This window comes from Glycine soja, chromosome 12, assembly GCF_004193775.1.
Source record: "Glycine soja cultivar W05 chromosome 12, ASM419377v2, whole genome shotgun sequence".
Classification (NCBI taxonomy): domain Eukaryota; kingdom Viridiplantae; phylum Streptophyta; class Magnoliopsida; order Fabales; family Fabaceae; genus Glycine; species Glycine soja.
The window spans coordinates 39327352-39399204 of NC_041013.1; the positions used below are offsets into that span (position 1 = coordinate 39327352).

The 71853-nt window shown below is 33.1% G+C and overlaps 8 protein-coding genes across 12 annotated transcripts in view; 2 read left to right on the top strand and 6 right to left on the bottom strand.

Moving 5' to 3' along the window:
* Positions 1 to 2648: 2648 nt before the first annotated feature.
* LOC114380005 (receptor-like kinase TMK3) lies at positions 2649 to 6666 on the bottom strand. The gene is made up of 3 exons (XM_028338879.1): positions 6482 to 6666; positions 3906 to 6283; positions 2649 to 3526 (listed from the first exon to the last, which is right to left on the bottom strand). The coding sequence occupies exons 1-3, from the start codon at positions 6493 to 6495 to the stop codon at positions 3015 to 3017; spliced, it is 2904 nt and encodes a 967-aa protein (XP_028194680.1). The 5' UTR covers positions 6496 to 6666; the 3' UTR covers positions 2649 to 3014.
* A 5367-nt stretch (positions 6667 to 12033) lies between these two features.
* On the bottom strand, positions 12034 to 15283 carry LOC114380007 (histone deacetylase 8). Its single transcript, XM_028338884.1, has 3 exons — positions 14965 to 15283; positions 13969 to 14549; positions 12034 to 12471 (listed from the first exon to the last, which is right to left on the bottom strand). The coding sequence occupies exons 1-3, from the start codon at positions 15239 to 15241 to the stop codon at positions 12184 to 12186; spliced, it is 1146 nt and encodes a 381-aa protein (XP_028194685.1). The 5' UTR covers positions 15242 to 15283; the 3' UTR covers positions 12034 to 12183.
* A 6111-nt stretch (positions 15284 to 21394) lies between these two features.
* Positions 21395 to 22972, top strand: LOC114379016 (protein MAIN-LIKE 1-like). The gene is made up of 4 exons (XM_028337580.1): positions 21395 to 21547; positions 21661 to 22320; positions 22430 to 22710; positions 22786 to 22972. The coding sequence occupies exons 1-4, from the start codon at positions 21395 to 21397 to the stop codon at positions 22970 to 22972; spliced, it is 1281 nt and encodes a 426-aa protein (XP_028193381.1).
* Positions 22973 to 29136: 6164 nt separating this feature from the next.
* LOC114380006 (mediator of RNA polymerase II transcription subunit 8-like) lies at positions 29137 to 38500 on the top strand. 4 transcript variants are annotated; one of them, XM_028338880.1, is made up of 7 exons: positions 29137 to 29344; positions 31990 to 32510; positions 32578 to 33207; positions 33694 to 33900; positions 37281 to 37334; positions 37809 to 37869; positions 38028 to 38500. In XM_028338880.1, exons 2-7 carry the CDS (start codon positions 32103 to 32105, stop codon positions 38213 to 38215), a joined length of 1548 nt encoding a protein of 515 aa, XP_028194681.1. In that variant the 5' UTR covers positions 29137 to 29344; positions 31990 to 32102; the 3' UTR covers positions 38216 to 38500. The 4 variants fall into 4 exon arrangements, with proteins under 4 accessions (XP_028194681.1, XP_028194683.1, XP_028194682.1 ...); XM_028338882.1 differs by having other exon boundaries at positions 31997 to 32510; XM_028338881.1 differs by having other exon boundaries at positions 32061 to 32510.
* A 7584-nt stretch (positions 38501 to 46084) lies between these two features.
* Positions 46085 to 46544, bottom strand: LOC114379389 (aluminum-activated malate transporter 8-like). The gene has a single exon (XM_028338032.1). The coding sequence runs from the start codon at positions 46499 to 46501 to the stop codon at positions 46154 to 46156; it is 348 nt and encodes a 115-aa protein (XP_028193833.1). The 5' UTR covers positions 46502 to 46544; the 3' UTR covers positions 46085 to 46153.
* Positions 46545 to 47492: 948 nt separating this feature from the next.
* Positions 47493 to 49391, bottom strand: LOC114379017 (aluminum-activated malate transporter 2-like). The gene is made up of 4 exons (XM_028337581.1): positions 49217 to 49391; positions 48954 to 49094; positions 48575 to 48847; positions 47493 to 47536 (listed from the first exon to the last, which is right to left on the bottom strand). Exons 1-4 carry the CDS (start codon positions 49389 to 49391, stop codon positions 47493 to 47495), a joined length of 633 nt encoding a protein of 210 aa, XP_028193382.1.
* Positions 49392 to 59568: 10177 nt separating this feature from the next.
* Positions 59569 to 61684, bottom strand: LOC114378024 (aluminum-activated malate transporter 2-like). The gene is made up of 6 exons (XM_028336529.1): positions 61265 to 61684; positions 61003 to 61149; positions 60643 to 60915; positions 60410 to 60516; positions 60176 to 60316; positions 59569 to 60089 (listed from the first exon to the last, which is right to left on the bottom strand). Exons 1-6 carry the CDS (start codon positions 61560 to 61562, stop codon positions 59673 to 59675), a joined length of 1383 nt encoding a protein of 460 aa, XP_028192330.1. The 5' UTR covers positions 61563 to 61684; the 3' UTR covers positions 59569 to 59672.
* A 4518-nt stretch (positions 61685 to 66202) lies between these two features.
* The window catches only part of LOC114379604 (transcription factor LHW-like), a 7995-nt gene continuing 2344 nt past the window's right edge, over positions 66203 to 71853 (bottom strand). Inside the window, exons 3-11 of one of the 2 annotated variants that reach the window (XR_003659540.1) lie at positions 71815 to 71853; positions 71644 to 71685; positions 71489 to 71548; positions 69032 to 70861; positions 68824 to 68925; positions 68402 to 68542; positions 68192 to 68317; positions 66982 to 67247; positions 66203 to 66424 (exon numbers count right to left, since the gene is read on the bottom strand). The exon at positions 71815 to 71853 is cut by the window's right edge and continues 43 nt beyond it. Coding sequence is in view for 1 of the 2 variants with exons in the window: in XM_028338292.1 (XP_028194093.1) it covers positions 67077 to 67247; positions 68192 to 68317; positions 68402 to 68542; positions 68824 to 68925; positions 69032 to 70861; positions 71489 to 71548; positions 71644 to 71685; positions 71815 to 71853 (2511 nt within the window). In the remaining variant the exon portion in view is untranslated. Of the gene's footprint in view, positions 66425 to 66526; positions 67248 to 68191; positions 68318 to 68401; positions 68543 to 68823; positions 68926 to 69031; positions 70862 to 71488; positions 71549 to 71643; positions 71686 to 71814 lie in introns of those variants that run through there. The other variant, XM_028338292.1, reaches the window with a different exon arrangement.

Consider the following 71853-nt stretch of genomic DNA (forward strand, 5'->3'; position numbering starts at 1 on the left):
AATGAAGTGATAATTGATGCAAAATTACAAGCATGTTAAGTGCTCAGCCTACCAAAACTACTCTTGATGTAACGTTAATGATTTTTTCTATTCAATATTATTTCAGTTATTATTTACATCTACTTGCATACTCTAGTCATGATTCCTCATATGATAAAGCCCAACTTACCTAATTTCACTCCTAATCCCTTAAGAGATAAATCAGACAAATTGCATTATGAACAGAGATGCATAATTTAGACTAAATAACACCATTCAATCCCTAGGGATGGATTACCTAAATGTTTTTTTTCCAGTTCTTAAAAGTTAAACACTTTCTAATGCCTAAACCTTATAACACTACATGAGCATGGGCGATTAAGCCATAAACACAATAATAAGCACATAAAAGAGACAATAATATCATAATAACATTAAATAGATAGTGAGAATCATTACATCAAAAGTGTTTGGTAGCTAAGCTCCCAACAATGAGAGGTTTAGCCTTTCATTGTCATGAAAGACTTATAAATACAAAAATGGATAAAGAAAGTGGAGGAAAATGGAGGAAGATGGAGAAGAATGGAGATGAAATGCTCCAAATGAATGGTTTTCTCTCCATTGGCCGTGCCCTAGCTCCTTACAATTCAATAAAATGAATGAATGTATGTTCCCTCCTTTTTTTCTCTTAAAACACAGCACAATCATGTTTTTCAACATTGATTATGCACTAAGCAAGATGGTGTGTTGAGCGCAACACAAAAAATCCAATTGGCTTAAGCGTGCACCATGCGCTAAGCGCGTATGCACATGACAGTTGACTTCCCATGTGACTTCTGACACTAAACGAAGTTGTCACGCTGAGCAGTCCTCACACACTAAGCGAGGTTGGCGTATTGAGTGCAACTTTCCAACTTTTCAATTCTTTTCCATGTCTTTTGTTGTATCTCTACAAAAATTATCACCAAAAAACACTATAAATTTACTAGCTTTAGCATCTATGGGATAAAAACTCAGAAGATGTTAAATTCTTAATGTTTAAACACAAAAGAAGCAATAAAAGAGAAAAAATTGGATTAAGTGCCATAACTCGAAATTCTCAATTCCATTGAACTTTCCCACTTCGAAGGCCTCGGAGTTAAGTGCCATTTGATAGCAATATGAATAGGCTGGTCAGTGCTAGTCAAGACGATGAAAGCACAGGAGCATTGGCGCGAGGCTATGAGGCACCTTCAAAGAAAACCGGAGTACCACCTGGTTGATCCTCCGGGAGGCACCAACAACCTCTTAGAGAAGGCCACAACTGAATTAGTTGATTTAAGATTTCTATTCCATGTGGTGAAGCTGGTGGCCAAATAGGGCAGGTGGTCCTAACCGTCAAGGATGCTAGGGAGGTAAGATTAATTTTTTTATATACATAAATAATAGAGTTACATCCTTTTCTCATTTTATTTTTCTAGCATTAAGGTGAAAAGAACAAAATGTTATCTCACCTTCTTTACTTGAATGAAGTTAAGAGAGGTGCAAGCAAATGACTATGTATAAATAAAAAGGATTTTTTTCACTCTCCTAGTGATGTGTATTTATTATTGAGAAGTAAAAAATAGATTTTGTCAAAAAAAAAAGAAGGGAAGAAGAGATAAAAATGAACAAAGAAAATAGTCACAAATAATAATGAATAACATAAATAGAAAAATATGGGGAAAATTGTAAAGGAAATATAATCACATTTTTATGATTATTATATGAATTATTATTTATAATGATATAAAGGAAATACAATCACATTTTTAAGATTATTATATTTTTTATAGTTCATCTCAATCTCAAAGTTTTTTCTTCTTCTCCCACGTGATTAAAATGTAACTTCATTCACGTTTTTGCAATTTTTATTCAACCTTCCCCCCTCCCCCCTCTGTCTCCTTTCTTCAGTTAACTAATGCATTATAAATTGTTATAGATTGAAATACTTGCTAATTTTAAGAAAAATTATCATTAAAGGAATCCAGGTTGTAGAGTTCTAATCTTTCGATATCATTTTTTTTGTGTTCATTCTTATTGATCTTTCCATTTCTTCTCGCTTTTATGCTTTACGTTTTTGTTCCCAGCGAATTTATCTAAAAGCAAAACTACGTCTGGTTCGTCTGGATGATCGTACTAAGGAGAAGAAAATAATCACATTGTTTAGGAGTTTTAAAATAAATGAGAAGACGATAAAATTTTCTATATGCTCCTTAGAAAACATTTTTTATTTTTTAAAATTAGAGTATACTTTAAGGAAACAAAACTATAGTCGTTATTTGTTAATAATTTAATATTCAAATAAAATAATAAAGTCCTGTTTCATTGTCTTCTTTTAATACTCCAAATAAGGAGAAAGATATTTTTCTTTCATTTCTTCTTGGGCCTTTTAAGCCTATTTCCAAATTTGACATATTTATTTCTATAGTATCTGCGTACAATTCAAATTCCATGTAGATACCCACATGATCAATAATCTTAGTTCCAATCTCTTCCCGTGAAATGCCATAAAGTTTTGTTGAAGATGGGAAAGTATCGTAAAATAATGGAAGTTTGGGGTAATACAAATCAAGTAGCATGATATTCCAGTAGTTCTCGGGAAGATTCAATTAGAACAAAAAGCACTTCAGATGCTTCTAAGACTTGGGTACCAAAAAGCCAAATGTGTCACCATATTTAATTTATCCATCCAGGTAGAAAATAATAGGCAACTCTTCGGATAGATAAAAATATATTGCTAAGCATTAGCAAAATAATCAAACCTCCTATGACAACATGGATAGGATAACATAGATGAATATAACTTGTCACGCAGACTCATTACAGGGCCACATAAAGAGAAAAAGAAATTAAATTTATCTACATCTTTGTATGGTATTTTGAAGTATTTTAGTGTCCAAAATCAGTACAAAGAGCAAATACATAAAAAAATTTCCTCTTGGCTGCAGACACAGACTTAAATCCAAGTAAATTTTAAAAGGACACAGCAACATTTCACTGAAGTTACCTCTAAGTCATCTTGCATCAGCAGAGGTAAAAGAGTCTGCAAAACCAGAAGGCCTGGCTGCAATACTGCTTCTGCTGTTCTCGAGACAAGAAGCATAGCTAAACTCTCCACTTTCTGCTTCCTTCCAAATCTTCAACATTTGAGGAAGTGGTCTTGTGTAGTCAATGCCAGAGTAGCAATCTAATTCATCATCAACTGGTTTCCATTTTTCCACTAATGCTGCCAAGACATTGACTGCATGACCCATATCTGGCCTATGATGTGCTTCCCTTGCAGTACAGTGTCCAGCAAGTTCAGCTACAATGGTTATGCTCTCAAAAGTTTCTTCAGATGCTTCCAGAACTGGATCAATAGCAGCCATAAGCTTCTCCTTGCTTGATTTAATTCGCCAAAACCATTCGGCCAAGTACCGGCTTTCCTCTGGCCGACTCTCGTCAAGTGCCACAAGTCCAGTCAGAAGTTCCATCAACACCACACCGTAGCTGAACACATCAACTTTTGTGGTGATTTTCCCCATCACTGAAACACACGGAAACTTAATTAGTATGCAAAGCTAGGCGCATCAAACTGAGAATACTAAGATGATAAGACATCATATATTTCCTATGGTCTGAACTCCACTATTAGATAAGGGATACAAGGATCGTATTGCTTACAGATGTTGAAACATTTAAGACATGTAATTAGATATCATTTTCTTGTTAAAATACAAACACAGAAAGAGAAACCTTTTGCACGCTACTAAGATGTTTTCATTGTAAGAATAACATAACTAAATATAAATTAACAGAAACTACATGCATGATATATAGAGAGTATAATGATACCATTATGTAGATAATGCTCATTTTCTACAATTGCATCATGGTCAGAAGAGGTGATTTTAAGCAAGCCATACCTGCATATTCAGGGGCAAGGTATCCAAATGTCCCAGCAAGCTTGGTTGCTACAGACTTCTCACTATCTGGGGCATGCTTCACCAAACCAAAGTCTGAAATTTTAGCCCGAAAATCATCACCCAATAAGATATTAGAAGATTTAAGATCTCGATGAATAAAGGTCTGACGGGCAAGACTGTGAAGGTACTCCATCCCTCTAGCAACATCTAGTGCTATTGCAAGCCTCTGTGACCAAGACAAAGGCTCCAACTTCAAGCTTTTCCAATGAAAAAGATGCTGGCTTAGAGCTCCAAGAGACATATATTCATAAACCAAAAGTCTTTCATTGCCATCAATGGAATACCCCAACAAGGATACCAGATGCCGGTGCCGGACCTTGGAAAGAACAGCTATTTCAGCTTGAAACTCCTCCAATGCCTTACTGCTAATAACCCCATGCTCCATTCTCTTCACTGCTATTTTTGTCCCATCTTCTAGTTCTCCCTTGTAAACAGTCCCAAACCCTCCACGGCCTAGTTCATTTTCTGAAGCAAAATCATTGGTAACCTTGCGTAGTACTTGTATAGAAATGACAAGGTTTCCATCCTCAATTATGTGAGAGTTTTGAGTTTCACCACTAATGTTACTCTGAGAACTTGTCCCAGTCTTTGTTGACAAACTTCCAGTGGCGTTTGAAACCGTAATTTTAACCATGTTATCCGAATCAGATGGATCGCGTGGGTGAACCATGATGGAACTTGGAGCATCCAAGGAGGCTTTTTTGTTCTTCCTGCAACATAAGAAGGGATAAACAACCAAAAGAGCTACAACTGCAAACACAGCAACTCCAGCCACAATTCCTACTGCTTTGAATATTTTCAAGTCATTTGGTTTGGATTGATTTGATCTTGAACTCTGATCTGGAACAGGTGACTCATGAGAGGATGGAGGATGTGATGGATTCTGTGGTGAAGGTGGGTTGTTAATAGGCATAGGACTAGGACTTCCTCCAGTTTGGTTAGGAAGAAGAGGGTTACCCACAGTGACAACCTTCGGGTCATTATGAAATTTTGGTAATGGAGGCTCAAGGTTGTTATCACTTAAGTCCAACAACCTTAAAGATTTTAAGTCGGTAAAATTACCGGGAACTGAACCGGTTATATTGTTTCCTGCAAGCCTAATTTCAAGGAGTGAATCTAACTTAGCAAGTGAAGGACTTAGAGTACCATTTAGCTTGTGTCTAGGTAGATTGATAACAGATACCTCTGAGTTGGAATTGCAGCTCAATCCAAACCATGACCCTGTGCTGCGTGTGCATGGTTCATCACCAACCCAATCAGATATGAGAAATGAAGGGTAATTCAGCTTGTCCAGAAAATCCAGTAGTGCAGCAACTTGAGGGGAACATTCAAGCCCAGGCTCCGGTTGACAAAATAAGTTGTTATCATAAGAAACATTGGCAGCCTTAAATTCTGGTATTGGACCCATTAGCATGTTATTATTTAACACTAGGATCTCAAGTTCCATATGTGCTAGGGACTCTGGAATCAAGCCAACAAGTTGATTACTATTGAGATTGAGTTCCTGCAAGGAAGTAAGATTTCCAATATTCTGAGGAATTGGCCCAGTGAACTGGTTTCCATGTAGCAAAACATGTCTAAGTAAAATCATTGAAGCAATAACATCAATAGGACCACTCAACCCTCCACCTTCTTGATTATTTAACCACAAATCCTGGATTGAAGATTGAGCAAAAGTAGCAGGAATGGCACCAGTCAGTTTGTTGCCTGAAAGGCTCAGTTGTGTGAGGGATGGCAACCTGCCCAGAAAATCCGGCAACGGTCCAACCAAATTACAAAACGCCAAAGAAAGATTCGTTAATTGAACTGATTTTTCTAAATCCATGGGAAACGACCAGCCACTACTTACATTCAGTGGATTTTTTTCCAATGTCAAGACCATAAGACTGCTAAGTCCATCAAAGAAATCAGCCGGGATTGCATCAAATGCATTATAATCCAAGAAAGCATATTTCAATTTGGATAATCCACTAAAAGTAGGCAACATCCCACTAAGGTTGTTGCGTTGGAGACCCAAATTGAAGAGTTCTGAGAGTTGGTTAAAGTTGTGAGGCAATGTCCCTCTAAGACCAAGATCCTTAGCCTGAATCTGAGTTACTCTATCTCCAGAACAGTACACAAAAGGCCATAAAGGAGGACCACAGGGATCATCTCCCTCCTCTGGCCACTTCAAAAGCTCTGGATTCTCCAACCCTTTTCTGAAATCATTCAAAACTTTGACATCATTTGGGTTTGTAGCCCCATAACTCATTGTAATTATTAGACCAAAACATAACAAGAAGACTACTTTTTCTAACTGAACGCCTTCCATGGTTTGCCTGGGAAAACAAAAGACAGTATCATCAAGATAAGAACTTTCTCAGTAAACTCAGAACCCCAAATATTAATCAGACACCAAAATGAGACAGTGGCCACTAACCACAAAACTCGGAAAAATGATTAATGAGAAGCTTAGAAGTTACTACTATTAGAACATAACATGAGTATGAAAGTGAGTGCTTAGTAGTTACTCTTACCAGGAAACACGCATAAACAAAGAGCTTTTTATTGAGAAAATGTTGAATGTCTCAGACTGAGAGAGGGAAAATTAAAGTTCCCAAAATTGAGAAAAGGACAGGTAGGGGAATGTGGAGTGTGGAGTGTGGAGTTTCTTCAACTTTTTTCACATTTTACGAAGGAAGGAACGCGAAACAAAGATTCACATTTTCCTTTTTGCCTCTTACCATTGGTTGGCTGTGATTTCTATTTCTATTAAAAAAATTGGGACGCATGGTAAAAGGAAGAAACAAAGAAATAAGTTAACAATCATTTTGTCCCATTTGTTGTGATTAACAACTAGCAAGTGGATGACAGTGTTCCATGTAGGAATTATGTGGACCAAGGGGGATCTTGTTTGAGATATTTTTGTTAGAGGCATTGGCAGTTTTCTAATATAGGCACCTAAATCATAGGCACGTTAATGTAGGAGTAATTTTTTACTCAAGAGTGGGGTTGGACTCTCTCCATTTGGAAGAGAGAAAGACACTTGCAATGCATTTGGGTCCTATTAGTTATTTATGTGAGTCTCATACAATGTGCTTGTCTTTCTTTCTTTTATGGATAATTTTGATTATGGAAAAGATTCTTACTCAGAAGAGTGGGTTAAAAAAGAAATCATATTAGTTCTATGAATCCTAAAATTCAACTCGAGCTATAACTCATGAACAACATTAATGTTGTTGCAACTGTAGACTGTGGTGGCAAAGCCAAAAACAAACAGTAGGTCCCTCTGTTAAGGAAAGTTCGTTAGAATGTGTGTAGGCTTTGATGGTGGCGGGTCAATTTAGGAAGTTCTCCGCTAATGTCGGTCCGTAAATAATTGCTCAAATACCACTATTTGATTTTCTTTGCAATAATTTTTCTTTTAAGTAAAATCACTCAATTTGTTGAAGAATTTTCACTGTTTTGGAGGCTACTTGCCTTTTTTTTTTTTTATTTCTTTTGGTAGGTAGAAACTAGAAACTACTGCTTTTATTGAAGCATATCCTGGTCTCTTCCACATTTGTTTTAGAACTTCTTTAATAAAATTATATTTTTTCAGTATTCAGAAAATTTCACAATTAAATCTTTTGTATATTAAATCGAGAGAAAAGAAAAAAGAATACGGATAATGGTTTACTTTTTGTGAGATAGTGACAAGAAAAAGAGTTAAAAATGTAATACAAAATATGTGTATATATTTTAAAACATTAATTACAGTGATATGTAAAAACATCTCTCTTATATACGATGAAAATCATTTACAATCTACAGTAATTTTTCAAATTTCCTTTTAAAAATAAACAACTTTCTAAATATTTAGTTGCATTTTAAATTCTTGGTCCCTCCATATCTAAGGATGGAACACACCTCCTCTCTCATACTTAGTGCGTGTTGTTCAATGACTATAAAAAATATTTATTTATCTAAAGGGAAAAGAATCCAATTTTCTCTAAATTAAAGACTATAAAAAATATTTATTTATCTAAAAGAGAAAAGAAAATGTCATTATATTTAAAATTAAACACAACACTTAAATATTACTATGTACAAAATCAGACCTATTAAATAAAAATAACTAAAGATTAAAATATCATCTATAAATAAAAGTTAATCGGAGAAAGTTAGGGGGCACCCTATAGCATACTTCCGCCCCTGTATGCAAAGGTACTGTGAGGAATCAGCTAAAATAGCCATTCACATGGCCTTTGGGAGTAACGAGTAGATCTCAGAAGTTAATCACCATCTTAATTTTAAGATCAAGACGGATCATAAGCTACGTTGGTTTAGAATTTGCAGTCATATAAAAAATGATTTTCCAAGTAAAAAGGTTACAAACATAAATGGAACCCAAGAATTACTATTTCCTCTTGTTTAATAAAACTTCTTCATTTGTTTCTCATGTCCTTTATGTATTAGCAGTAGTTAATTATATGTATATATAAGAGACATTTCCCAATAATAGAAGGGAGTATTGTGCATTTAATTCAGAAGAAAAAAAAAGGGTGTATTGTGCTCATACAAATTTAGACTTGCTAGCACTAAAGAATGACCCACTTGCAATAAATTAATTGATGCACTGCTTAAATGTTTATGCTCCTTGGAATAAAGACCTACATATGCATATGCTAACGGAAATTAATTCTGCAAAAACATAAGGTGGAAGACGGAAGAGAATTTTGAACCATATCACATGATATTATTATTTAACTGGAGGTTGAAGTTTAGGGAGGTTTTTGCGCCCTCTAGAACAAGACATTATATTGCAATATGATTCGAGGGAGAAATTTGGGGTTACTTAATATATTTATTTATTTATTTATCTCTCTCAAAAAAAAATATTTATTTATATTTTATAATGTGGGAAAGTTTGCTTCACTAGACATATATTTGCTTAACTTTAAAATTAATATTCCTAAAGCATACTACTTAACTTTAGTTTAGCATCCGAAGTAACTTAGGTATCTTATACCAAGAAAGCATTATTGCATAGCAAATTGCCTAAAAATAACATGTGAATGGACGAACCCGCGCGTATAGTTAGTTCAATCTTACCCCTAATCATTTGAAGATTTTAATATCAAGTTGTCAACATGCTTAACACAATCCAAATTGTTTATAATTAATACTATAATTAACTTTATATTTACATTTAATTTAAAATATATTAGTTATAAAAAAGTTTAATATGTGGTCCTTCTAAATTAATAAAAATGTTTTTTTTAATTCACTTAAAGTTATCGATTTGTTTTGTTTATGATGAGAATTATTATATTAAAATATATTTAATGTTTTCGTAAATAAATTTATTAGAATGATCTGACGTATAATTTTTTACTTTTGATTATAAATAACTTTTCATAAAATTTGTCAAACTGAATCAATCCAAAAAGATTAAATATGGTATAGAGAGGTGTATTGAAAGTCTCACATAGCGGATAATCATGAGAAAAATAAAACATCTTAAAATCTCTCATCGAATAAAAATAGTATCAAGATTAACTATATAAGTCTCACATGTCGGATTTTATAGGATTAAGTTAAAGTTTAATCCCACTTTTTAACATTCAAACACGTACATATGTAAGATATATACAAGATTGAGTGAGTGGTGAAAAAAAGAAAAAAAAATTATAAGTTTGATTTTTCTGTAATAAAAATTAGGTTTGATTACTTATTTAGTCTCTATAGTTTCCAAACTTATCCATTTTAGTTCCTATAGTTAATAGGTGGTTTTTTTAGTCCATGTAATCTACCTTACCTTTTAATTTCTAATAGGTCCCTGTCGTTAAAATTGTTTAACATCGTTAAATAATGTTTGCCAGTTTGCTCTTCTCGCACCGCAACGATGACAGGTGTGTTTGCTCTTTTCGCACGCACCACACCGACAACCGACAACTGGTGTATTTTCGTTGCTCTTCTCGCACCACACCAAAAAATTCCCTATGCATTTTCAATTAGAAAATCCTGTAACAAAATTTGTGAAAAGTTTTACTTCAATCCTGTTATCAGTTTCTGTATGTTATATAATATGCTTATCATACCTCGGGCCAATGAATCCTCTTTAACAAAGAAGAAGTTGGATTTTGAGCCTAGCCCTCATTACTCCTTGCCCAATTTCCCATTCTTTTTGTTGACTCTACCTAGTAATGAGTTTGGTCAAACTTAATTTTGCCTCTGATTTTTGGGGCAGGTGTATTGTATGGTTGCACATACTTTGCAGTCACATCTGGTAGCTGTTGGAACCAACATTGATGTTATTATCTGTGAGTTTGATGCTAGATCTCTTCCTCCTGTTGCTCCTCTACCAACTCCATCAGACGGTGGAAAGCATTTTGCCATATTTGTAGTTGAAAGGGAATTGAAGCTATTAAATTTTTAGTTAAACAACTCTGCAAATTCATCTCTAGGAAATAACAGCTCTTTGTCAGAAACAGAAAGACCCAAGGGAGATTTTTTTTTAACCATTACTTGTCAAGCAGGGGAATAAGCACATTAGTACTCCTGTTCCACATGATTCGTATTCAGTCCTTTCTATTATCCCTGTTCAGGAAAGTAAGTTGTCACTGATTTTTGCTACAAATCAATTGATTTTCTTTCTTGTAAAGAAATGAAGACCCACTTTCGCTCATGACCAAATTCTTTCAAGGTATGATAAGCAAACTGATAACAGAATTTTCTAATTGAAAACGCAGAGAGAGTTTTGCAGTGCGGTGCGAGAAGAGCAACGAAAACACACCGTCGTCGGTACGGTGTGAGAAGAGCAAACACACCTGTCATCTGTGCGGTACGAAAAGAACAACGAAAAGGTCCTGACAAACATTATTTAACAGTGTTAAACAATCTTAATGGTAGGGACTTATTGGGAATTAAAAGATAAGAGACTAAAAAAGCCGCTTATTAACTATAGCGACTAAAATGGATAAGTTTAAAAATTATAAGTAATAAATGAATAATTAAACCTAAAAATTAACAAGTTAATAATTATTATTTTTCAACAGAAAAATACAAATCTGTGAGGTCCAAGAACCTAAGTTCACCCAACAATTTTTGTTTGTACGATAGAGCCGCTCCGAATAAAGTTCATTCCAATTTTCATTCCACTGTCGGCGGCGCCAATTAGGCACAGCTTTTCAAGCCTAACTTGAAAATATCTAATTTAGTTTCAACATCAGGGGACCTGGTTGGTGTTCATGGTCTGCTTGGCAGGTAAAGAGAAACCTTTTTCATTTGTCACTCGAAAATTGTAATGCCTATGCTTCTGTTTTTCATTGATGTAATCATGTTTTTTGTCAAAGCAGATTATTCATGGCATGTCAAAGCAAACTGTATCATCCCACAATTCGCATTCATACCAGATTGGCGTGCAATCAAGGAATTCAATTGTTTTTTAGACTTTTTATACGGTCCCTCCCAAGATCAAACTGCATCAATGTAATGGTGTAGAGACTATAGATATAGATTTATTTGGTGCCACTAGTAAGCATCTACTAATTGCGGTTCGTCTTGGTTTAGATTTTTGCTCAAGCTATTCAGTTATTTTTTATATTCACATTATACTTGGTTAGTGATGTGATATTTTAAAGGGTAAAATATGTAGTTAGATCCAATATTTTTAATCAAACTTGATTTTAGTCTATATAATTTAAATCGATTAATTTGATCTATATATATATATATATTAATACATTGATTCATATTTTAAAAAATAAATAGATTTAATGTTTATATATTGATGATTGAAGTATCAAAAATATATTTTATCCTATTTTAAACTAAAAGTAACACAAGATGGAAAAAAAAAAAAGGGAAAGAAAGACCTATGTCAATGAAACATTTTTTTCATACCAAACTAATAAGAGAAGTGCAAAAATAGTATTAAGTGAAAAAAATGAAAGTGGATCTTAAGAAGTTATTTAAATTCAATTATATATATATGGTTAGATCGTTGATTTTCATAATAATTATTATAAAACTAAATATAAAATAATTCTTTAGTAACGTACAAATCTTTCTTACCTTCACATTAAATGAAAATGACAACCAAATCTTAATCAAAAGATCAACTGGACAAGATTAAATTTATTTAAAATAACCTTGAAAATCCCTCAATAGTTACACGATAAATATTAACCCTTCTTGAAAAGTATCAACATTTATTTCACACGCACAGAGAGGAAGTGTCTAGTGAGTTTCTCCACTAGCGCACTTTATCTTTTTGATAATTCTTAATGGCTTCTATAACTTGGACAGAAAATGTCTCGTCGTCTAGGTAAAAAGCAATAGGATCCGCTAGTAGAGGCATTGGTAGGTTGAGAACCCCCTCAAGTGTTGCATGTAAACAATATGCAGAATATGTGACATGATATCCACCTTCCTGGACAATTAGAAGGCGTCCTGCACTGTGCCTTTTCGCAAGAAGATGGACAATTCGCCCTATTTCTCTATAACCCTCCATTGTTAAGCATTGCCTTCCATTGGGATCAAACTATGGCACATGAGGATATAATAATATATAAGTAAAGGAAAATTCAGTTTCTTTTTAATACTGTAACCTTGATGCAACATTACAACATAACCAGATAAGGCAATTGTTGCCGTAACCTTAGGAGGTGTTAAGTAGGGGAGATGTTTTTTCATGTCCATGAATCATGTTCCTAAGAATGAATTGAATTTGTTTGATTGATTATTGAGAATTTTTTAATAAGTTTTCCTAGGAATCAAAGAATTATGCATATTTTTATTGATTATTTTAATTATTTATCACAATATATAATTTCATAAACAATAAAATAATTTTTACTGTAAGAAAAGAATAATTAAACTTGAAAGAGTAAGATTCTCACCTCCTCCATGGGAAAGTTTTCGTGAAAAACTTATTAAAAAATATTTTCGGAAAACATTCATTCCCAAGAATGTTATTTGTTTAAAATATAGAAAACTAAAAACGTTCCCTTAAAACAAATAAGAGAGGTGATTAATCCAATGCAGGAAAGAATGTGGATCATGAAAATTGGACTGTTAATAAAATTGCAACCATTAAATTACAGTCTCAGGCAGGTAAAAATATGGAGCAAGTTTTTTTTCCCCCTACTTTTTACCTGAAGGAAAAATCATGCAGATTAAATGTTTGAGTGATTGAAAGGAAATGGACAATCAGATTGGCACAATTGCTCAAATTGCCATGCATTAAATCTTTGAGTGATTGAAAGGAAATGGACCATTTGATCATTAATAACATACTATAATTTGTCAGTAAACTAAATTCCACTAGTAAATGGCAATTGCTCGAACTTGGATGGACCGTTATTGTCTATTTATCCAAGGGATTAGTCTCACACCAATGACTGTGAGGATACCCTGGTCAAAATGTTCAAAACCATAAAGAGAAAAGCTAAACACCAGTGCTCATGTCTTTTTCATATAATCAGTTAGTCACCCTCACATTAGAGCTATGATTTGTTAAATAAATCATGATGAAACCCACATGTAATCCTTTTTTAAAACAAAGAGAACCTGAAAAGTTATTGACAGATTTGCTACTTTCAAATAACCACTTACTGAAACATGATATATTCCCTGGGGATTATCATACTAAGTCACTAACAGATCATAGATCATAGTGACTTGATCAGTGGTGTTTTTCTCAATAGAATACATCATCTTTGTAACATGTTTGCCTTATGGAGGGTATATATTTTCAGAATTCAGCAAAACATGTTTCAACTGTTGGCTACTTGGATTGATGAAGGCTATCAAACTCAATTTTGTTTCTACACTCTTATCTGTTTGGCTCCATTGCATTTGTCCAAGTTTTCACATCACTGTTAAAACTAATTAAGGACGTCTCTTGAAAGTCATGTGCTAATATCTTATCAGGTTTTAATTTATCTCAGAGCATGAATTCAAGTCTACATAAACTAGGCAATAAAATGCTAAAATGATCAAAATATAAATTGCCAACAGCAAAAATAGAATAACTTACTGCATTAGAGTCTTGTCCAAGAACCAAAACTATCATATCAGGCCCAAACTTTTGGATGGATGGAACAACCAACTCATTGAAGGCATGTACATATCCCTTGTCCCCAGTTCCATTTGGTAGAGGTATGTTCAAGTTAAAGCCATAACCTTCTCCTTCACCTAGCTCATCAACAGAGCCACTTTGCGGATGAGATGGACCCCATGATCCATGGTTCATATGAAGAGAGATGGTAAGAACCTTATTAGATCGATAAAACCCCTCTGCCGTTCCATTTCCATAATGCACATCAATATCTATGACCGCAACCTTCTTGCAGCCGGAATCTAAAGCCAATTGCACAGCTAGACCTGCATTGTTAAGGAAACAGTAGCCATCGGCCTGAGAAGGCTGAGCATGGTGACCAGGGGGCCTAACCAATGCATAGGAAACTTTTCCATCCCCATTCAGTAAATGCTTCATCGCAGATAGTGTAGTCCCAGCAGCAAGAAGTGCAGCATCCCATGATCCAGGGTTCAAAAATGTCCCACCACAAAGCTGCTTCCCCCCTTCTTTATCAACTTCTACCAGTTCATTTATGTATTCTAGGAAATTGCAACATTTGAAACCAATCATGCACTGTTTCATATCAATCTCCAAATTATGTCCAACACAACTACATCTATCGTCGAGGAGTGCTACCTAGCTTAACATTTTCTTACACACTCTCTTTCATTAGTTTTTTTTATTCATAGGAATCGAATACATGTACCATGAGGGTTTACAAAAATTCACACATGCTGCTCAACCAACTAATTAACTTAGATAAACCCCCTTCTTACTCTCTTTTATTAGTTAATATACCCAATATACTTTTACGGAAAAAGATCCCTTTTTCGACACCAACAGCCTCTATGATTATGCCAATATACCCAATATGTTAATATATAACGACAGAAACTGGAAAAAGAAAAGTACTAAAGAAGCAATGGTAATGGGGAGAGGATTAGGAAACAGTACCAGGAGTGTGAAAAGAAAAAAGCTCAGGGATTTTTGCAGGTGTACCAAGGTGCCAAGAAATGTAAGGGGAGATAGGACCCCTTTTGAGAATAGACACTAGGTTTTTCACTCTGTCTGAGTTTTCAGGGTGCTTCTCCAACACCTCTAAGAAGCCTGGATCCATCCCCGTGTCAAACACGCCATTGCCCGTGTCATGCTTCAGCATCCCTTCGTGCCAGAAAACGTCAATTTGGCCTACCGTGGAAGAAGATGCTCCTTCTGCACCTGCATCAGCCATTCTGCACCTCCTTGCGACTTCTCACTGCTTATAGCAGCCACAACTCCTTTGTGCTCAATAAGTAGGATAACGCCTAGGCTGTTGCTAGGGGCACCCAGCAAAATTGCTGGTACACCCAGCAATTTAATGAAGTACCGAAAATACCCTCCGTTTAAAAAATAAAAGTAACGTAATAAAAAAAAGTTTGTTCTTCCGTGATAGCTTTCTTCTTCACCTTGCTTCCGCGCTTGTTTCTTCCCCGTGCACCCAGCAATCTCATTCGTGCTTGTTCTTCCTCCTCGCCCTCATTGAGCTTCTTCCTCCTCGCCCTCATTTCGTTCTGAATTTGAAATTTGGAGAAGAAGCTATTGTTCGTGTCCTCCATTGAAGTTCACATCCTCCATTGAAGTTGTTATTCATGTTCTCCGCCATCAAGGTTAGTCTTCTAACCTGCTCGTAACTGTTTCAATGGCGTGAATGGTGTAAATGGCTGTCGGAACCTTAGGAAAGACGACATTAATGGCTGGAGGTTGAAGACGAAGGTTCTTCCACGAGAAGAACCTTCTTCCGCGCGTAGGAAAGGGGCTTCTGGAACTCCCGCGGAAGAAGTGTGGAAGGTTCTTCCGCGGATTCCTGCGGAAGAAGCTTCTGAAGGATCTTCCGCGTGATCCAACAGAAGAAGGTTCTACAAGATCTTTCGCGTCATCCAGCGGAAGAACCTTGTCTTCCGCGGACCCGCGGAAGATCCTGCAGAACCTTCTTCCGCAGGCTACAATTTGTTGTCACGGAAGAACCTGCTGAAGCTTCTTCTGCAGGCTACTTTTTATTCTCGCGGAAGATCCTGCGAACGTTCTTCCGTGGATCATGTTTTGCTGTGTATTTTGATTTTTTTGCTTTTTTTTTAGATTATACCTGAATTTGTTCATATTATTAGGTAGTTTGTGCTATTTAGTTGCTATTAAAAATTGCATTTGTATGTAAAATGAAATTATATTAGGTGTGATTTATATATGCATTAGGATGTCTAAATTGAAGTGTTAGGATGTCTAAATTGAAATTATATTTGTTGTGATTTATATATGCATTAGAATGTCTAAATTGAAATGTTAGGATGTCTAAATTGAAATTATATTTGCTGTGATTTATATATGCATTAGGAAGTAACTATGTGATTTTAGCATAATAATAGCCATCATTTTAAATAAAATATAGTTGAATTATTATTTTTTTATCATAAATATTTCACATAATAATAGTATGAAAAATTTCTTAATTTCTTAATTTTAATTAATTCATAAATAAAGATAATTATAACTTAATAAATAAGTTATCGATAAAATGTAACAATTTAAGCATTTCTCAAGACACACCCACAATAAGACACATTGTCTTTCAAATGACGTACACGTTCAAACTCAACAGAAATTTCATTTAAAGCGTACATTGACACCATTCCCAGAAGCCTCTTGTATAAGGTTTTCTTAAAAACATGACCAACAACATGTGTACTTGTTTCGAATGATGCTCTAATTTCAGTGTGTTGCAGCGTCATCATGTTGTTCATTGCATCCCAAACACTACAGAGGTCTCCAACGCTATTCTGTAATATCCTCTTCAAAGACCAATGAGCAGATTCAACCCTACATTTAAAACACACAACAGAGAAGACAAATTAATAACAATAATGTTCAAAAAATCATTAAAAGAAACTTGACTAATATAGTAAAACATTTGTTTGATTGTGGTGCAACTGCTGCTGTTGTGCTCCTTCAACGTTAGCAGGATGCTTCTTGGTTTCACATTCGACTTCGTCATATCAGTAATGATATTCTTCTTATCATCTGTCAATCTCCCAGCATATGGATGTTCAACTAAGGTCTTCGCCAATTCATGGTTGTGAATCCCACATATCAGCTTCACTGCCCAACCTTCACCTCCATGCACTGGTTTTCCACGAATCTTAAATGGACAACCACATTTTCTAGTACATGTGTCTTTTCTAACAAATTCTTTCTTCCTACCCTTGTACTTACCGCTCCTTTCACACCCAATTAAGACAAATGACGTTCTTCCTCTGCTGCCAGTATATGTATCAGACCTCATAATTACTGCAACAAAACCATTTTCATGGACAACCGTTCGAACCCACTACAAAACATCTTCTCGGGTTTCAAAGACCTAGGACACAACCACGACATATTAATTTTTACACAAATCATACATTAGACCAAACAATTAAAACTGATCGACATGCTTACCTGAGAAGTATTAAAAGCATCTGAACAATCAACATGTGCTTCATTCACACCACAATCTTCTTCTTCATTTTGAAAATCCATATCAACTTCTTCGGACATCGCACTGTAATATGCCCATTGATCTTCGTCCATCTTAATTCAAAGTATAACTATCACCTGATTCAACATTCAACTAAATAATTTCAACAATTTGACAACTTCACACAAATATTTAATCTACATATACATAACCAAATTCAACTTTTAATTACATAATTCCAAAATTATAACCTACAAAGCTCATTTAACCAAAAAATACCTCAACCTAGGCAAAATAAAATCAACAATTCAACCAACAAATATATTTTTATGTTTCACATAAATTACAAATAGAATTAACCAAAATAACATTCAAAATAATCTTAAAACAAAAAAAAATCATAAAATAAAACAAATTAATTCACGGAAGAAGCAGTCTTCCGCAGTAGTAATATTAACTGCGGAAGACTGCTTCTTCCGTGGAGTCACGCGGAAGACGTCTTCCGTGAGACTCCACGGAAGAAGTTTTTTTCTTCCGCAGCTATAATATCTTCCTCAGAAGAAAATTTTTTGCGTCCAAACTTACACCATTCTACTACCAAAAATAAACAATCAACCACACAAACCAGCTACGTACCTTACTTGACAAATATCACACCAAAGAAGAGCACAAGCACAACCAACATCGACAAAAATCGCACAACACAAGCACCAGAACGGAGAAAACGCACCAGAATGGAGAAAACGCGCACCAGAGTGGAGGAAACGCAGGAGAGAGAAAGCAAAAAGGAAGAATGAAAAAAAAATAGTTTTTATATAAGGAAAAAGTATAGGGGCATTTTTGGATTTTTAAAAAATTGTTGGGTGCACCAGCAATGTTGCTGGGTGCCCCTAGCAATTGCCTAACACCTATATTTTAGTGAGAAAAATTAAATCCAATGGACCTGATGTTGGCCTCTTTGCTTTGAGTGCTGCTAGGTGCACCCAGCATTATTGCTGGTGCACCCAGCAATTAAGAGGAAAAGACAAATGTACCCCTGGGCTAATTAATTTAAAAAAAAAACGGTTCATTTCCGCCATTTCTTCTTCTTCACGATTTCTGTTGCTTCTTCCTCTTCTTCCTCGCCATTGTTGCTTCTTCGTGACCTTCATTGGTGACCTACGCATCCTTCTTCGAATCCTTCTTCTTCCTCTCGAAAAAGCTTGGTTGCGTCTTCTTGTGCGTCTTCTTCGTGACCTTCCAATCGCGTGCTTCGTTCGTCTTCTATGGGTGTTGACGGTGGTGTTGTTGCGTCCTCGCGTCGGCATTGTCGAGGTAAGTTCCTCTTCGTCTTCGTCTCCGCCATGGGTGTTGGCAGGGAACCTTTCGGATCAAGTTGATCCGAAAGGTTTGTAAACACAATTTCCTGATCCGGAAATTGTGTTTACACCTTTTCTTTATTATAGATCAACTTGATCCGTAAGTAGTGTAGAAACAGCTTACGGATCATGTTGATCCGGAAGTTGTCTGAAACTGCATTTTTAAAATTGCTAACTCTGAATTTTGTGTGTTTTTTATTCTGAAATTTGCAGCTTACTTCATCAAGGCTATTTCTTTAATACAAGATCTTCGTTTGAACTTTGAACAAGGTGAGTACTTGATATATTTGACGAATTTTTTTTTCAATGTTTAGCATTACTTTGGTAGAATAGTAAATATTGGTTGTAATTTGGATCATTGTTATTAGATTGTTGTTACAATTTGTTTTGACCTTAGTCACAATTTGGTTGTAAATAATGACATGTTGACATATAGATAGATAAATAGTATTGATTGATTAGTATGAATTATGATTATATATACATATATTGATTATCCAAATAGTATGAATTATGATTATATTGACATGTAAATAGTCAATGTTACATTCAACCATTTAGACACTTTTTTTACCCCAAAGTCTTTCACAAAACTTCTCTTGACACTTGTGTAAGTCTCTTTTTTAATTAGGTACCTTTCCATCAAAACCTCATTAAAGATAAATGACTTACATTGTAAACCTTCCTAACATAAATTGATTCTTTGCAATCCTCATGTCTTCCTTTATAAAGTTTCGAAGTCAATGATAAAGGGTCCAAAACTAGCCTCCCGAATGTTCAGAGAAAAATTGTCCCTAGAAGCTTGTTTACATTGATGTAGACTACAAGTGTAGCACAATTTAATATATTAGGAGAGGGTAGTGTAATTTTAAAAAATATAAGAGAAAACAATATTATTTGAGCATCTCTCAAAGGGAGGGGAGTGTAATTTATTCTAATAGAAAAAATAAATGGTTTAGTGTTTCTAGGTTACACCACTATATGACCCATGTACTATTTGAATGTGAAAAGTAATTGATCCTTACAACAACAACAACAACTACAAACACCTTATTCCAACATGCATGTATTGAACCAAATCCCTAAATTTGATCCTTACACCAGTTAAATATATCCAAATGCTATTTTCCAATATTTTAGTTTATTTATATAATGCTTAGCACTTTGGTTAATTTACATTAACACGATTAGCCACACTCATTGTGACTATCTTAAATTCCTCCAAAAATGTCTCTTGAGAAACAGGCTTATCCAAATCAGAGCCATCTTGAGATAGCAGTGCCGGTTCCACAATGTTGCTCAATACCTAAACCAAAAAAAAATGATAAGCCAAGAGAGGAAGGAATTAAATGAAACAAGTTTGAGATTTTTATGTTTCTTGGTTAAAGTATAAAAATAAAGCTTCTTAGCAACAAATGAAAACTTGTTTTAATTTCTCATGACTTTTTTGGTAACATAAGGAATTCCTTGTTCAACAATGAGCTTGCCAAGAGCTTCAATTATATGGTCATGAAGTGATCTGTCAGGGGACTCAATCTGAGAGAATATGGATACCATTTCAGCTTCATAACCTGAAACATTCCTGCTTCCCATGTGTGAATTCATTCAACACCTATGGAATAAATCATTCTACATGTCAATTCTCTCTTCCTGATTAGCTCAACATTGGTCAATCAAAGTCTTGATACACAAATATAATTAATCTTATAGACGAAAAGGAAAATTTAATGAAGAGATAAACAATCCATTTAACCCTCATAATGTCAAGTTATTTTAGAACTAATTGCTGCTACTTTTTTTTTTTGGCTTCTTGTGACATTTATAAAACCATGCATGGAGACATTTATAAAACAATCCATTTAATCCTCATAAGGAAAATTTTACCCTTAATTCTCGCAACAAAGTCCTAAATTCTTTGATCCATTGAATTTTGTGCCTTCTCTGGCTTGAATTAAATTGTCCATACTCTACTGATGTTAGTATCAATGAGACGAACACAACCAAAACCATGCATGGAGTTAAGGTATATTATACTGATGTTAACAGGAATGATCTATTTCTCAGATTCCTGAATCAAGGTCAATACCACTAAGCATTTGAGATGTTGTTGACCATTGTTTCTCAGATTCATAAAGCTGAGCAAGTTTCTCTCTAATAACTAAAACATATGATAAAACAACAAGTTGGCATTTAGAGTAATTGAATTGAGTCAACCAACTGCTTGAACAACCATTGGGTGATGGTGTTTTGCTGTCCCAAATCAATGTCATATATGCGTTAGACGCATGAAATTTGAGAAAATGAAATGAGTGATGGATTTTGCGGTACTCATTTGCAGATCATGGTTAGGACTAGAGGATTAGGTCGTGCCTTAGGTTAGGTCACTGGCAGAGGTGTGGGCAGAGGAGATCATGATGATTCCGATGATGCTCCACAGCGTCGATGACCTACTGCATCCGCACGGAAGCAGCGAGTCGCTGTGACTGTGGATCACGTCGATGAGCCAGTCATCCCTGACCCAGATGTTCAGGATGACCCGATGGAGGCACCAGCTGCTGTGGAGGACATTCCTATGGACGCAGGTGCAGAGGCGGCTGAGGATCAGCCTCAGGAATTTCCGGGTGGTCCGAGCGACCCATTTGTGTTGACAGCGTATGCGGATCACGTTGCTTGCAACGTATGGACGGGAGAGGTATTTATACTATTTATTTTTAGTTACTTGTAAATTATACTTTATGATTGAAATTAGTTTTTCTTTAAATGATAATTTTAACAAATTTTGCGTTCCTTTATACTTCAATTCAGGAGCGTCCTGAATTGAAGCTATCCTCTCATGGGAGGAAGGTCCACAGTTTAGGCAGGCCTGTCCCTGCCATTGAGGGACTTATTGCTGGTACAGGACTAAGTCCTCTGATCGCGTGTTCGGTAGACACCGGCGATCGGGGACTTTTGTCCGCGTTTGTGGAACGGTGGCACCGAGAGACGTCTAGTTTCCATCTCCTGGTGGGAGAGCTCACCATCACATTGGACGACGTCTCCTCTCTTCTCCATCTTCCCGTTATTGGCGACTTACACGCATTTCAGCCCTTGAACATGGACGATGCGGTTCAGATGCTGGTGGACTTGTTGATGGTGTCTCCAGAGTCTGCTAGGGCTGAGACAGTCCAGTGTCGCGGACCGTACGTACGCCTGCAATGGGTACGTGATATATATCAGCATCGATGCCAGGCAGGTCATTGGACAGCTGCGGCTCGTGCATATCTTCTTCACCTACTGGGTTGCACTCTGTTTGCTAACAAGAGTGCAACCAATGTCCATGTTGTCTACTTGGAGGCCCTTCGTGACCTCAGTATGACAGAGAGGTACGCTTGGGGAGTGGCTGCTTTGGTTCATATGTACGACCAGCTGAACGATGCATCTATGAGCCACAGTCGACAGCTTGGCGGTTACATCACATTGCTGCAGGTAACAAATATGTTTTTCATTCATCCAGGCTAAACAATGTTCAACTTTAAATTTTGTTACACTTTCATTATTAATGTTTATAATTTGAATGTTACATCTGTAGTGCTAGATTTACGAGCAATTTCCCTCGGTTGCGGAGTCCACCGCTGATCAGGACTACGACGAGGCTTCTCCGCGTGCGTGCAGGTGGATTGCGACGAAGAAGACCGTGAAAAGCATTCGCACGCCGTCGTATAGGGAGCGCCTGGACCAACTCCGGATTCCGGATGTCTGTTGGATCCCTTATGGGGAGCATCGGGAGGTCCGGGACTTCCACGTCAGATCATGCTATTCCGGTCTCTTGCGCTGGGGGCCTGTTGTTGTTTATTGCCGACCGGAGAGGGTCGTGCGGTAGTTTGGTTACACGCAAACCATTCTTGCTCCTCCTGTCGATTCATGGGTCTCGTATGATGATATACACGACAGGTGGATGCACTACGAGGATCATATCGTACCTGCAGGTGAGGTGTGCGTTGTGCCAGGGGTGTGTTCCAGTGACTACATCGACTGGTTCTTCCGCATCTCTCATCCTTTCATGACACCAGGCCACGCATTAGATCCCCTGCCTCATGGTCACGCCCCACAGGCCCGATTCGTCCCTCAGGCCCCGTAGATGGATATCCCTCGCGTGCCGGAGTCAGGAGCATCGTCAACATCTGCGGAGGAGCCCAGACATGCAGTGGTAAGTAATACTAATAATTTACGTCATTTACCTCAATATTTGCATAATAATTTGTGTAATTAGTTTGTTTTGTATGTAACAGGAAGTTTGTGATGACATTGCTGAGAGGTTGAAGCGTCATCCGAGTCTAGGGGTGGTCACGCCTGGCTCATCGACACATGAGGTGATCGAAGAATGCCTCAGATTGGCCAGGAGTGTGACACAGGACCATCTAGTATACGTTAGGTGTAGACGCAGGCGGCACACTGATCAGGCGTAGTTTATGTATATATTTTACATTGATATTCCTTGTATATACAGATATTGTACATGAACTCATTTCATGAGTATTGTTGATTTTATTTATTTTCATTACTAATGTTAGTTTTATTTATTTTCATTGATTGTGTATTCCATTTGTGTCTATATACACGTGTGTTATTAAAATGGTCTAGTTAACTTAGTTTACCAACTAATAAAAAATAATTTAAAATATAACTTTAAATATAATTGAAATAAAGAAGTTGAAAAGGGTGTAAAAAAAATAATTAACCAAAAAATGGACATCATTCGTTATCTAAGATCTTATATAACGTACTAATATTTTTAAATTCTCTTATAATTATAATTTTCCCACTTATACTAATGATCATGTAAAAAAATTTATTATAAAGTAGTTAGTATTTTAATTTTTTATATAATACTAATTATTTTTTTATATTCTTTATAATATTAATAATGATATGATTAATTCTTTATAATATTATCTTTTATGTATTTATTGATTTTTATTAATATGTATAAAATAACCTTCAACAATAATTATAATGGGACTGAGTAAGTATTTTAATATTATCTTCTAAACAAATTTATTCTAAAAAAATATATTAAAAAATTAATTATTTATAATAAATCAATATTTATAAATATATTATAATTAATAAAATAAAAAATAGATTTAATTATATTATAAATAAATATGCTGTATTTTAAAGCATATTATAATTATTTTTCCTCTTACGGATCAACTTGATCTGTAAGTCTCTTACAGATCAACTTACGGATCAAGTTGATCCGTAGGAGGAAAACTAAACAAGGACAATTTTGCCATTTTTTAAGAATGATGGGTGCACCAGCAATAATGCTGGGTGCACCTAGCAACACTCCTTTGCTTTTGGGAAATTGGTATTGGCCCTCCAATTGTTTTTGGCCCATGAATGCACAAATACTAAAATGTCTTTTTGCTTCTTTTATCTCATATTGGTATCCAACCCATCCTTTTTGACAAACCAACCAAATAGGCCAAATAGTAACACAATAGAATCATGATTTGATTTTGTTAGGATAGAATCACAATCATTCTATTGCATGAAATGCAACAAAATAAAATCATAATTTTATTGTGCAACAGTTTATGCAGCATAATCATACTTTCATGGTCTTTTTTTTAGAAAAAAAATGTACAATGAAAGTTTGATTACATTGTACAATATGCAAGAAAATCATATTTACGTTGTACTTTTGTAATTGGCCCTCGTTTCTACAACAGAATCGTGGTTCGATTGTGCACTTTTCTAACACACTCAGCTACACAACGAAAACATACCTCGACTAAACTAGCAGGGATGTGAAAAAAAAGTACAATGGAATTATAATTTTGTGATACATTATACGACGAAATCACTTCGTTGTATAACATTTTTCACACTCTCACTGATGCAGTGGAAATATGTTTCCATTGTGCATTATAAGGAAAGATATCTTTAGAATTTAAGAATGTTGATAGGAACTAAAACTAATGTGGTTGGGGCCCATAACAACCCCTTGCTTTTGCCATTCATTGTCTTTTCAATTGGATCTTCTTATGGACCCAAAACTTAACCTGATTGGATTTTTACTACTACTTCATGGCCAAATTTTCACAAGTGTCATAATCATACTCAACAACAAAATTAATCAATACAAGATAATATAATATTGGAGGGAATTTTTATAGGCAAATGTAAAGATCTAAATTATAATTGGTAAACGTAGCTAAGTGATTTTTTTAATATTGATCATATGTATCTTTTATATGAGATAATAAGAATATAACTATTATAACTTATGAAAAAAATTCTAAGTATTTAATGTATCTATATACTTAAAACTCAAACTAGAGGTAAGTGATTTTGTGTTTATAAGATATGATGAGTATAAATTTAAATCTCCTAAAATGTTTTATGGCAATCCTTCTTGGTAATCCTTCTTGGTATTAAGTAAAAATGTATCAAATATTCTATTATGCTTTTAAGATATAAAATATATTTATTTTTATAAAATATTATGAGGATTAATAAAAAAAATGAATTAATTGATTTTTAATCTTTTAAATAGTCATTTTGCAGAATTTTGGTTTATTGATCGGCTTTCAATTATATCAATTGAGTCTATAAAATTTTCTTCCATTTATAATAAGGTCGCGGTTCATGAATTCTTTCAACATTCAAGTCAATAATTTGCTTAGAATGGAAATACATTCTTTTTATCGTTCATTATTGTTATGAAAATAATAATTTACTCCATAGTTAGTACAATCAAGATATTTAGTTAGGTCATTATAGTTTAAATATTTAAGAGACATTTGTTTCATGGACTAAATTATATTCTTAGGAATATTATTATCATAAATTTTATTTCTATTAACATGTTTGGTAACTAAGTAACATTTCTTGGAATATTTTAAAATTTATTTTAATTAAAAAATAAAAATATAAAAAAAAATGGAATTAAGTAAAAGTGGAAAGTTATTTTAGAAAATAACTTATATTCCAATGGATGGTTCATGTCACCTAGTGATAATTGTTATGCATACTTAATTTGAACATTTAAATCACATAGCAATTATCTAATTTATTCTCTTTTAATGCTTCTTTTGATATAAAATATATGAATTTAACTTCTTCTAAGTTTTTATCCAGAAAATGCTAAAATTAGTGAATTCAAAGTGTTTTGGTTCCATTTTTTTTAGAGTTTAACACAGCAAGAGATATGGAATATGTGAAGAATTGGAGCAACATGCTCAGCACAAGAATGCACATTTAGTACAAAAAGCCAAACTGAACTAACTGGTGCATGTGCACTAAACGCGCATTTGGAAGCTTAGCGCGTGGTCACTTAAGTTAACTAGACTTTGCATGTGCACGCTAATATTGACAAATATATAAATTTTTTATTCTATCTTTATTTTGGTGTTACCCTGTTTTTTTAAAAAATTGATTAAGTTTAAATTTGACTATCATGTATCGGTACCATATGCCATATCCGTGACGTATCATACATTTTTTCTTTTTTAAATCAGTATGGATACATGCGGGATACAAATCCAATATTGGTATGCTTCCCAAAATGGTGTATTTGTGTTTTAGAGATCATCTTCGCTGGAAGCACTACAACAAGAATATGAATACTTTCACAGGAAAAGGAGGGTTCTACAGGTGGTTGCAAACAAGGTTTTAAAAAATGGTTTAGAATTGTGATTTGGGCAATAACATCATGGTATTTTTATTGTCTACAACAACAATGGAGCTGTAATTGTACTGCATCGGTCACGTTTGTCCATGATATTAACAAATAGATTCAAGATGAGTTCGCTTTCTAAACAATCTTCTTCGTCACCATTTGACGCTAATTGCTTTTCAGGAAAGGTATAATCAGAATTAAGAATGAGATTCATTGGCACAACTATAGTTACTATAGACCATCTCAACAAAAGAAAGAAACCAGAAATTGCAAAGGCAAACAAGTTAGTTAGCGTAAGTTTTCTTAAGCCTAAACCTAAATGATAACAATAATAATAGGATAAATAACCACTTTTGTCTATAAATGTGTAATTTGCTGACAAATGCATCCTTGAAATATGAAAATACAAAATTTAGTCCCAAAAAGTGTAAAAAGTTCGGAAAATATATCCGACCGTTAATTTTTGTCCGTTAGCGTTAATAAAATATCCTACGTGACACAATGGATGAATTTCTCACTAAAATGATTGTTAATGTGACCATGCTGATTAGATTAGATGAAAATGTTAATAAGATATGATGTTTGGACATAAATGTCAGTAATTTTTTGTTTGACGAAAAATGTCAATATTTTTTATTGGAGAAAAATGTTGGTAATTTGTTTTGTATCTAGATGTCAATACGTTCCATTTGATGAAAATATCAATAAGTTATAATGATTGGACGAAAATGTCACAATTGTTATAGGACCTAAATATCAATATGTTTCTATTGAACTAATTTGTTAGATTCGAAATTTTGTTTTGTTTAAGGGTAAAATATAATTTTAGGATAAATTTTTACCATTTTTTATCGTCACAAACATAGCATTACAATAATCACTTAAAAAAATATATTGACAAACATAATTTAAAACAAACATAATAATAATGATAATATTGATTATCAACCATAATTTTTCTGTCACAATATAAATTATCTAAAATAAACATTGTACTAGTTTATCAAAATAAACACTGTAATTATGTACCAATCATTATAAATTTTTTTAAATTATAATAATTAGTCACAATCTACTATAAATAAAAGATAAATATATCCTATATTCCACTTCTTCGAATCTTGACTATTTTATTAACAGTGACGAACAAAAATTAACGTTCATATATATTTTTTGCACTTTTTACATTTTTGGGGACTAAATTTTATATCTTTCAGAGACGCATTTTTAGCGAAGTAGGAAGACAAAAAGTCAATAAAATATTATATGACAAATATGTCTCTATGTTGATAATTAGAGATGATCATGTTGATAATTATTTCAGTGATAAATTGGTTCCTATGTGTCACGTAAGCTATTTTCAGCAAATTACATATTCAGGGACAAAAGTGACTATTCACTCATAATAATATCTCATGGTCATATTATGTTATGCCGCTACAGCCATGGAGAGAATAAAAAAACTTGATCTAACAAGTGGAAGATGTGTATTAGTTTTGTGGATCATATCAATTGACAAACAAAACAAAACTTTTTTGATCTCATTGATTAGATTAGATGAATCGAAATTCAAGTTTGAACTTGAGTGAACGAATCAACACAATATCAACAACACTATCTAACCCCAACTCGAACATGTGACTTTCACGTTATTAGCACAATGCTTTAACCAATTGAGCTAATAGATCAATTATGTTATAAAATAATTAATATCGTTATATATAACACTAAAATTTATAATATATATTTAATACACATATAAGTTTACATACTAAATTTTGTAACAATTAATTTTGATTTAATAATATATTTTTTTACATATATAAATTGCAAATAAAAATAATAGGTTTAATAAAAATTTATATATGTAAAAAATACATTATTAAAACTATGATTTTTATTTAAAATTTATATATGTAAAAAAGTACATTATTATATTAAAATTAATTGTTACAAAATTTATTATGTAAACTTATATGAGTATTCAATATACATTAGAAATTTTAATGTTATATATAACGACATTAATTATTTTATAATAGAATTGGCCTATTAAATCACTTGGTTAAAGTGTCGTACTAATTATTTTATAATATAGTATGGATTCGTACGGATTTGCACAAATTCGTAAATCGTATGAGCTTTACGGAAAAAAAATGTTGAAATTGTCCAAAATCTACGAGAAAAAGACCGGGTGCACGAAGAAAAACCCATGTTATTTTTATAATTAGTTAAAAACAATTATCTCAATCATTTCAAATTACTTCTTTTTTATCTATCTATATTTTTAATAAAAAAATTTCATATCATGATTTAAATTATTTACTATACATTCAAAATATAATTACTTATTATATATTTTTAATTATAATATAACTTATATATAAATAATTATTTATTATTTATAAATAAATATTTATCTTTTACAATGCCAATAGTAGTTTTATCAAATAACTTTTTCTTTTCTTAGAAGAGCTTCTTCTAGAGAAGTCAAAAGCAGTTGGTCTTCTAGTGAAGCTACAGTTTTCAGTTTCTCCAATTCTGAAGGGGGCATGTGAAATATTTTTAGATGGACAATAATACCCTTATGAAAATTTGAAAATGACAGTCATGTCCTACACTCTTGACTGCACGAAACCCTGTTCTCTGACTTTTCTCTCTCGTAACACAAGAACATATCGCTCCCCTTCGTTCTGCTCTCTATTGGGCTGGATTTTACCGATCAATCTCTCTGTTCTTCGGTTGCAATCTCGTTCTCTCTTTTGGAATCGTTTCCTCTCCATTTAATCTCTCTGGTCTTCGGTTTCAATCACTGCTGTTTAGGTATTCTACATTTCAATCTCATTCTCTAATTTCAATATTCTGTGAATTGAATCTTCTCTATTGTTGTTGATTTGGATGCTGTTTAAATGATTGGTGTGTGTTGAATGATTTGGGTTCTTAGCTTGATTTTTTGGGTTCTGTTTTCTGGTGCTACTGTGCTAGTTTTGGTTTTCAGTCTTGGTTGTTGATGGGTTTTCATGGTGAAAGAAAGGAGAGAGGTTGGGAGTGTAGTGTTTGTGTGGGTTTCTGGAATTGTGAAAATCCTTCTTACTGGATATGCAGGATACCTAATACTAGGTCAATGTGAAGGTTTGTGATACCAAACTAGATTTATATATAAAAATTCTTACAGGTCTGAATTATCCTACATTCCTACTTCATAGCACATTGTGGTTTGACAAAAAAATTGTTCTGCCCACCCACTAAGATGTTGATTTGCTTTAAGTAACTGCATTTAGATTATATTTTGAAATTCACTTTGCCTAAAGTTATTATATCTTGCCTCACAATCCTTGTGTTCACTATTTTGGTGCTGCACACCTTGGTCAAATTAGGAAAAATATGACCTTGGTATGTCATATTTACTCTTGCTGCTTCAATTGTCTTGCACTGCTCAGAAGGATTGTTACTTTCTTTGATGATGTTATGTTAGGGACCAAGGGTATTAAAGTTATGTACCAAAAGGGAACAGTGAAGTGGGTAAGATAATTAGAAAGGCATACTAATGCACATGCTAGTTAGGCAATATCTAATAAGAAGGATGCCCCATTTTGGTTTACATATTTGTTTTACATATTTTATCCCTTTAACTACTATAGATATAACTGTATGTGCCTTTTCACTACTGTAAATAAGGGGTTGAGGAATTGGGAGGGCAGTGAGATTGACATGTTACTAACTGATTATTCAGTTGCAGAAGTAAGTTGTTTGATCTGCCCGGAGATATCCATAAAAAAACGAGAGATAGTAGAGGAGTTATACAAGAAGTAGGTGAAGTAGCTCTCGTTCTCATTGGACTGAAAGGTGAAGTAGCTTTCGTTCTCATTGGACTAAAATGTGTCCATTCCAAGCACCACTTGCCCAATACTGTTCAGATTTGTTCCAAAGAATCAAATATGCAGTGCGTCCTGCATCAATGGAGTATATGGAACCATAGAAACAGAATCGTATTTTCAAACAATAGCCCCAAAACTAGTAAGATACTGGATGATGCCATTTTCTTTTGCTGGAGCTGGTTAAGGAACCAAGAAAAAGGATTCGACTATCCTTTCCATCAATGGTCAAGTCATATCAGAGAAGGGTTTTGTAATTAGTGGAAAATAGCTCCACAGATAGGGATCATCAATATATACTTAGAGTTTTGGTTCTTTAATCCATCATGATTAGTTTTGTATTAGGGAACCAAACCTCCACATGGGAGACTTCATTGGTGATTGTAAAAATCACAGTATGACTTGTACTGAAACTTATCTAATATATAATATTATTTTTGCGGATCAAAAAAAAAAATGCAGTGCGTCCTGCAGGGTCTAGTTCAGGAGAGAACAAATCCGGTGCAGGATCTTCCCTATTCTGCCATGAAGTTAAATATTGTGTCTTCTTTGTTTTGTTATCCAATTTTATCTTACCACCAGGAAGCCATGTATCTGTGGGGTGATCAAAACTCTGCCAAATAGCATCAGATTCTGATGCATTAGGCCTATTGCTTAATATAAGATTCCCAGTATCTAGAAGCAAAGCTACAACAGAACTTGAGCTAGGAGAACTCAAATTGGTTGACCAAACTAGATTTTTTGACTGCTCTAAAGCACTAAATCACCATCCAATATTGTTAACTTGGCAGAATTCTTATCAGAAACTGGTTGGTCTCTATTTGCTACCCAAACATAGGTTCTCTGAGATATCTTTTTGTACCACATGCCTATGTAGAATTTGTTAGAGTTGTTACCTGGGGTGAAGAAACCCTATTTGAAGTGGTCACCTTGGGAGACAAGAGTTTCATCCCTAGAGAGAGATTGGTTTCCTGAGATGGTGCTCAAAGCAGCAAGGGAAGTGTGGAAAGAGAAGCATGTGATGATGAGAGAAAGAGAAAGACATAACTGTGGCTTCTTGTTCTTCATGTTGAGTGAATGGTTTGGTTGGTTTGGTTCCACAGTGCAAATTGCAGAGAAGCTAATTAAGGTGGATATTACTATTATGTGCTTGGTGTTGGTGGGGTAGGGTGTGAAGGGAAGGAATGAGATGAGGAACAGGTCCAAGCAATGACCTGGTCCTGGTCATGTCTAAACTGAGAAGTTAATAGCTTCTGTTTTGTTTTTTTTTTTAAGAGTGTTTATATGTTTTGAAATTGAAAACTGAAGGTGTATAAAGTTTTTCAGAAATTGGTTGGTTGAACTATGAGTTTAGGAGTTTTGGTGGTGTGATGGGGGCTATCTTGAGAAATTGGAATAGAACTTATTGCTTGACTGTGCAATGATTTTTGAAGCTTTGTTTGTTTCAATCCTGAAGGACTAGCAATTTTTTGGTTTTTGGGCATTTTCTCTGCATTTCTTTAGTATTCATCAACTGACTACAACTCTATTTTTTGTTTACTTTGTATTGTTTTATTTGCTATGTTTTTATGAAATAAACTGAATTAAAAATAGTCCTTAGGTTGTGTCTACATATTGACCTTCCTTGATCCGCATATCTATGAATTGTTTGGTTTTGTATAAAGAAGAGAAGAGAGGTTGGGGTTGGGGGCAATAGCAATAGAGCAATGGAGGGCGAGGGAGGAGGAGAGGGGTTGAACCAGGCAGTGCAGCAGCAACTGAATCTGAAGCAAGTGAAGACCCGTGCTATCAGCCTCTTCAAAGCCATCTCCCGTATTTTGGAAGATTTCGAGGCCTACGGTCGCACCAACTCCACGCCCAAATGGCAAGACATTCTGGGTCAATATTCGATGGTCAACCTTGAGCTTTTCAACATTGTCGATGACATTAAGAAGGTGTCCAAGGCCTTTGTGGTCCATCCCAAGAATGTTAATGCTGAGAATGCTACCATACTGCCTGTCATGCTTTCCTCCAAACTACTCCCTGAAATGGAGACTGACGACACTGCTAAGAGGGATCAATTGCTTCTGGGGATGCAAAACCTCCCAATTGGAATGCAAATGGAAAAGTTGAAGGTAATTTTAAATTCAAATTGCTTCATCCATGACCTAATAACCTAATATGACTCCATGATCTATCCAGGCCCGTCTTGATCTGATTTCTGCAGCCTGTGAAGGTGCTGAAAAAGTGTTGGCTGACACTCGCAAAGCCTATTGCTTCGGAACTCGTCAAGGCCCAGCCATTGCCCCCACTTTGGACAAGGGTCAGGCTGCCAAAATTCAAGAACAAGAGAATCTACTCCGTTCTGCTGTCAATGCAGGTGATGGATTACGGATACCAGGAGACCAGAGGCACATCACTCCTGCACAACCTCCATTGCATTTGGCAGATGCACTTCCTGTCATTGTCAATGACCCTACTGCACAACCACAACTCTCATCAAACACCATGCCTGCCCAGAATTCCTTGTTACAGACCTCCTCCGCATCACAACTTTTGGGAAGATCGGCAGCATCTCCTTCTGGTGCAACCAGCACCACTTCTTTTGACAATACAACAGCTTCACCAATCCCATATGCCAATTCACCTAGGTCTTCTACAAACATGATGAATACTCCATCCCCTCAGCCACAAACAACCCAACAACAGCCACAAGTGCAGCAGCAGCAACGGCAGAAACTCATGCAGTTACCTAAACAACAGCAGCAGCACCACCAAATTCTTGCTCAGCAGCAACAGTTCAGGCAGTCTGCAATGCAAGGACTGGGACAGGTAATATTTTCAAGTTATGTATTTTGCATTCATTTAATCTTAAAGTCTAGTTAGAATATATTATACATATGGTTCTTGACTTTATTAAGTCTCATAATCATTTTGTGCACTAGCTTCTCTCTTTGGCACGAGTTAAGGCTGTTTTTCATATCAAATTTTGTCCTTTTCATAGAGAAATCATAGTTTTAAAACCTAGACCTGTTCAGACCAGTTTGATCATGAAGCAGTCCTTTGGCTAGTAAATTTTTTCCTCTTTTCTATCTCTCTCTGCACTTGTTTGCTTCAGGACACTAGTAAATTTTGAGTGATCAATAAATAAATAAATAAAAAGAGAAAAACTTGAATATGCACTGTTTGGGAAGTTTAACCACCATGATTACATGCATGGACACATTAATTGCCAAGTAGAAATTAAATTAGTGCTATTTGTTGTATCTTTCAATTCTCTTTTTTGGTGGTAACAAGCTTGCTTGCTTTCATCATCAGTTGCATGGACAACATCAGATGCAATTTTCTCAACCACTTGGGCATCAGCAATTTCAGGGTAGGCAGTTGCCTTCAGGACATGTTCAGCATGGCATTGGTCAAAGCCAACTCAATCAAGGAAATCAAATGACTCGATTAAGCCAGTTTTCTGGTCCTGCTAACAGTGCACTATTCAGTGCTGCTCAAACAACACCTAATACTCAAATGGTATGATATTCATGTAATATAATTTATTCAAACAGCAGGCTTTTTTACTGATTATATATATTCATGGACAGCTAACTGCAGAAGGAAGTAATAGCTAATTTGTTGAATTACTTTGACTATCTTGGTGCTGTGTTGCTTTCCTCTTATCCTCCTCAGTTCTTGGTACTTCTATTTGAAATGTTTGAGTATGAAAACATGCACACAAAAGGATCCTCAGCCTTAGTTTGCTGAGAGATGTGTGTGTGTATATATATATATATATATATATATATATATATATATATATATATATATATATATATATATATATGTATGTATGTATGCATGTATATGAGAATTAACAGATAGTACAAAAAAAATAGTTCATGATGAAGGCTACAGCCTAGCCTATGGTGACAGATTACAGGACAGCTTCTAAGAGCTTCTACAACAAGCTAGAAATATAAAACATTATCAAACAACAACTTTAACACTCCCCCTCAAGCTGGAGCATATAAATTGTGTGCTCCTAGCTTGGAACATATAAAGTGAAAGTGGATCTAAGGACCTCTCAAGGACTTGGATAGGATGTCTGCAAGCTGGTTGTTGGAGTTAATAAATTCAGTACTGATTTCTTTGGACTGTAGCTTTTCCTGAACAAAATGACAATCAATCTCTATATGTTTAGTTCTCTCATGAAATACAGGATTAAAAGCGATGTGCAGAGCTGCTTGATTATCACAATACAACTTCATCTATTGAACATCACAATTTTAATTCTTGAAGAAGTTGTTTAATCCACACCAATTCACAGGTAACAAGAGCCATAGCTCTATATTCTACTTCTGTTGATCGGGCAACAATACTCTGTTTCTTGCTTTTCCAAGAGACAATATTTCCTCCAAAGGATACACAGTATCCAGTGGTGGATCGCCTGTCTATGGGACAACCTACCCAATTGGCATCACAGTACCTACAAATTTGGGTATTTCCATTATCCTTATACAATAATCCCTATCCTGGAGTCTTTTTGATGTATCTAAGAATGCGAATCACAACATTCTAGTGGTCAATGTGAGGATCCTGCGTAAATTGACTGACAACTCCAACTACAAATGATAGATCAGGCCTTGTAATTTTGGGATAAATGAGTTTCCCAACCAGCCTTCTATACCTCTCTGGATCTGGAAAAGGTTCACCTTGATCTGACATTAACTTCTGATTTGGATCCATAGGACTATCAATAGGCCTACAATTAGTCATACCCGTCTCTTCCAAAATGTCCAGAACATATTTTCTCTGTGAAATGACAACACCTTCCTTTGATTGAGCCACTTCAATACCAAGGAAGTACTTTAGGCAGCCAAGGTCTTTGGTTTGAAAATGACTGAATAAGTGCTGCTTTAGTTGGGAAATTTTGGTAGCATCATTCCTTGTGATAACAATGTAATCAACATAGACAATTAGGTAAATACACTTCCCGGGAGAAATATGACAATAAAAAACATAGTGATCTGCTTCACTTCGCTTCATTCCAAAGTTCTGAACTATATGGCTAAATTTCTCAACACATCATGTATGGAAGTATTTGAGTATTTCCAACACATCATGTTCTACTGATTGCCATAAAACAGCACACAGTTGGAAGACAAGTGTCTTCCACTGATTACTTCTCTTTGCTGGAATTTCACTAGCTTCTTTCTCCAAATGATCATAGTGTCCTTGACCAAAGGAACCATAACACAACCGAGGCAGACCAAGATAGATAATTTTTCCAGTTGAGTTTCTGAGTAGTATTAGTGGGAGTTCTAGAAAGAGGACTAGAAGTGAGAGTGGAATTCGTAGATGTCATTTTGAGAAATCAAGGGCAAGTATCCAGTAATAGACGCATAGCACAAAACCTAAGGAGACAAATATAGGCCAAGGGATGGAGGTGTACAGACCCACTGTCCAAATAGCACCAATACGACGATCCGAGGACTGAAACAGAGTGGGGAGAGGCCAGCGACCAAAACCCAGGTGTCGTGTCGTAGTTCTGGCGACCGAAGGCAGGTATGTGGGACACACGCACTTGAGAATGACGCGTGGAGAAATGGTGCATGGGAGCATGTGTTGAGGTTTCTGACTTTGAAACCTCTGGGGTTGAGACGCGCTGAAAGAGATGACCTAGATTTGGGTATCGTCGGAGATAGCTCCAGCGGCATTAGTGCTGGCGCCGGTGTCTGGCAATAGACAGACACAAGTGCAGAGCGGGATTGTCCCGCTCTGGTACCAACTTGAAATGTTTGAGTATGAAAATATGCACACAAAAAGGATCCTCAGCCTTAGTTTGCTGAGAGATGTATATATATATATATATATATATATATGAGAATTAACAGATAGTACAAAAAAAAAAGTTCATGATGAAGGCTACAGCCCTATGGTGACAGATTACAGGATAGCTTCTACAACAAGCTAGAAATATAAAACATTATCAAACAACAACTTTAACACTTCTTTGAAGGGAAAGCCATCCTCATAAGTAATTAAATAAACTAAAAGGAAGAAAGAAGCTTCTTTGAAGGAGGACAATATTTTGGAGTCTATTTTTTTGTCCTGTGTTTGTGTGTTAATTTTGTTTTTTTTTTTTCTTGCAGACCTCTTTTTTTTGTATCTCCTTTTATGTGGGGCGGAGTTAGGGGGGTTGAGTTCATCTTATTTATGTTTTAGTCCTGTGGAGGGCTACCAACTATTTGAACTCTGTATTGCTGCCAGTATATAGAGTAGGTATGGCTTTTCAAATGCTTTAACACTCAAGAATTATTTTGCCTTGCAAAAAGGAAAAATCTTTTCAGTTATTTCATGACAATAAGTCTTCTATGTTTTTGGTGTGACCAATATATGGTGCTATTATTGGACAGATGGAAACCTTATTGGATTTCCCTATTACAATATGTTATGGGGAGTTTGTGATCTTTCCTGCAGAGCTGGATCATCCCTCTGGCAGGGGGATTTTTATTGGCTTCTTGGGTGAGGAAATGAGCCGTGACCAAGAAGTTTTGTTGAAAATTGAATTACATTTGATGGTGCAGATTCTTTGGCCTTAGCCATAAAAATTAACATTTATATTCAGCTAGAACATTAGCTTGAGAGTCTGATCGGGTGAAAACCATTCTTTATTTTAATTGAAATGGAGCTTTCTGAACATAGTATAGTTCTTTTGAGATCAATTATAACAATATATTCCTGGATGTGATTTATGTAATTTGGGATGTGATTTCTTGTCTTTCTATTTGAAAAGATTGTTTTTCTGGATCTTTGATGATGTGCTGTTGCTGTGTTTCTTTGTGCTCCCCTTACTGTTATTGTGCTTTGCTTCAACAATTACTTCTATAATGATTTTTGCTTCTTAACCTCAGATTCCAAACATTTCTGGCACATTACCTTCGCAGTCTCTTCTCCAACGGACACAGGTTTGTCTCATTGGTTTTATTGAGGTATAAATTGTCAGATTTGAATGAAACAAGGAGTCAAAGGAATTTGTGGTGACTGGATCTATCTATATGGTGTTCTGGACATGTTTTTGAACTCCACTTTTTAGTCCCAGTAAAGTTTAGTCACTTTTCTGTTTGACTCACTCCATTGACGTTATACTTCCAGATGATTCAAGTGCAAAATTAAGAAATTGATATTTTAATTTTGGCCACTTTTATTGTCTTATTTTTTTGAAATTTTATGGCATAATTTTCATTATAACATCTTTCTTGACCGGCTGGTCTACCCTGTGACTCACTTTAAGTTGGCCATTTACTTGAACAAAATAATTTCTATCATGAATTTGGTTCATCATCTGTATAGACTGAATAGTTGTCTCTGCTTGCTTTTGGTTTACCTCAAATCATGAGGATAACATATTCAAACTTACTATACATGTATTATTTCCTCAGTTCGGATTATCTGGAAACAACCCTCAGCGAAGTCATCCTTCCCAAATGTTGAGTGATCAGAGTATGAACTTTATCCTGAATATCTTTATCTTATCATTTGTTGTCTGTTTAGTCTGTCCTCCTTGAAAGGGTTGTATTGCAGCCTGGTGTGTCATTTATTCCATCTTCTATATGTGTGTGACTTATTACTGAATCATCACTGTGGGGTTTACCTTGCAGTGTTTAACATGGGAGGTGGCAATCCTGGTGGTATGATGCCCATACAGCAGCAGCAACAACATGGTTCACAAGCATTTGGTAGCATGGCATCAAATGCTCAGAATCTACAATCTGGGTTGGTGACACTTCAAAACACACAACAGAATCACCCCAATTTCTCTCAGCAGAGACAGCAAAATCTACAGTGATTAGGACTCGGCATCGATGGGTTTGGTCGAACCATGTTGATGTAGAAACATGGTTCACAAAAACTGAACCAAACTTCTAGTTTAATTATTTTTTGGGTTACCATTTTTTTTTTAAATTTTGTAAAAAAAACTGAACTGAAAAAAAAAAACTGGTTAGTCCAGTTCGGTTAGTGGATTCATTGGATTTATACGGCAGGCTTGTATAAATGCATTACAATATTGCACACGTATGTTAGAATTTAGAAAATAGTTTCTGTGAAGAGCATAAAATGGCCGGTTGATTCAGAACTATTTGAAGGGGCGATAATCGAAAATCACCTCTAAATTGAGATGAAAGTAGTGAGAACGATACATTTTTCAAAAGCTTTTTGCTTGTTGAAGAAGGGAACGGTGTTTGAGGAAAAGTCAAACAGTATCGATTATGGTTCCATATGTATAATATCAATTTTTTTTCTTTTTTTTTTTAACTATCAAATTACTTTTTAAATATTTCTCCTCTTTTTATCTCTAACTAACAAACACCCTTACTTTTCATTTCCTTTCATCTCTTTCATTCTTTTTCTTTCCTTATATTTTCATTTATTTTTTTCCCTACCAACCGAACACTACCCGAGTCTGAGGGATGATATAACTAACTAGTTGAGCAGAATCATCATCAAAACATCCTGCAGATCATACTAGATATTTTGGTTGATGGGCAAGACATCAATGATCAATCATTAAATTACAAGTTTACAACAGTTACCAAGAGTAAACAAAATTACTACGGTACTACCTCATCATATCGATCAAGGTTGCCACGTTCCTGCAACCAAGACAATCAAAACATTAGTCCAGCATGCAATTAAGTTGCAGTGCCCGACCCAAAAAAAAATAAAAATAAGGGAGACATATAATTGAGGGGAAAGGGACTCAAAAATACACAAGCAGACATGAGCAAGCATGCCAACAACTACAAAACTCCTCGTTAGACATTCTCATTCCCATAATTTTTTTTTATCTAAAAGCCTGGCTCAAATAATTTGCTAGAGCTGCAACATCATAGTCCCTGTCATGTAACATCTTGTAAAGCAGTCGGACGTCTGTACACAAGTAAAGGAAAAATAAACAGATAAATCAAAATTGGATGTAATTGTAGTGTTATGATTATTGAAGAGAAGCCATTTAGGTATACTAATTAGTGAGTATGATCCAAGCCCTTATTAATCGAGATAACATCCACGTAAGGGCATGGTCTTGTCCCCTTACAATTATATTAATCAACCCCATTAACAAACTTTATGTTGGGGAGAATTGATCCTCCCAATAAAACTCTTGCTAAGCATTTAGATTCAGTTAACAGCTTACCCACAAGCCCAACGGTGAACATTCTTAACCACATTAGGCTCCTGAAGAACTGAAGCTTGCCATTCATTGCACTCACTATTTTTCTGCAGATGTTAAATATACAAGGTTGAAGTATTCAAAGAAAAGTTCATTATCTACATAACTTCAACATGAAAGTTCAGCTTCATTATCTCAAGATAACAATTTAAGGCATAATTCACAAATCCTCATACATTTATATAAACAATAAAAACTATGAACCTCTTCCGATGCTAGAAATATTATGATATACATAGCTAACCTGAAGACATATCAGCATGAGGTTTCGATTATTTCCAGCAGCAGGTACTGTTGGCTGCAAAATAGAACAATTTAGTAAAGCAATTCTGATAGACTCGATAGCCAGGGTAGAGATTATCTATTATTCACTTCATATAGGTCTTATCACTGAAGTTTATGTATGTTTCCCCCCCCTTCTAATTCAATAAAACATTGAAGAAAAACATGATAACATGATCATACCAATATACAGTTGTGACCAAGGCAATAAAACATCCAATATATCAGTTTAAAGCATCCATTTACCAGATTTATGTCAGAAGAGAGAATAGAACGTTTGTCTGCTTGGAGAAATATAATCTTCCAATTAAATCACACTCTCGAAGAAGATGTTCGACAATAGCATCAGTTTTGTTCTCCAAACAAGATAATATGATACTTTCTACATAATGGTGTAAGGAGTTATTATGTGGATACCTGTACTAGAAGAGCATACTCAGACTAGTTAAAAAAAAGTTAGCATTAAAGATAAGCAATAATGCTGTATCCATACGCTCGGGCCTTTCAAATGCTAAATACATTTTCTGCAACAACAATAATAATATATAATAATAGAAATTGAAAAGCAATAATGAACAGAAGTTAAGAAAATAAAATAATGAACCAATAACAATTCATTAACAATGAGAACAAAAATAAAGATATAATACCAGACAAAAGTTAAAAAGATGAAAACATTGGAGCAATAACAAAGCAAAGTAGCAAAGCAACACAAAAGAAATAAAAACAAATACGAAAAAAAATATAAACAAAAGTAATAATAATTATTGGATAAAAGCGCTACGTAGAAGTCATATGAAATGTGTGTGAGAAATATATTATAATAACAATTAAAAAACAAATTCAAATACATCCATGATGTAGAAGTCATATGACTAGGGAGTTAGACTTCTTGGTTTGGAGATTAAGATATTATGCCTGCAACAACCAGAACGTAAGTTGTTATTTTGTAATTTTTTTTCTTAAATTAAAATCGTATTGGTATTTATTGACCTTCATATACACCGTTTTAGATCAGATGGTAACAAATCTGAAAATTTAGTTCAAGGGTTAAGTAAAAAAAAAATCTGGAAAATCTGAAACAAAACACCAGTGTACAAAAACAATACCAGGTATATATTAAGAAAATCACAACTCATTTGCTCTCCTTAAAGGGATGAAGTGACTAAACTGCTATTCAAATAGATACTCTATCCTTGATGATGATTTTGTTTTTTATGTTGATTGATTTATTTTGTTTGTTTTAACATGAAAGAAAAATTAATTATGTGTTTTTGTTGTTTTTTTCAAAGGGTTTGTAGCTTAAATTAGGCTTTATTGATTTATCGGAAAAAATTAAATACGCTTGTAATTCTTACGGATGATGATTTTGTTTGTTATGTTGATTGATTTATTTTGACTTTATTTTGTTTGTTTTAATGGAAAAGAAAAATTAACTATGCAAAACTTATTTTAACTATTGATTGACACGGATATTAAATTTACATTTTATAATTTATGAGAATAATTTTATTATTATTTTGAATCATCAATATATTATTAATTATTTAGTTTAAATTTTAATATATGTATATTGGTAGATACATCAATAAATATATTTTTATATGTACATATCCTCCAAAAAAAATTTAATTATTAGAGATGTTGTCCAAAGTAGGATTTTCTTCACTTTAATAATATTTTACATGTTTCCTTTTCACTTTCTTTTAAAAAAATTGATTTAGTTCATTTTTTTTATCAATGACTAATTCTAGTAAAAAATGACAAAAACATTCCTTTATATTATATTTTTAAATTTAATTAATTAAATATGTTAAAGTTATGATATATACAAAAATATTATAAACAGTCAGAACAATTTATTAAAAATAGTGATAAAAAATAATAGAATCATTTGGGTATATTATAGGTATGGTGTAATGCAATTTATTTTTTGTTTGATTTAAGTATTAATAATATAACTAATAGTTTTTAAAATTGATTTAAATAAATTTTTATTTAATTTTAAATAATAATATAGTATTTCTAATACTTAAGTTAGTTTTGTTAAAATTTTAAAAATATATTTTCAGAAGAAAAAAGGTATCAAATTAAAATTTTTTGTATAAGGGAGTAATTAAAATAATAGAATAATTATATTAAATATTGATAAATAATAGAATGTATACAGAACACGTAAAATATCACAAAAAAAATTGTGTCTCACAAAAACGAAATGTATAATCTATAAATTAATTATACATGTATATTATAAAAAATCATGACAAATAATAAAAATTTTTCATAATTATAATACATTAAATAAATTAAATATCATATAATATATAATTTTTAGAATCAATTTAAAGTATAATGAATCAATTAAATCTTGAATTATTTTTAATTTTTAATCTTATACATCATTTAAATTATAATTAAGAAATGTCTCATTTAATGATATGATGATCAATTAATGAAATAGAAATCAATAAAATGAATTGATTAAATTGAATAGTGTTATTTAATAATATTTAATATATATATATATATATATATATATATATATATATATATATTAATTAGATTGATTGGTTACATTATTTTAATTTATGACTTTTACTTTTGAATGATTTTACATGTATAATCTTTGATCTTAAAACAATTAAGCTTGGCGTATATATCTTTATATTAAAAAAAATGATCCTTTCAACGGATTCATATTAGTCCAATAAATATTGTTCCCCAACATTATTCTTTCACTGATGATAGCTTAAATTTGGCCTTATTGATTTAACAGGAAAAAATTAAATATGCTTGTAATTCTGATTGATGATGATTTTATTTTTTATGTTGGGTGATTTTATTTTATTTATTTTAACGGAAAAATTAAAATAACGCCAGGGTGTCAATCCACTACCCCGTGATCACAATGCTATCGCACACAATTGACAGCCATGAATAAATACTAAAACATAACAACTTTCAATTTTTTTTTACTTTTTGGTTTTAATATTCCCGTTCATTAGAAAACAAATCTGGATGAACATAACAAACATGATAAGTTCTAGGTAAATTTGGCATATTTCATCATTTAGATCCAAAAGTGAAAGGATCAAGCTCTCACTCATCATAGGTTCCCAAGTCCACTGACTTCGAAGTTCTCCTTGTCTTATCTGAACTAAAACAATGTGTAGTTAACCTGATGTGCAACTCCAGATAATTAGTCAATTACGAAATTAAAATTTGGCTTTTAACTTAATTAAAACCACAAGATGCTCAAACTTTGATTTAACATGACATAAATATAAAGTGAAGCTGGTGTTAGGCACCTAATAGTTAGGCACCTAATAAATGAAAAGGCATAGTCAAGACTTCAATTGAGTTTTTTGATTAATGCTTCCATCTCCACCATCATCAGAATCAGATCCAGTTGGAACCTTCCACCCAAATGAAGAGGAAATTTCTGCAGCATAAGATGACAGGCATTTCTGCACCTTTCTCAAATTCTACCATGCATATATAGGAAAACGAGATCGTGCCCAGAAAACAGCTTTGGAAAATGAAATCGGAAGGATTGAGGGATTAATTAATATCAACCCATAGCATCGGAATGCACATCCACTCCTGCTGGCACTCTTGAGAAGTTATTCCACTTAATTTGAAGTCTGAATTGACTGATCCAAGAACTACCACTATCCTTCTCTTCACCATCATATCTGGAATTGTTGGCAGCCAAATATCATCATTTTCATCATCCAACTCAATGACTTCAGAGATGATACAAGGGCATTGGTACATTGTGTTCCGACAAAAAGTGGTATATATAGTACATTTATTCATTATCATATCTTGCTCAAATTGTCACGTCAACTTTTATCGTTAAATATTGAATAACCTCACTATAAATGAGAGAAAAGTGGAAAGATTTAATTCACACAATCATAACTTCTGATATCACAATTACAAAATCATCATAGAGAAATTAAAAATGGAATCAAGCTTAAAAAATATTATAAAAGATATAGAGTATTCCTTTATAAAAAAAATTAATTACTATAGGCTGGTCCGTCTTTCCGAGCAAAGTTGTTAATTGTTGAACTCCAAAACCTAAAGAACATTCCTATTTCCTAGCATCCTATTTTACTATATATATATATACACAAAGAACATTCCCAGATCCTAGCTAATTTCTATTTTATTAATTTACTATACATTTGAACTTTTTTTGACTATGACTTTTCCCAATGGTTGTTCCCCAAAGAATATATAAAAAAAAATGTTCACCGAAATGTTAGCGATCTAATATTAGTATTATTTTTTTTACTTGTAAGAATGAGAGACTGTGTCAAAAAATTTATATTAATAACTCACACAATTTACTCAATTCAATTGAGTTATAACCCTTTTATTAATATTATAAATCAAACCCTGAAATTATTTGCATGCAAATTGCAAATAAATGAAGCATTTTATTTGTAATTCAAGGCAGTAAATAGTGGATGAAGCCTGAGTTATGAACCGACAGAAAGTCTCATGACAACAGCTGTCATAATAGCTCACATGGTACTCGATCGTTGTAATCTTGTAGAGACACCAATGCTATGTAAAGTGCTTGAAGATAAAAAGTACAAAAATGACAAATTTTTAATGTAAAACAAAGAAGAAAAACCCAGTCAACCAATTAAGCACACCTATATATGGCTTGATTAGCTGGAAAATTGGAAATGTAGCGGATGGCAAAGTTGATAAGTAACAATGTAGTAAATATATAACGTCTGACTTTTGACACATTTAAATGTTAATTATCCTGTCAAGAGTCTTGACGTATGAGTCAGAATATTCCTTCTTGCTAACTACGCGATGTGATCTCACTCCTTTAAAACAGCACGTTACTTTTTTATTAGAAGAACACGTTACTTTAATAGAAATTGAAAATTTTAAGTTTGAAATTTTTGTTCAAATCTAATTTGATTAGTAGTACGCAAATTCGATTCTGAGTGATTAGTTTATTTTTTATACCATGAAGTATTAATTCTAGCTAACCTTGTACTTGCAAGTACACAGAGATCGATGAAGTATGGCCACCTTTTAACAGAAAACAATACAATTTTATTTTCTTAAAATATCTAGAGTCTAGAGTGAATACAAATATATTTTGACTGGGAGTGATTTCAACGAAGTTGATTGGGTTGAAAATGGATAAATTTTGAATAAGCTTTTTTTATTATTTATTTAACTAGAGGTATTTGAGTTTCTTATTTGACCCGTTGTGTCTCTATGCCTAAATTAAAAATCAAAATTTAGATTTTAATTAAAGAATCCAAGGGTCGAATTATTTATGTTAATAATTCTTTTTGTTCAAATAAGATACTATATATAGTATGTTTTTGTAGGTGGATTTTAAAGAAGTATCTAATTAAACTCACCTATATTCATCATGTTAAGATATTAGTTTTGATCCATAATGTATGTTAAATATTACTGGGGGCATGTCACCCTAATATTTTCTCTCTCTACAAGTTTACTTTTTTTTATTATTAAAGACAATTCATTTATACATATTTGTACAATTCTTATAATTAATAACTGGATATTAAATTTTTTTGAGATAAAATAGTTCTATAAATTTAACTCATGGATATTTTTTAAAATCTTGAAATTAGTTTATTTAGAATATTAATTTGAAATTAGTTCTTGTGGAATTTATTTTAAGTCTACGTAAATTCAAGACACTTGATCATTGTCGTTGAATCAACATATATTATATACTTCTTTCGTCCTAAAATAATAGTTGTCTTAAGTTATTTTACATAAATAAAAAAATAATAAATAAACGAAAGAATAATAACTTTACAAAATTAATCTTATATTATCATTAATTCATTTATATATTTTATTGTGCATCATTAATATATTATAAGAGACATAAATGAAAAAAAATTAATGTTACATTTAACAACTAATATAACAATGGTTTTGGAACAAATTTTGTCTCTTACATGATAATTATCAAGAATATATAACAAATTATGAAACTATTAATTAACAAGACTTTAATTTCAATCATTAATTTCTAATAAAAATTATAAATACACTTTAATTATAACCTAATTTTTCACTTTCGACCGAGTCAAATATGATATAAAGATCAAGGATTTGGGGAAAAAAACTGATATGACATTACTAATACAAACCATAATTATTTGTTGTAACGGCTTATCTGCCTACAAATTTGATCCATTTCGTTAGTAAGTTTTTCTTCTCAATTATTGTGATTAATTCTAATCTTGATGTTCACTCAGCAACGGAAATGACATGAACCAAACCATCACTATTAGAAATAGGTTGCACTGTTCCTCGATGGAGTAACTCAGACGGCACAAAATTTGCTAGGGTTGCTAGTTCGTCAACAGCTTCACAAATATTCTCAACACAAATCACAATATCAATTAGAAGTGATGCCACCGTAGCTGCTGGTATTATCTCCAAATGATCAGCTCCTTCCCACGGGTTTGTTCTTAGAACGGATTTTAGAGATTCAGCAGCATTTTTAGCATTCGCCACATGGGGATTTGGCATTGATGACTTAGTCATGTGTTTAAGTATCAATAGTGATTCTTTAAGGGCCATCCCAGATTCCATGCTAATGTTTGTGCATGGCTCTTGAATCCTGCTTCGTAGCTCATATGGGGTCTGTAGGGCATAGCAAAAAAGCAGTGTTAGCATCACAAATTTGTTAGGGCACTTGTTTTAGTGACGGCGGAGTAGTATAAGAAATTAATGTATCAGTGACGAAAATTAATTAATGACGAAAATTGCTTATTTGTCATTAATATATATTAGCATCACAAAATTTGTTGGGTACTTTTTTTAGGGATGAAATGAGAAATACTTTACGTACTTGTTCAGAGCGGAGGAGGAAGACACTAAGAGCTTTAATTTTGTAAGCACACAACCGTATTTGGTTTCCAACCTTTAAGTATTGCTTCCATGGGTGGTGAAATCTGAACCCGCCATGACAAGGTTCCCATCTTGCGAGAACAGCCTATACATGTCAAAAGAAATTAAACCTAGAAGATTAACGTGATCTTTACACCAAAAAAAAAAAAATAACGTGATGAATTGATAGAGTGATTTTTTCTGGATAAAAAGGTTATGTGAGAGAATATTAAATTGTTATTTTGTTATTGGTGTTCACCATTGTTTCTTCACTGCCTTTTGAAGATAGGACACTTTCATATCTGTGGAAAAATGGCTTATTATCACCCGCAGCTTCTTCTGTATTCCCTAAATTATTGAAGTATTCATCTCCAAATCCTGCGAATGACCACTGTTTTCATGAGTTTTGAATCTAATTTACATATTAATAACAAATAGTTTAATTTTAAAAAAATGGCAAAAGGAATATTTGTAATGATTTTTTAATTTAGTTCTCTACTTCTCTAATTATGCTTCTTTGAGTCTATAATCATTGTTCTTTTTTATTAGTAAAAAACTATTAAATGAAGGGTAACTGTGTAAGGAGTGTCCACCCCGAATATAGTATATATATATATATATATATATATATATATATATATATATATATATATATATATATATATATACCAAGATCTGAATGCAGTAAATTAAATTATAGTGGCCCGTATGCAAATACCAAAAGATTGCTGTTTAAGCCTGAAGCATACAGAAAATGCAATATAAAGGGTTATTGCACCAATCTGCGAAGGAAAAAAAGCCCACTTAATCTTTATTAGCAGACAGGACTAAGAGGGACATTTAGTCAAATCGATCAAGCAGAAAAATAAGTTAAAAAGTCATTACCAAAATCAATTCCATTACGCATCAATCGCTAAGACCAAACCAAAGAATTTCGATGCATTTTCTACAAATATTCATATATAAGTTGTCGAATGGTAAACATCATTAATGAAGCCCTATTTATTAATTAGGATCAGTTTGGTATACCTGTCTTCTGAAATCAAATTCTCTACCCATGTTTTTTTGTTATTTTTTTTTTCTGTGGTACACTTAATTGCGAGCCAGAAAAAAAAGACCGAAAAAAAGAACACGACTTGAGAATCAGTCGTTTATTATGGTTGGACTGAAATTTATAGTAGTGCGATAAAAAAAAAAGGTAGTCATGTTGTTTGTTTGGACTGAAATTTATGATCAGTCGTTTATTATGGTTGGACTTGCATCTTGAGTTTTACGATACACCGACTCAAAGCTGGTTTCTGAAATCTGAAATGAGAAAATATGTATTTTTACATCCCTTTCTATAATTTTTTCTACAATTAACGAAGAGATGAGATCAGAGAAAAAAAATATAAAATAAAACAACTAGTGTGATAAAAAAAAACGACATAAAAATATATTATAAAAAATGTAAAAATAATATAACTCTTTGAAAGTTTGATTTAAGGAGAACGTATTTTTTCACACTTACTTTTTAATGTATTTTTTTGGTTGCTATTTTTTGAGAGTAGGGCATGGGCATGGGTTTATTCCCATTTTTTTTTATGTAAGTAGTTTACTGTACAGCATATACATACTGGCTTGCTTTCATATACAAGTTATTTGCCTTTCAAACAAAAAAGAAAATGTCCTTTTTTACAGTATAAAGGAGACAAAAATTCTCAATATTTACGTATGACAATGAATGAATACTGTTATTAGGTTTGATTGCACCGCAAATGAAATAATTAACATTACCTTCCAAAAAATCAGCGAGCTTTTGAATATTGCCAGCAATTTGATTATGGAGATCCTGGCCAATCCAAACGGGGCATATGCAAATAGATACCACAATAGCTATACAACTTCCAATGATTATCGTTAATAACCTCTCTTGGGCAACTTCTAATAATTCATTTTCAGTATTATCCGAAAGAGACACTAAGCAGAAGGTCAATATAAATATAATCAACCCATAATCGTAACTCGCCTTCAGTCTCGGTGAAAATCTCATAAATGTCACTGTTCCAGCTGCAAATTATAGAATTCAATTAATTAAGAACATCTTTTTGGTACATTAATTATATAATAGATTATTAATTTATAAACTGTTAATTAATTAGTCATTAGTAATTACCTATGAAAAAGACAAACATTGAAGTCAATACAGCCTTTCCTTTATCCCCAGAAAAACTAGCTATTCTACGGATTGAAACACCGAAAGCACCAGCTAAACCCGTTGCCAACACCCTGTTTAAACCTTTTCCAAGTGTTGCACCTGAAAAATGTTACAAAAACTAAGTTGATAAATCAACATCATATATAGCATTTGTTAACATAAGTATATATACATTAATGAAACGAATTCTAAGATATATATATATATATATGGTTACTCACCCACAGAAAATTCTAAGACAAGAACCACGGTGAGAACCGCCCACATTATGTTGTCACCAAAAGCATAGAATGAAGGACGAAAATATTGCAAAATAGAAATCAATATTAGTGCCAATCCCACCTTAAAGGAGTGAATAACTCGTCTGGGGTCATCTTTTCCGAGGCTTATTACCATGTTTGTGAAGTTAACTAACTTAGCCTGTGATTTCTCGAGTAGGGTTTTACATGTATGAGTGTAGCCTGTGGTGTGTTCCGCACCTGCTAGCATGGCCATTTTTTACTATTGCTCTTCGAAGGAATTAAGTAAATGATAAATTACAAATACAAAATACAATGTAGGCTTTGTAAGGTGAATCCGGGTTCATATATATAGGTAGGAGTATTGCCGGGTTCAAATTTGACACTGTTAGGGAGACAAACATGTTTCACGCCGTAAAAAAATAGCTATCTGAATGTCAAAATAAAAAAAATAGCGATCTATAGTTGTAGTGTGAAAGAGATTCATGTACCGTCAATGTGATACACATATGAAAATGTTGATGGTCATTGCTTGACAACATTGATGTACGGATTAGCGTTTTACTAATTTTATCTGCTATTATTTTTATTTTTTATTTAAGGTGAGAGCTAGAGAGAGGGAAGAGAGTTAAGAGAATGAGAAAGGGACAGAGGATACGTTAAAGAATGAATTGGTATAGTCATAATTTATGGCTTTATGTCCCATAGTCATAATTTTTAGTAAAGTATTAAATCATGTGTTTCTTTAATTGAAAATTTATTTTTTAAAAAATAAAAAGCTGAGATCTTTTTTTACTTATTACATTTTTACTTGGGAATAATATAGTGCGGATATCTTAAATACTTCAATAAATAGATATGGAAATTAAAGTGTGGATACGTTTGTATACGTACTTTGTGAAGATTTAATAGATGGAACCAATAAATATGGAAGACTTTCTTAATTTATTAGATGGAAATTAAAGTGTGAATATTAGATGGAAATTAAATAGATATGGGTGACTATTTTAATTATTTGGGTGTGTTGGAAACAAAGTGTAAACCAAAACAAAGAGGACTAGCAATAAAAGATTTAGTTAATTGATCAATTAATTCTTCCTTCCGTCCCATTCTCCTAAAAAGTTTCGTATTTGATAAAAAAAACTGTGGTAATTTTTTATTTAAAAAATTTATCCCAAAATAAATATTATTGTAATTTTTTAATGTAATATTAATTATTTGTATACTAATATTTTTAATAAGTTTAATTTTTAATGAAATATTAACATTAAGGTTAATTTTATAAAATTATAACTCTATTTCATTTATTTATTAAATTTTCCATCTGTATAAAATATCCTCTTATAATACTTATTTTGGATAGGAGGAATGTAGTACTTTTGGAGAAGTAAAAAGGAAGATGTTAGTGGAACATGAATCACTTTGAAAGAAAATTTTAGTTGCAAAATATGAGAAATGAAATTCACTTAAAAGATAAAAAAGAAAAGGATTTTTTTTTCTTTCTAAAAAGCAATTCGTTTGAAGATAATAATGGAGGTAATAATGAATAATGATAAGAATAAAAGTATAAAAATAAAAGTATAGTCATTTATTTATTTTGGTAAGCAAAATAATATAAAGTAGATCTATTAAATAAAGAATTTTGTTAATTAATGTCCTTAGGACCGCATTAGTTAATAAACTAAAATAAAAAAATATTTATTATATAAATTACAGGAAAACATAAAAAAATCATAAGTAAAATAATTTTTATCTCCTATTTTGAAAGAATCTTTAATAATTTATATATATATATATATATATATATATATATATATATATATTAAATACTCTTATGGTGTGAAATTCTAGGGTTGTGTGTGCATTGATAAGAGTAATTAATTACTCACTTTTAACATTGTAGGGTAAGAAAAAAGTGAGTTGCGTAACTTCATAGTTGCACCATTAAAGATGTTCCAAGGTTAATCATATACAATACTGTAAAACATTGCACACGTGGAATAGACCTAATTAAGATTTACTCTCCCTTCCTTCCAAATCAATGATGTTTGAGATTTTTTCACATAAGAAAAACAAATCTACCAAAATAATAGTATTTATTATGGGATAATTTTATTAAAATATTCTTATTATTTTTCTTAATTTTAATAAATATATTATTAAGTCTTTTAAAATAATATTTATTAGAAGATAAAATTGAAATAGCTGTTTTAGTTTTTCATTGAAAACTCAGTCAATTTTTATTTTTTTTTCAATTCTGAAACATCAATTAATTTGAAGTAGAGAGAGTAGTGTGTTTCTAATATGGAAAAAATAGACATAATAAACTTATTATTCTTGTCACTCTATTATTTTTAACTTAAACTTCTAAATAGAAATTAATTTTTTTCTTTATTAAATCACGACTCATCCAAGCAACGATATGTGAATTTTATTTTACTCCATCCTTGATGTCCCTTCCATTTTATTATATATCATTGTATTTTACTCGCTACGACCATCAAATTGCCTCTTTTGATTTATATGTCTTGGATATATCCCAATACAAGAATGAAAAATCTGCCTAAGAAAATCCTTAGGTGTCTAATAAAAGGTATTATTATACATGTAGTACAGTGGATAGTGGTGGAACCACCCATTGTGAGTATAGATTAGGATTGTGTGCATGCAAAGTGTGACATTAAAGCATGTCATACATGCATGTATCAAGAGAAAAAAGCATGACATACAAGGAGCAGGCCACAATATATATGAAGTAAAAAAAATTTGTGTATGGCGCCCAAAATTTTTTAACCCTTGGATTAATTTAAGGTTCATAATAATACCATATATCCTACATACTGAAACTCTTTTTCCACCACTCTCAAATCAAAATTTTCCTACCAAAACGAATCAAATAAATATAATCCTTGTCTCCTCCACCACCACTCCCTTAAACTGTTAAATTAACAACAAAACAAAACACACTGTTACACCAATTCCTCCAATTGAACAAAATAAGGGAAGAGAATTTGGATTGGTTTTTGCGATGGGAAGAGGAACTTCCATCTCCGGAAGAAGTCATGCCCTGCAAACCCTCGCACCACCAACACCACCACCAAAACCAACAACCACCGCAACACACAACAACCTGGCGAGATCGACTACGGCACCGTCAGCGAGGAGCCAGCGCATACCCAAAAATGGCCCTGCCTTGTGTGGAGCCCGCATCTCCACAAGCACTTTGTCGATGCCGTTGCACACCTCGACATCAAAAACGGCGCTTCCAAGACCATAATGCAACATGAGCATCGACAACTTGGCCCACGAAAACATCACTAGTCACTTCCAGAACCTTAAGTCGATGGGAGAGGTGGCACTGGTGTTGCATTGTAGAGGGAATTATCTGGTGTATAGGATCATGGTATCACTGTGAACCTTAAATTATCTAAGGATTAAAAAAAATTATACACCATACACAAGAAATTTTAGTTCCCCACCGTAACATGCATTTGTCATACAACATTAGGTAAGGAACCTTAGTGTGAACTGTGCTACATGTACTTGTAACTTCTAAAACTGATTTGAGAGCTAGAAACAAAATTGCACATACAAGTACATGCAAGAAAACTAGATGTTGACTCAGTTGTTTATTCATGTTTGAAACATTGCATGCGCGAAGAGATCAACTTATACCGGTGTAATTTTCATAATTATTGTATAATTTTTATAACTTCATTTAAAATGTGATTTTTATTAATTAAACCGTTAAATTATATTTACATATTATCAATTTTTTTTGTGTTAATTTTTATCAAAATTGAACAAAAACAAAAAAGTAATCAAATTATTTATATTATAATATATTTTAAAATATTTATATTATATCAATTTTAATTATATGAGTGAGATAGCAAAAATAATTTTGGATTATTATAAAATATTATATATGTGATCTATGTAGAAGAGACTTTCAATTCAACCCTTAATTTTAAAAAAACATTATTTAATTAAAATTTATAAAATAGTATAATAATTATTAAAGTTATATCGATATAATTTCATCGGGTCTTATCCATTTGAATTGCATATAAGAGTATGTTATGCATTTGGGCAATATTTCTCTCGAAAAAGAAGACCTATATACCAAAGGGAAACATATTCAACAAAATTGAGCTGAAGGACGTAGTTGTCAAAGCCTATAATTGAAGTCAAGTGGCCGCCTTGGTCCTAGTAGTTAAATGTACACAACACATTTTAAATATGATCCCCCCAAAAATATCATAATCAGTTTGTGTGCCTTTGTTGTAATTCATATCATGATTTTGAAGCTTTAAAAAAATATCTTGATTTTGGAAATTGAACTGGATTGACAAATTAATTCAACGGGTCTAAACAATTCTTAGGATTGGTTAAATACAAAACTAATTTTGAACAGCCTCAATTGGTTAAGCATTGATAAAAATCAACGGTTAAGATTATTTTCAACATTTTTTAAAAGGAATGTTATAATTTTTTTTTTAAAGTTTGCCAAGTATGTCTCAAACCATTCCTCGTAGAACATGTCAATTTCTATTTCACTAATTTAATACTGCCTTCATTCATTTTGTTTGACATTTTAGCGATTTTTTTTGTCCCATTTTGATGGTCATTTTATAATATCAAAACACTAAATATATTTTGAGAGAAATTAATTTATATATATATATATATATATATATATATATATATATATATATTCTGAGAGAGAATGTAATTAATATGAAAGTAATTAAAAAGGTATTAACAAAATTGCATAATGGTTTTGACGAATTGTTTTTTCATAATTCCTATCACAAAATCTTAAATGTCACATAAAATGGGACGTATAGCGTACACTTTTTGTGTTAACATATTCCTGATTTGGTATTTAAATGTATATTATTGTCTCCTGACTTTCTTTCTATTAGGTTATATGAAATTATGAATTCTCTATTTTTAAGGTGTTAAATAGTGTATGATGTAGCAAGTGAGTATAAATGACGTCATCAATTGGATAAAGCAAGCGAAATGCTTGGCTCACCAATTTCCTTGTTAATTATTGGTGTTTCATTTTAGCAATAAGCATCGTTATAAAAGAATTACTCTTTCCGTCTCACCATAATTATTGTTTAAGAAAAAAAATTCTTAAAATAGGCCTTTCTTATTATATTTTTTAATGTAATATTATTTTTTTACTTATATTTGTTAAAATATTAATGATGAACAACAAAAATTAAAAATGAATTAATGATAATAGGATTAGTTATGTATAAATGTTATTTTCTTTTATCTATTTATTAATTTTCATTGGTATGTGTAATATAGTCTTCGATAAAAAATTATAATAGAGAGTAAATACTATATTTAGGAGTATTCAAAATCAAATCAAATTATTTATAAACCGTCAAAACATCCAAAAAAAAAAAACTACAAAAATTGAAACCTAAAAGACCATATATTTTTTTGTGTTTTATTCTGTTTTCAAATTTTGTCATAAAAATTAAACCAAACAGAACAAATGCAGCATATTACAAGTATATTGATTTTTATTGTGATAATTAATAATAAGTATTAAATAATTTATTATTTTTATTTGCTTTATAATCAATATATATATTTACTTTCATATGTCAAAAAGGATATACTAATATTATTAAAAAAATAGTGTTAAATATCAAATAATATACAAATTATTATTATGTTACAAAAAGAATTAGTAATATTAATGTTAAATACAAGTGAACATAATAATTATTAACTAATATATGTTAATTTTTTTTAATAAAATTTAAATTTATTTTTAAAATCATACAACATATATAATAATTATGATAATTTAATTGATAGACTTAAATTATGATAATAAATTAAAAAAATATAAAATCAAATTAAACTAAATTATAAAAGATTAATTTAATTTGATTTGAATTTATATTATATTTAAACTGAATCATATCTTTATATCTTTATGGTTCATTCAAATAATATTTTATCCAAATTAAAAACCAAACTATACCGTACTACAATCATGCCCAACTGTATTTCAGTTATCTATGACAATTAATAAAGCTAATACTAGCCACCTCTCTTTATATATATATATATATATATATATATATATATATATATATATATATATATATATATATATATATATATATATATATATATATATATATCCCGTTTCCACTTTTCTTCTACTTATTTTACTCTTTAATTTCATATTATATTTTTTATTTTATTTTCTCCTTTATTCTTTTAACTTTCCAATTGTCTTTATATTTACCCAAAATAAATAAATGCAGGCACGAATTGCCTTTCTTTCCACTAATATATATGTAATGTAATGGTAATGAGATTATTATTATTATTATTATAAAACATGATTAATTTCTTCCTATAACATTTTTCTTTGTTTTGTAGGAAAAGTATTGAATAATATCTTATATTTTTAAGACATTAAATATATTTTTCATTGAATATTTTTATATTATGTATTAGAAATTAAGATTTATAAGATATGCTATTACTCATCAAATATTTTAAGACATTGTTCACCTAGTTTTATGTTTTAACATTGCTCTGTTATGTTTTATTAATGCCTACCCAATTACATATCTGCCCTTTAGTATTATATTTTTTCAAACACTTAATAAATATATTACTAAAAATCTTTAATAAATATTATTAATATATTTTATGATATCAAATAGTATGTATAGTATATGTTACTAAAGTCTAAACATGTCACAAAAAGGGTTTATCAACATGAACTATACATAACGTCTGATAAAATGTCATAAAATATATTAATAATTTGATCACAATTTTTTATGATTGTCAATGGTTTTTAACAATATTTTTATTAAGTGTTAGACAACAAAATATTGTTAAAGGTCTTTTATATATATATATATATATATATATATATATATATATATATATATATATATATGTATGTAGTAGTAACAATTAATTAATGTTTTATTTCAGCGACATACATAACATATATCCCATGCTATTGTTTTTGTGCTTAACCAAGTGCTTTTAGCTGTTACACGCTTAATAGACTTGTTAATGATTTGTTGTTACTTATCCATATCCTTAATTAGCGGCATATATTACCAAAATGCCAGTTATTTGAAGCCGGCAATTTTCAACTTGCCAACTTATATAGTTGAAATAAACAAAACTTAATTTGCACCCCGAAGCAGCATGATGACCTAGTTTTTCTTTATTTAATTTAATTAATATACAACGCTCAAGAATTCCTCAAAATCATCATGAGATGAAGACATGTAAATTGCAACACTTGGTGTTTAAGAAATTGGATCTTGAACTAATGGGAAAAAAGAAAACCCACTTTTTGGCTCTTGTTGTGCCAATTTCAATTACCGGCCAAACTAGTCGTTTTAAGGATTTTGACCATGATCCTGTCATGTGGGTACTAACACTTCAAGTAAAAGTTGTGCAAATGTCATGGGTACTGTGTCCCCGTGTTATTAATGTACATGAAATTAAAATTTGATGCATACAATGTCTGGACACGAGAGAGAAGATATCGTGTGGAATTGAATCATATATATTAATGTGAAAATGGGTACTGCAAAGTGTGCGCATGGATACATAGGTCCATTACCATGTTTGTAAACATAATTTCCACGGATAAATAATGTAATGTGAGTGCTGAATGGATATTTTATGATATTTATGCTTTTGTTGCTTTCGCCTTGTGAATGGTTTTTGAAGTTTGCCAAAACAGCTGTTGGAGAATTTGACGTACGTAACTAGCGTGTTTACCCTACTCTTGAAAAACTTGTCTATTTCCTTTTTGTTCTGAATTGCTATTTGACTAAAATTCATCTCCATTATGTATTATATATGTAAGCAAAATATAATTTCTTAAGGCAAGTTTTCGGACACCAACTGATATGAGTTTTACATATGTAGTTAACTACTATATTTGATTTGTACTTGTAATAACCCAGGTGTTAAAAAAAAAAAAAGGAGAAGAAAGAAGGTAAGTATATAAGTTTTATTTGAAAATATTAATTTTTTTCATAATTATTTTCCTGTATATTCAAATCTTAATAGTGTAACAACTTTTTAACTCTTGAACTTATTACTTAAAAGTGTTATACTTCGATCACTAATAGTTTTTTCATGAAAAAATACCACTATTGATTAAATTCTTTTGGTAGTTAAATAAAAAGTTTAAATTATATGAAGACACCTAAGAAAAGAGTGTGTTTCATTCGCTAAAAAATAGGATTGAACAATACAAAAATATTTGTTAACCATTAAATTTAAAAAACAATTGACAATGCAAAATAAATGATGATGGACGGAATAAATATCCAAAAATTTGTAAGTCACTAAACCTTAGTACAACTTTTTGTCCGGTGTATAATAAAAGTAAAAATACAATATTATCCCTATTCAACTCCATCCTCATCTTTGCCACGCCCCTCGTCATGGATCTCTCAGACTTCTCCTCCCTTCCCATTCTCACCGTCCCCAACGCCTACCTCGCTGTCGATGACCACCTCTCCCTCGCCGTCCTCGTTGACATCCTTCACTACCAGGTCCTCCTCCAATTCCTCTCCTAGTTTGACCTCCGTGCCCTCCCTTCCTCCGGCAAGCTCATCACCACGCTCCTTCAAACCACTGGCCGCACCATCAACAACTTCAGCTCTGTGAACCTCACTGCGACTTTCAATCTGATGTCATCTCGATTTGCTCCCCCGCATCGTACTTTTCCTCCAACGCCATCATCCTCTCCTTCATAAAGAAGCATCACAGTGTCGAAAAATCACTAAGCGCTGCGACAGATCGCGTTGAACTTCCTTCTCGCCGACATGGACACGTCGTCGGTGGCGCTAAGTTGTTTCTTATGGCTTTCCATGAATCACCCCGCTATGGAAGAGAAGATCCTCATGGGACTAATGGCGGTGCTTAGTTCCCCTCGCGATGGCGACCGGCGACACTAGATGGAGGAGGCATTGGACTTCGAAAAAATAGAGAAACTTATTTACTTAAAAGTAACGTTAGTTGAAACACTGCGTGGTAATAAATTTTATGTGAAATAATAAAATAATTTAAAAAGTTTCATTGTATCTTTTCTTAATGCAAACCAAACATTATACAATATAAAAGGTATTATAGTAAAATTTAAATTATTTAATTTAGTACATAAGCACAACAAACAAGATACAACCAAAAATTATTTGTACTGTACATTGATGACCAAATAGCATATAGTACAAAAAGTTATCTTGTGACTTAACTACTTGTCCAATGCTATTCTATCCGTATGTCTTTTTAGCAAAATCAAAGGCACCAAAGACTATCAACCTCTTCCTCTGCTGCCTATTACCTATTCTCTTCCTTGCGTGGTATATCTTTACTAGGGTAATCAAGGCAAAAAATGGCTTTGGACAATTCATCCTTTATCCCACATTCCATTCGCAGCTGCTATTCCGACATCTGATTATAGCACCATCTCTTCGTCTTCATAGAATAGAATAAGGCATTAGACATGGGCAAGAGCCCTTCTAGAAGAGCTATAATGAAATTAACGTATCACCTAATCATAATTAATGTGAGCGAAAGACTATGCCGTTTTCTCTTATTTTCTACTAAAAAAGAAAAAAAGAAAAAGAAAATGATATCCCAAACTCCAAACTTTGTCAAAGTTTCATTGCATCCGACTTATAAGATTGTCTTGTGATAAAAGAAAAAAGAAGAAAAGAGTAGCTCGTTGATTCGAATATTTCCTAACAACTGATAAAAAAATCAGTGCCCTCCTGCCCTTGCACCTATGTGGGCTAACTCTTATAATTATCAGCAAAGTTGAACTGTGGTTCCGTAACTTCACTTGCAGCTGGTTAATTTGCTTTGTGGGTCATTGTTTGTTCAAGACTGGACCTAGTTTATCTTGTTTTTATTTTATTTTACTTTTGTATTTTTGCGTACTATTGCATACTGCTGTGTCTAGTGGCCGGCGTTTAATTTTATTGGACTTTATAGTCTTGTATTTGGGCTCTTTCATATCCGTCGTATGATTTTGGGCTTTTCTGTATGGAGTGGTTACATAAAAAAAATCTCCACACTGTAAAGTGTGCAATTAACTGTGGATTGATGAATTTTATATTTTTATTTTTATTTTTTTAGTTTTGAAACAACCCTAAGAACATCAAAATTGATCGAACGTAATTATCTAACCGGATTAACTGTTATAGAACATGAGTTAAATTAATAAAATTTAGGTTAGAAATTATTTTGGCCCAATCTAGCCTGTTCCAAAAAATTATTAGCCTGATGTTGCTAATCTGTTGTGGGTAGGCCGATTGTGTTTATTGATTAATTTACCAATTAGTCAGTAAAACATAAGCGGTTAGGAATTCCCATTATGTGGGATACATTTGCATAAGTTCGGTTAATTAATAGTAACAACATGATGTGGTCCACTGTTGTGACAACATGGTTGTGGAGTTTCCTTCTGTTGAGGACTCTTTGGGACAAATTCACTGTCTTGGTTCTTAAATTTTGCTAGGGTGGATAATTCTTGTATTGACTCTGCTAGTTTCTCAGTGCAAGAAACCACATGAAGCAATAGGGAAGCCACAGTCAGAACAGGAATAACCTCAAAGAGATTTGTGTCTTCCCACAATCCTGTTTTCATGATGGACCTAAGGTTGGTGGCAGCAATCTTAGATTTGGCAATGTGAGGGTTTGCAGCAGATGGTGGAATCATTTTATGGATTGCCATTGCTAATTCCTTTAAAGCCTTTCCTGCTTCTGTGCTCATCTTGATGCATGGATCTGGTATTTTGCCTCTCATTTCTAATGGTGTCTGTGACATAAACATTATAAAATTAAATCATTTCATTTCACCAAGAATTTTCCATACACACAATAAAATGAGTGGCCAATTAGTACCTTGGCAGAATTAAGGAAGCCATTAAGGGCATCAATACGATAGGCACACTGCCTTGACAAGTTTCCAATCTTCAAGTATTGTTGCCATGGATGACGAAATCTGAAACGTCCATGGCACGGTTCCCACCTTGCAAAATTGGCCTGCAAAAAATATATAAATAATTTTGAATTAAGAAACAGGACATTGTGATTTGGCCAGTCTATAACATAATCTTGGTTTCTTCTTCTCCTTACAAAAGTTTCTTCAACTTGTTTTGAAGTAAGAACACTTTTATATCCTTGAATAAATAATTTGTTTGATTCTCCACCCTCTGATCTCCCGAAATATTCCTCTCCAAAACCTGCAATTTGCTGTGCCTTGTCAATTTTGAGACTTATAATAGAATGTTGGAGCTATTTCATATACAAAACTCCATAAAAATAATGCTCCTAAAGTACGCCAAATTAACAAAATTGGAAGTATGTACCTTCTAGAAAGTTGCCTAGTTTTTCAATATTTTTAGATTCTAGATTGTGAAGGTCACCACCGGCCCATATGGGACACACGAAAATGCTGACTGATACAGAAATTAAACCTCCTGAGATAATTGAGATTACCCTTTTCAATGCAATGTCTAGTACCTCGTGGTCTCTGTAGCTTGACACAGACACCAGACAGAATGTCAAATTAAACACCAGCAACCCGTAATCGTATCTCGCTTTTATTTGAGGTAAAAATCGAAAATATGTGATTCCTGCAGCTGCAATAATTTAAATTTTATCATTTTGCCTAGCTTTTTAGCTTGATTCTTAAGTAGTGAAATTCAATTGGACATGTAGACATTTACTTATCAGATAAATTAAGGTTCCTAGAAGTATGGGCTCCACTATGTGTTCTGTTGAAATTGAATGCACCAGGTAATAAGATCCAAGCCCAAGAGCACCAGCCAAAAACGTTGCAAAACCTCTATTTAAACCTTTTCCAAGTGTTGCTCCTGCATGTGTCACAAAACCAAATTGCACGTGAATCAGAAATCAACTCCACATTCTATATAAATATTGTTTAATGCTAAATTTTTGTTAAATTAAACAAAAAAGAAATGAACTTGCCTACGGAGAACTCTGAGACAACAATGACAGTGAAAACTGCATACATTGCAGATGAGCCAAAACCATCATAAAGAGGGTTGACATAGTAAAATGCTGAAACTAAGGTGATGGAGAGTGCTACTTTTAACGCATGAATCACCCTTCTTGGATCTTCTTTTCCCACTTTCTTTATTTGTGACATCACATCCACTACCTTAGCACTAAACTCGCTAGGCAAGGCCATTAACCATTGCAAAAACTTGGTGACTCTGGCACCTGCAGCACCTCCTCCTTCATTGTTTCCATTTACGGATGCCATTTCGTGTTGAGGCAACGAAAATTGAACAACCCCTTTTAAAATTTATAGAAAATCAACTAGTGGGGCTTGGGGCTTGTTAATTTGTGTGTTTGAATCTGAGAGCAAAAATGGAGATCTTTGATAATGTTTTGAAGACTACGCTATTAATCCATTATTTCATGTCCTATTTATAGTAGTGTAGAGCACACAACCTGGGAGTGACACAGTATGATTCTGACAAAGTTTGACGTTTTATGACTAGTGTTATGGTATAATATATAATATATGAACTGATTTTTATTTTATTTTTTGGAGTAAGAGCGTTCCACTTGCTGCTGGCTCTGTTGTTTCTTGCGGTGACTTAATTAGTTTATTTATTTGTTAGCACTTTTGGGCACTTCCATTGCATCGCAGGTAATGGGAGACGACGTAGCGAGTTTGGATTTTAAGTATACTTGGGTTCCCCGAAGAATTCTGCATATACTAAAATTGAATAAGTGCTTTGGTTGGCTTTCTAGCAGTATCATGCATACAATTCAACTGCGAGCCTACTGGTTTGAGGACGCACTTTTACTTAGTGCAATGCCATGGAACGATAAGTTTAATTATTTTGATTGACTAAAGTAAAATTAAAAAATAAAATCTTAAAATATTTTTGAATTAATGAAAAAAAAGAGACAAAATGCAATGATATTATTCTTTTTTTTTTTATCGTCCAATGTTAGTTATTGTTTTTATTAGTGAAAGAACTTGAATCCATGACATCTTTCTTTTTTCTTTTCTCTTCCACCACTGAGTTAATTTTATAATCTTTTTGTTTTATTCTTTGTACCCAAGGCACTCAAACAGACGCTGTGAAGTAGGATTGGAGTTGTTGGCGTTGCTTTGTAGAAGTGGTGGTCTCATACAAAGACTCTGACATCTAAGTCACTAAGGGAGCATTTGGTAGCCAAAAATTATGATTCTGGCGTTTGAAATGTGATTAATAAAAAAAATTTCTAAAAAATTATGATTTATGAGAATCAAGTTCATTTTCTCGCAAAAATATTTAGGGGGAGCGGGATCCAAGTTTTCCGAATGGAAAGAAAATTTTAATTATACAAAATATCTATATTATCCTTTTTTACAATTACAAACTAGAATCTAATTAACAAGACTGTTGTTTATCCAAAAGTTTCAATCTCCACTATGTACTGTGTTACTCCTCCACAATCTCACATTGCCTTTCATCCACATTATCTTGTCAATTCAAGTTTTTGTTTAATTACAACTTATTCATTGAAATAGTATTTATGGTATATTTTAATTTATATATTTCTATACTTTAGGTATTTCTCATTGTCTAAATTTCTATATTTGAAATTATCCTTATTATCTGATATAGATCACTTGCATTTATTTTTCTATAACAATCAATCATTGGCTTCTATAATGTGATTGGGGTGCATTTTTTGTATGAAGGATATATTTATAAGAATTTATATATATATATATATATATATATATATATATATATATATATATATATAAAGGAAGTTATAATATAATTAAATGTGAGAATCTTTATTTTTCAAAAAATATATTAAGACAAATCAAACGTATTTTGTATATTCTTGGAAATCATGATTCACAACAAATTTTTTTAAAAATCATGATGTAAAAACTTTCCGGCCACCAAACTTTCTTGAATGTAAATCAATTAGTAGAGAATATACACAGGAATTTGAGATATAGTAATATTATACGTTATTGCATCCCACTCCATTCCGTTTCTTCTATTTCATTCTACTACACTCGTAGTTAAACATGACCTTATTAAAGCATTTTCCAATCTAATAATTTTATATAGTATCGTGAGCTAGTTGCACACCGAGTTTAATGACATATATTCCCGTTGCTAATTAGTTTAACCATTTGATGAGCCGCTGGTAAGTTTTTCTTTTCTGAATAATTTAATATTTGTTGGATTTTTATGTCCTACATAATTCGATCGAAGAGATAGGCGAAAAATTAAAAGGTTTCTGGATGAATAATGGAGGACACCGCATTCTCAACAACTCAACGAGAAACGGGGTATGTTCCGTCCACAGAAGTCCACGATATATATATATATATATATATATATATATTTTGCAACTTTACTATGGAATAACTGAAGTGAATACTTTTATACTAAAGAATGGTGGAATGCCATGCCATGTTCGTTGTTCGGAAGGAGGATTAATCACCACGTTTCAATGCAAAAAGGAAGGTCTGCTAATTCTTTGGCACCTGGATTTGTTACAAGCACTAACATCACCATTTGCAGTCTCTTCAGAATTACTAATTAATTAAATGTATGTTTAGACTGAAGTTAGAAATATTGTCAACATCTTCTATACAAATTTAATAGATAAAAACATAAAAGGGTTCTTAAAAGTATTTTTTCACCTGAAAATAAAACATGCATTGGTTATGGTTAGGTTGTCATTTAGGTCCTCATAGCCACAATCTTCTTTTCGTGTCAATATTAGGCTTTATTTTCTCTATTCTTAATTATAAGATTTTTTTAATTAATTCATGTTATTTAACAAAATTAATTAATTTGTTAATTATATTAAATTTATTAATTATTTATATTATCATTCTAAAAAAATCTTATAATGAGAAACAAATAGAATAATAATAAAAGGCTCTGGATCATCAACTCCTAAGCAAAAATAATAAGCGGTCGTGCTTTGTGTTTGACCGAAGCACTAATATTGTTGTATAAATTTGATGAGGACATGCACTAATATGCCACCTCTCACTTATGCCAATCAGCTACAAATTCTTTAAGTTTGATAGATTTGATTAAGACACGCCTTTTATTAGTTTATTAATTTACTTTCTTCTAATTTGACGTAATTGTACTTTAAAACTCACAGGGCACATTATTAAATGAATGGTATATGCAAGGAATCGCCAAAGCCTTATAATAATAAGCAATCACATTTAGTAGCAAAAAAGCCATGCGTGGACATCCATCAGGTGATTCAAGTGGCGTACCAGAAACAACTGCGAAGTTTGATGTGCTTAAATTGTTGGCGGACAAAAACTAATGGAACCACATTAACAATATTAAAGCAACGGATAGATGTGCTTAAGAGTTAAGTTTAATAATTAAAAAAATAAAATAAAAAGAACAGCTGCAATAGTTTCCTTCTGAGAATAATAACATTTATTATCTCGCTGATTGAGTGGAGTTAAGTGTTGGGAGGTATGTAACTACTATAAATTATAGGTAGCCCGGATTGAATGAATTAATATCAGAATATGAATTATATCAGTAACACAAAGCTGACACTAGAGCAGAATGTTGGGAGGATTTTACCATTAAATAGTAAGTGACCTATGTTGAATTACGAAATAAGAGGAATTTGAATAATAGTCAGTGATTATTTTATCGGTTTTTCAGATAAATATAATATAATATTTGTTGTGTTGAGTAGAATCTAAGAATTGTAAAAATTATTAATATTACAAATGTTTGAAATATATAGGGGAGTTAAAAAAATGTTAGGATATATGATCAATATCTTATAAGTCAAGTGCACAAGTAACAAAATTCAAATATCTTTTTAAATTGTCAAATATGTCGATCGTCCTTCCATGCTGGTAACTATGATATATATGGTTCTTCTTCTCTAGTTTCTTTGCTAGTGTCTCTATTTATCTTGTTCTGCTTCAAGTTGAGCAATAGCTTTAGTATTTGGCTGATGATATATATGTCTTATTCTTTGTAAATCTTTCAAGTGTCATTCTCTAGCTTCACTTGTTTCTTAGCACCGTGATTTTATCTTTACTTTATCTCTAATTGATTCTCTCTTTTGATTTATCATTGCCACTTCATTAAATGTAACATCTCTATTGATAAGATCTTGGATTAGCTCAACTTTTTCATGTACTACAATTTGTAACCCTTTTCTTCATGTATACCTTAGAAATATACACCTTTTCACTCAAGCTTCAAGTTTACTGTCACTCACGTGCCCATACGTAATAGAACCAAATATCTTCAAATCAGAAATAGTTACACGTTATAACCAGGTCGTACCTTGTGTAGAATCTTCATGTCAATTGCATGGAGATCTGTTTGCTAGGTATGAAGTTATATGGCTCATCTTTGCCCAAAATGATGTCGAAAATACAACATTAATTCACATACATCGTGCACCCTACAACAGAAGTGTTCTAGTCATCTACTTTCCAAGTCCATTTTTATTGTAATGTCCCACATTCAAATAAATGATGCCTCATAATTAACATTTCTATAGTACTCCTCAAAATCTTAATTTCAAAATGTTCCCAACATTGTCAGTTCTCAATCTCTTGATTAATCGCCTGGTTTGCTGTTCAACCATGACCTTCTATTGTTTGCTATTAGTATAACAAAATACTCATGAGTTTCACCTAACGAGTTAATAGGGGGTAGACCCTAATTTTTTAATTTCCCATTTAAATATAACTACACTCTAACTCAAAATAAAGATATTTTTGTGAAAGAAAATTATTTCGCCATAATAGTTTATGTAATTACTATTTTTCTTAAGAAATATGCACTACCCAGACAAATAATTGTGTAATTAACTTTCTTTAAAAGCATATATTACCTTAAATGATAATAAATATTACCTTAAATATATAGAAAGCCTGATTGCATTAAAAAAATGCTACAAAAATAAGCATGGCACGTATATAATTTGGAAGACAGAAGTCGAGAATTGATTCCAGATGTCAATTACAATCAAACAGGCTTAGGGAGTCAAAAACTTTCAATGATGGAATCAGTGGATATTCATTCATAGCTCAGCCATTTACAACAAAATATTGCTTGACGTGCAAGTATCTCGTCACGCCAGGATCTGCATTAAAATAACAGAACACTAAGTCAAATGGCTCAAACGCTTAGCTGAAATTCTTGATCCCAATTAAATACTCTTTAGCAATGTTTGCACTAATGTACAAAGTACAAACCACAAGTAGAATTTATATAACATGATACAAAACTTTCAAATTCACATAATATATATAACATATATATATGGTACAAAACTTTCAAAAGCCTGGAGAAAAGGGGCACAGAAGAAAATGTGTAGCAAGCTAATGAGCACGAGACCATTCTTTCCATATCCTACAATAGCTATACATCTGATCTGAATCACAATAAGACCAACTGCTTTGGTAATAACTCCACACAATTATAAAAAATGGATGCAAGTCATCTAAGAGTTGAGTAATATAATATCAGTAGACAATGCCAACACAGTATACATGATGTTGGCCGGCACAGAAGGAAACATTCAATTACAACGTAGGAATCCATATTTATCTTGAATGATTTCCTAGTACCTCATACACACTCTCTTTCAAAATGAGTTCAGATATGAGATGTAAAACAGTAAGACAATGTTAAGACCACCTGAAATCTTAGATTGGATTTGATGTCAGTCATCGCAAGCGCATACCGGACTTGCTCTCAACACATCCTACTACGAAAACATGTAACAGGTGGGTTCACTGCAAACTACTAGGCCTTCCGGTTACTGGTATCTGAGCAGCCTGTGGGAAAGAGTGATACACCATGTTATCAATTGCGTTGGATGGAGATGTGTTGCCCTTCACCGTTTTCTCCAAAAGACGAACTAGTGACATAAATATTTCCATCCTTGTTAAATCCCTGTTTGCCTGCAAATGAAAGTAATACTACATTGGATTCCTTAACATCATGCATCAAATTTTTGCTTTTAAAATGCAGATAACATCTAAATCAACAAACAGAAAACAAAGCATGCAATGTCTCATACTGCATTTTGAAATTTAAAATGGTTAACAAGATGAACATGAAGCACTAAATATTATCCTTGGAGTAAGGCTTTTAAAGCCAAGTCTCTAATAGCACAAACATCAGCAAGTTGTTTTCTTTTTTTAATCCGGGACCTTCTCAGCTTCTCGTCACGAACTCAGTCACTACATAGTATCAACACATTGGCGCGATGCTGTTTTTTGTCAAAATGTTTTTTCTTGGGTATTTGATATATTCTAGTTTCAAATACTAGGAAATCAAGATACCCATTTCTTGTAAAATACAAATTGTTTTTGTACTGAAAAAAGCATATTGAATACTTGAGTATTAGGAAGTCACACATCGTCTGCCTTAATTCTCAGGATACAACTTATATATTTGTTTGACAACTTCACTTCATGCCAATTAGTTTTAAGCTGAAATCTATCATGGTATCAAAGCCTATAGCCCATTTGGTTCTCGCCTATTCTAGAAGGCTCGCCTGTTCTGGCAGGCATCTGTGGAGGGGTAAAATAAACTGAACCAAACACAAACGCCGAATATGCATACCAAAACTGCAGATCAATGCTTTTAGTTATCCTACATTCCTATACCAGTGAAAACATTTCTACATACAAAGATGCCTGCTAGACATATCATTGTTTCTACTCAATGCAGAGATAAGTTCAGGTACAGGACTTTATAAGCTATACTCACTATTTCTCTCTATGCTGAGAAAATGCTTAGGTGTTGAAGGCAACATAAGTCAGATACTGAGACTTATAACATGAGTAATTCATTCCCTATGTATGAAGTTATGATATGTCCCTATCTGGAGTATTACTACCTCAACAGCAAAGCGCGCCCAGATTTTGTCATTGTGAGCTTCCATTACCCCCTTTAAGATGGTTAAACCTAATCCTCTGATTAAGTCAGCTATTTCCAAAAAGAAACCTCGTTCCTCACAAAGCATCTGTCAGAATAACCAAACAAACATATTATAGAGGTGATAAAGAAATATATTAGGGCCAAAAGAAGTTTAAAAAGCATCCACTACCTCCACTAGCATCTGACGAGGTGGATTCAGATCCTCAACTACAATAGGGCAAACCATTGATTGTGAGCCAACTTCATATGCCCATGTAGCCCCACCCTCAAAGTTGTCTTTCAAAAGCAGCCCACCTTCCTTATTAATAATCTGCATATTTAATGAAAAAGGGATCATCATTTCTTTCATTATTAACAATTCCTCAAATATTTATTGCATCATGGTTTTAGTAGATATTTGATTTGAGCTACCATAAATATTACCATATACTAGATCAACTGCCTAAGGTAGAAGGCACGGGAGTGAATAGTGAATACTGTCCCATACCTTAGACTCCCCTGTTTGTTTCAGCTACCATAAATATTACCATATACTAGATCAACTGCCTAAGGTAGAAGGCACGGGAGTGAATAGTGGATACTGTCCCATACCTTAGACTCCCCTGTTTGTTTCAGCTTGTCAGCATGCTTTGTCACACTTTGTAAGAAAAGCATATGCTTAATGGTCCGTTCCAAAAGTGCATCTATGCTACACTGTCAAGTCATAAAAAGAGATCAAAGAAAAAAAAACAACTCAGTGACAGAACAAGATATTTAAATTACCAAAAAATTAGGAATGAAAGAATAAACAAGGAAATACTTTTGCTCCGTTTGGCACAATTTCTCGTAACTCTTTCACTCGATCTTGAATCATTTGACGATCTTTCGGTCGAGGCCTGGGATTCTCTCCAGGTTTAAGCCTTTTACGATTTGGCTTGCAAGCTTCATCTGGCCTCTTTGAGTATCTAGTTGAAGCACTATTCTCACATTTCACACTCCCACTATTCTCAACCCATGAACTAAGTTGAGAGCCATAAACAGAACTAGTTTGAGAACAGTTTCCAGCATCATCCTTGTTACATCCAGACCTAAGAAAACTAGTTTCTGTGGCACCTGTTTTACCATCATTCTTAGGCAAATCAAATAATCCCCCTTGGAAATGACCAGACACTACCGTCCTCCGTGCAGGAGAAGGAACAGAGGAAGTACTATTCCTTGTCAATGTTGTCCTGCAAGACATGTCATCAGAATCCTGTTTCACAACAGATTTGGCTTTGGAGACCACGGCATCCAAGAGGTGGTCTGTTCCCATCCCAGAAAAGATGCCGCAGTCTGATATTGCTTCTTTAACCGAATAAATATCAGGATTAGTTGTTGCACCTTGCATGTTCATAGGTGCTATCTTTTTGTCCATATTTTCTGCATTAGCATCTGATTCATAAGTAAAGAGATTATCCCAGTTTCCATTCAGCAATTGGTTTTTCAAATCCACCCCTAAAACATCGAACAAGTCATCACCCGATGGAGGTTTAGCACAATCTAGTTTGTGTTTAGGATCCATTGTCATCATAGATTGACTACTACCATCTTTAAGAAGGCAATCGTGGGCAAAACCAGGGATTTGACTATTAATGGGCACATGTTCCTCAACTTGGAAAGAAGGGAGATTAGGGGCCTGAAGCATATCATAGTCTATCTTTTGATTTGTTGAAGCACACTTTAAATCTACAGGGAGAATCTTCTGATCAGAACCTTCTACATGCTTGGGGAAGGTGCCTGGTTGACTAGTCAAATTTGCCAAAGAACAAACCCTTGCTTTAGTTGAAGAAACACAATTTTGAGGTCCAATCCCAACTCCTACTCCAGATAAAACAGCTGTGGATGCTCGGGGAGATTTTGAACCAGAACTAGTAATCAGAGTTGAACTCAAAAGAGTACTCATCCCACCATGTAGTGGGACTCCTCCCACTAGTGAAGTACTGTCAAAACTCATATTGTGGCCAAGTAGATGGTCTCCATCTGTTTTTAGTTGAGACATGTTCAAGGAACTTGAGGCATTTACACAAGGGTTAACATTATCTCGATTCCCAATGCCTGATAAGATTTGTTGCTCCATTAATGCAAGATTATCAACACTTAGACCAGATTGACCAAGAGACCCCAAACCAGTTATGTTACTGAATGCAGATCTTGCATTATATGAAACAGAATGCTGCTGCAGGCATGAATCAAGATCTGAGGGTATTACTTCAGCTTCGACAGCTCTATTCTCTTGTTGGCTAGCAAAGCTTGTTTTACTCATTCGAATAACCTTTGGTTGGCAAGGTTTATTGGATATCTGGCTCAGTTTACGGGTTAGGGGTGTCAATGCAGAACCCTGGCAAGTATTTGTGTCTTCCATTAGAGGACAAGGCATTGAAGCATGAGATGAATTATTTTGCTGATTGGAGCCAGTAGTTACTGAGGGAGGACAGTTTGAGGTAATGACAGGTCGATCGACAGACACAGGTACACCAGCAATAGGAGGTCCAGCAAGTCTTTCATTAGAAAGTTTTTCTGAATAGTCTGCAGATAGAAGGGCGCCAGAAACACATCCCAATTGCAAGATCAAGCTCTTCACATCTTTCACAAATCCCATATTCTCAATTATCTGTATCATCAAGTATTGGTGCATTAGTCAAGGGACATTGGAACAGCAGACAGGAAAGCTTCTCAAATGATGGCACAATCACTAGAATGCAAACTAGAGAAAACTAATATAAACTAGCAATGCTCCATCTGTAAAACTCAATGACAAAACAGAACAAAAATCTCTAGCAAGCTTCAAACTGCTTGCATTTGAATCCCATTCATAACCGATGTGGAACTTCACCTCACACTAGTATTCCAACACACTAATCACAGATGCAAATTGTGATCAAGGATTCAAGGAAGAATATCACTCACTCAGGTCATGTAGAATTTAGATCGAGAGAGTGAATTATATGACAACAGGGATTTACATGATTGAAAGAACTCACTTGTCAATGTGCCAACTTTCAAGGCTAGATATCCTAAATTTATACAATGGATCTATTTCTGTGATCCCTGAGTGCTGTGCAACTTTTAAGTTCTTAAGTTAACCAGGAATTTCACTCTTAAATCTTGATCCATACATTTACAAAGTGAGATATTAAGTCCTCTCACCATAATTCTGTTCTCTAGCATGATAAAATCATTGGAGATATTATGTACATTATATCTTTTCAGAATTGCAGAACAAAAGAAAAGGACTTACAGGAAAGAAAGAACCAAGTTGAACAACCCCATGAGGAAGCACAGGAATAACTGCTACTGTCTGCAAAAACAATATGATACGGTATCAGGTATCATGAAACAGCAATAAAAAGCCTTTTTTATAACAGAACACAAAGCATAATGAAAATCACAAACCTGTATTCCAGCTGAAAATTGGTGATGTACCTCAGCATATACCTAAAAAGATAGCACAAAGAAATCAAAACGAAGTTCACAAATATATATACTCCAAGTCTTTAAACTTTTCTAGAAAGAAAAAAAAAGCATATTTACACTACCACTAGCAGCTGATAATCAACTTCATACCTGTGGAGGATATGCATCTTTAGTGAAATTGTTCAAAAG

Coding starts and splice junctions, on each gene's coding strand:
- LOC114380007 (XM_028338884.1), bottom strand. CDS start 15,241: ATGGCTGATGCAGGTGCAGAAGGAGCATCTTCTTCCACGGTAGGCCAA. Junction 14,550..14,964: donor TTTTTCTTTTCACACTCCTG/GTACTGTTTCCT, acceptor GCAATTTCCTAG/AATACATAAATGAACTGGTA. Junction 12,472..13,968: donor TTGGACAAGACTCTAATGCA/GTAAGTTATTCT, acceptor CATGTGCCATAG/TTTGATCCCAATGGAAGGCA.
- LOC114380005 (XM_028338879.1), bottom strand. Junction 3,527..3,905: donor CCTTGCCCCTGAATATGCAG/GTATGGCTTGCT, acceptor CGTGTGTTTCAG/TGATGGGGAAAATCACCACA.
- LOC114379389 (XM_028338032.1), bottom strand. CDS start 46,501: ATGGAATCTGGGATGGCCCTTAAAGAATCACTATTGATACTTAAACAC.
- LOC114379016 (XM_028337580.1), top strand. CDS start 21,395: ATGGAGGCACCAGCTGCTGTGGAGGACATTCCTATGGACGCAGGTGCA. Junction 21,548..21,660: donor GCAACGTATGGACGGGAGAG/GTATTTATACTA, acceptor ACTTCAATTCAG/GAGCGTCCTGAATTGAAGCT. Junction 22,321..22,429: donor GTTACATCACATTGCTGCAG/GTAACAAATATG, acceptor CTGTAGTGCTAG/ATTTACGAGCAATTTCCCTC.
- LOC114380006 (XM_028338880.1), top strand. CDS start 32,103: ATGGAGGGCGAGGGAGGAGGAGAGGGGTTGAACCAGGCAGTGCAGCAG. Junction 37,335..37,808: donor CTCTTCTCCAACGGACACAG/GTTTGTCTCATT, acceptor TTATTTCCTCAG/TTCGGATTATCTGGAAACAA. Junction 37,870..38,027: donor CCAAATGTTGAGTGATCAGA/GTATGAACTTTA, acceptor TTTACCTTGCAG/TGTTTAACATGGGAGGTGGC.
- LOC114379017 (XM_028337581.1), bottom strand. CDS start 49,391: ATGGTAATAAGCCTCGGAAAAGATGACCCCAGACGAGTTATTCACTCC. Junction 48,848..48,953: donor AATGTTTGTCTTTTTCATAG/GTAATTACTAAT, acceptor TATAATTTGCAG/CTGGAACAGTGACATTTATG. Junction 47,537..48,574: donor GCTCGCTGATTTTTTGGAAG/GTAATGTTAATT, acceptor TGTATGCTTCAG/GCTTAAACAGCAATCTTTTG.
- LOC114378024 (XM_028336529.1), bottom strand. CDS start 61,562: ATGGCATCCGTAAATGGAAACAATGAAGGAGGAGGTGCTGCAGGTGCC. Junction 61,150..61,264: donor TGTCTCAGAGTTCTCCGTAG/GCAAGTTCATTT, acceptor TGACACATGCAG/GAGCAACACTTGGAAAAGGT. Junction 60,517..60,642: donor ACTAGGCAACTTTCTAGAAG/GTACATACTTCC, acceptor AGCAAATTGCAG/GTTTTGGAGAGGAATATTTC.